This window comes from Colletotrichum gloeosporioides, assembly GCF_011800055.1.
Source record: "Colletotrichum gloeosporioides strain Lc1 chromosome Unknown consensus_15, whole genome shotgun sequence".
NCBI lineage: Eukaryota > Fungi > Ascomycota > Sordariomycetes > Glomerellales > Glomerellaceae > Colletotrichum > Colletotrichum gloeosporioides.
This window is the reverse complement of record NW_025544660.1, coordinates 304,011-372,420: the sequence shown is the minus strand read 5'-3', so window position 1 is coordinate 372,420 and position 68,410 is coordinate 304,011. Positions and strand designations below refer to the sequence as shown.

At 46.5% G+C, this 68,410-nt stretch overlaps 18 protein-coding genes across 18 annotated transcripts in view; 11 read left to right on the top strand and 7 right to left on the bottom strand.

Annotated features, from left to right (window-relative positions):
- GCG54_00005340 (Dehydrogenase patE) overlaps positions 1-640 on the bottom strand; it is a gene marked incomplete at both ends in the record, with an annotated part of 1,929 nt that extends 1,289 nt beyond the window's left edge. Inside the window, 2 exons of the mRNA XM_045405365.1 lie at positions 1-167; positions 222-640. The exon at positions 1-167 is cut by the window's left edge and continues 1,289 nt beyond it. Of these exons, the coding sequence (XP_045268956.1) occupies positions 1-167; positions 222-640 (586 nt within the window). The remainder of the gene's footprint in view (positions 168-221) is intronic.
- A 2,589-nt stretch (positions 641-3,229) lies between these two features.
- On the top strand, positions 3,230-5,586 carry GCG54_00005339 (Xyloglucanase; the record flags this gene model as incomplete). The annotated part of the gene is made up of 2 exons (XM_045405364.1): positions 3,230-3,549; positions 3,600-5,586. The coding sequence occupies 2 exons, from the start codon at positions 3,230-3,232 to the stop codon at positions 5,584-5,586; spliced, it is 2,307 nt and encodes a 768-aa protein (XP_045268955.1).
- A 673-nt stretch (positions 5,587-6,259) lies between these two features.
- On the top strand, positions 6,260-6,595 carry GCG54_00005338 (uncharacterized protein; the record flags this gene model as incomplete). The annotated part of the gene is made up of 1 exon (XM_045405363.1): positions 6,260-6,595. One exon carries the CDS (start codon positions 6,260-6,262, stop codon positions 6,593-6,595), a length of 336 nt encoding a protein of 111 aa, XP_045268954.1.
- Positions 6,596-7,065: 470 nt separating this feature from the next.
- Positions 7,066-8,424, top strand: GCG54_00005337 (uncharacterized protein; the record flags this gene model as incomplete). The annotated part of the gene is made up of 1 exon (XM_045405362.1): positions 7,066-8,424. The coding sequence occupies one exon, from the start codon at positions 7,066-7,068 to the stop codon at positions 8,422-8,424; it is 1,359 nt and encodes a 452-aa protein (XP_045268953.1).
- Positions 8,425-9,218: 794 nt separating this feature from the next.
- GCG54_00005336 (uncharacterized protein) lies at positions 9,219-11,621 on the bottom strand (the record flags this gene model as incomplete). Its single annotated transcript, XM_045405361.1, has 1 exon — positions 9,219-11,621. One exon carries the CDS (start codon positions 11,619-11,621, stop codon positions 9,219-9,221), a length of 2,403 nt encoding a protein of 800 aa, XP_045268952.1.
- A 16,397-nt stretch (positions 11,622-28,018) lies between these two features.
- On the bottom strand, positions 28,019-28,414 carry GCG54_00005335 (Vegetative incompatibility protein HET-E-1; the record flags this gene model as incomplete). Its single annotated transcript, XM_045405360.1, has 2 exons — positions 28,019-28,214; positions 28,278-28,414. 2 exons carry the CDS (start codon positions 28,412-28,414, stop codon positions 28,019-28,021), a joined length of 333 nt encoding a protein of 110 aa, XP_045268951.1.
- Positions 28,415-30,439: 2,025 nt separating this feature from the next.
- Positions 30,440-31,012, top strand: GCG54_00005334 (uncharacterized protein; the record flags this gene model as incomplete). The annotated part of the gene is made up of 2 exons (XM_045405359.1): positions 30,440-30,786; positions 30,850-31,012. 2 exons carry the CDS (start codon positions 30,440-30,442, stop codon positions 31,010-31,012), a joined length of 510 nt encoding a protein of 169 aa, XP_045268950.1.
- A 942-nt stretch (positions 31,013-31,954) lies between these two features.
- On the top strand, positions 31,955-32,789 carry GCG54_00005333 (putative endo-1 4-beta-xylanase A; the record flags this gene model as incomplete). Its single annotated transcript, XM_045405358.1, has 2 exons — positions 31,955-32,322; positions 32,390-32,789. The coding sequence occupies 2 exons, from the start codon at positions 31,955-31,957 to the stop codon at positions 32,787-32,789; spliced, it is 768 nt and encodes a 255-aa protein (XP_045268949.1).
- A 2,504-nt stretch (positions 32,790-35,293) lies between these two features.
- On the top strand, positions 35,294-37,182 carry GCG54_00005332 (Cytochrome P450 monooygenase 1; the record flags this gene model as incomplete). Its single annotated transcript, XM_045405357.1, has 6 exons — positions 35,294-35,689; positions 35,710-35,860; positions 35,912-35,980; positions 36,038-36,640; positions 36,693-36,931; positions 36,985-37,182. The coding sequence occupies 6 exons, from the start codon at positions 35,294-35,296 to the stop codon at positions 37,180-37,182; spliced, it is 1,656 nt and encodes a 551-aa protein (XP_045268948.1).
- Positions 37,183-38,311: 1,129 nt separating this feature from the next.
- On the top strand, positions 38,312-39,439 carry GCG54_00005331 (Quinone oxidoreductase-like protein 2-like; the record flags this gene model as incomplete). Its single annotated transcript, XM_045405356.1, has 2 exons — positions 38,312-38,912; positions 38,967-39,439. 2 exons carry the CDS (start codon positions 38,312-38,314, stop codon positions 39,437-39,439), a joined length of 1,074 nt encoding a protein of 357 aa, XP_045268947.1.
- Positions 39,440-40,361: 922 nt separating this feature from the next.
- On the top strand, positions 40,362-42,287 carry GCG54_00005330 (KsdD-like steroid dehydrogenase; the record flags this gene model as incomplete). Its single annotated transcript, XM_045405355.1, has 1 exon — positions 40,362-42,287. One exon carries the CDS (start codon positions 40,362-40,364, stop codon positions 42,285-42,287), a length of 1,926 nt encoding a protein of 641 aa, XP_045268946.1.
- Positions 42,288-42,454: 167 nt separating this feature from the next.
- Positions 42,455-43,847, bottom strand: GCG54_00005329 (uncharacterized protein; the record flags this gene model as incomplete). The annotated part of the gene is made up of 4 exons (XM_045405354.1): positions 42,455-42,888; positions 42,945-43,012; positions 43,061-43,523; positions 43,601-43,847. The coding sequence occupies 4 exons, from the start codon at positions 43,845-43,847 to the stop codon at positions 42,455-42,457; spliced, it is 1,212 nt and encodes a 403-aa protein (XP_045268945.1).
- A 2,310-nt stretch (positions 43,848-46,157) lies between these two features.
- Positions 46,158-46,652, bottom strand: GCG54_00005328 (uncharacterized protein; the record flags this gene model as incomplete). The annotated part of the gene is made up of 2 exons (XM_045405353.1): positions 46,158-46,493; positions 46,617-46,652. 2 exons carry the CDS (start codon positions 46,650-46,652, stop codon positions 46,158-46,160), a joined length of 372 nt encoding a protein of 123 aa, XP_045268944.1.
- Positions 46,653-47,315: 663 nt separating this feature from the next.
- Positions 47,316-49,427, top strand: GCG54_00005327 (putative transcriptional regulatory protein; the record flags this gene model as incomplete). Its single annotated transcript, XM_045405352.1, has 3 exons — positions 47,316-48,034; positions 48,090-48,527; positions 48,578-49,427. 3 exons carry the CDS (start codon positions 47,316-47,318, stop codon positions 49,425-49,427), a joined length of 2,007 nt encoding a protein of 668 aa, XP_045268943.1.
- Positions 49,428-50,872: 1,445 nt separating this feature from the next.
- On the bottom strand, positions 50,873-51,297 carry GCG54_00005326 (uncharacterized protein; the record flags this gene model as incomplete). The annotated part of the gene is made up of 2 exons (XM_045405351.1): positions 50,873-51,232; positions 51,292-51,297. 2 exons carry the CDS (start codon positions 51,295-51,297, stop codon positions 50,873-50,875), a joined length of 366 nt encoding a protein of 121 aa, XP_045268942.1.
- A 3,012-nt stretch (positions 51,298-54,309) lies between these two features.
- GCG54_00005325 (putative glucan endo-1 3-beta-glucosidase eglC) lies at positions 54,310-55,560 on the top strand (the record flags this gene model as incomplete). The annotated part of the gene is made up of 1 exon (XM_045405350.1): positions 54,310-55,560. The coding sequence occupies one exon, from the start codon at positions 54,310-54,312 to the stop codon at positions 55,558-55,560; it is 1,251 nt and encodes a 416-aa protein (XP_045268941.1).
- Positions 55,561-55,781: 221 nt separating this feature from the next.
- GCG54_00005324 (uncharacterized protein) lies at positions 55,782-57,086 on the bottom strand (the record flags this gene model as incomplete). The annotated part of the gene is made up of 4 exons (XM_045405349.1): positions 55,782-55,838; positions 55,949-56,140; positions 56,339-56,747; positions 56,773-57,086. 4 exons carry the CDS (start codon positions 57,084-57,086, stop codon positions 55,782-55,784), a joined length of 972 nt encoding a protein of 323 aa, XP_045268940.1.
- A 1,519-nt stretch (positions 57,087-58,605) lies between these two features.
- GCG54_00005323 (uncharacterized protein) lies at positions 58,606-59,934 on the top strand (the record flags this gene model as incomplete). The annotated part of the gene is made up of 1 exon (XM_045405348.1): positions 58,606-59,934. The coding sequence occupies one exon, from the start codon at positions 58,606-58,608 to the stop codon at positions 59,932-59,934; it is 1,329 nt and encodes a 442-aa protein (XP_045268939.1).
- Between the last annotated feature and the right edge of the window lie 8,476 nt (positions 59,935-68,410).

The window sequence follows — 68,410 nt, the reverse complement described above, 5'->3', positions numbered from 1 at the left end:
CGCTGGCGTTGGCAGCACGGGAAGAACCGGGTGGGGTGAACTTGACGCTCTTCTGGAAGTAAGGGAAGAGGGAATCCCACGTATAGCTGTCATCGCCAACAGCGTCCGCCCATTTCTGGTAGGATTGCTTTGTACCACGCTGGTAGATCATGAAGTTGCGTGCCGAGCTAAGTTGCATTAGTTCTATCCCATTATCATCTTGTTTCCACATTATTACTCACCTTCCACCGAGACACTTTCCACGAGCATAGTGGATGCGTCTGTTGTTGGCACCAGCCTGAGGCTGAGTGATGAAGTTCCAGTCAACGAGAGGGTTGGTGTCGAGAGGGCTGGCGCCCGCGAAGAGGGTATCACCAGCAGGCGTGTTGCCAATGATGGGGTTTGTAATCTGGTAGAATGTGCCGGCCTCGATCACAGCAACTGAGATGCTGGGGTTGGCACTCAGTCTGTTGGCCATCACAAGGCCGGCGGTACCACCGCCGACAATAACGTAATCAAAAGTCGCGTCCTTGGCGTCTCCTGCGTTGCCGCCGAGTTGGCGCTTGAATTCCGCGTGCTGACGCGCCTCATCGTCGGCTGGGGCGGCCTTGGTCACGCTAATGATGGCGACAAACGTCGCGATGGCTTGAGAAACGCGCATCTTGTTGAGTCTGAATGGAAGGAAAGAATGAATGAATGAGAGTGAACTGTCAAGTCTGGGGATGAGAAGAACATGTTTCGAAGGATCGTCAAGAGATTATATGATGTCTCAGGTCTCAAGGAACGTTGCGGGACTGGCCGAGAATAGATCATCATGATCCTTTACGAGAAGTCTAATTGATGGTTAGGTCAGGTCGTCGACGGGTGGAAGGAAGATCTTGAGAATCAAGCCTCATTGAGAATACTAAAGCTTGTCTAACTCGCTTGTGGTCAAGCGTGCCGAGATTTAGCGTAAGAACAGACATTTGAGATGTGAAATCATCCATGTTCACCGCCCACCACCGCTCTTAGGGCGCGCTCTGGTCCTGTGGTGGTCAGTGGCTTGGACCCTTTGGAGAACGTGAAAAAGTGATCACTGATCACCATCATGATTGTCAGGCACAGAAACGTGGCGGACATGGGTTGCGGGGGGCGCGACCCGGGGCTAAATGCAGAATTGAGTTTAGCCCGCCAATTCAGGGGAGAGTTGCGATGCTGAGAGAAAGAGAGCAGGATTTGTGTCCGGCTGAACCTTCAACTTCTAGACGCAGTCGGGACGGTGACAGACTTCAGGGCCTCCCGATCAGATTACCAAATCCGGGAACGCGCCAACATGTGGCGTTGCGACTCGGCTAGAAATGCTGGGATAAAGAGGTCGATGATGTCTTCCATCCAGTGACAGTTTAGCCCGTCCCAACCAAGAGAACCTCTTTGTCCTGACTTGGCATAGAGAACAAAGTCGCTTGTTTCAGGACGTGACGGAACAATTGACTTCGATCTGTCAGCCTGTAGGTCAGACGAACATCTCAAATATTAACAAAACTGTCGTTCTTCCGGCGGATATGATTCTTGGTAGCCGTTGCAACCAATACCGCGAGCGATTGAGCGAGTCTAACCCTCAATCAGTTCAAGCTTGCGAGCGACTCCGACTAATTAACCCCGGATTATTCGGCCGGCTTGGGAGGTGACCGTGAAACGGTCATATCGGCCGAATGGGGACTTAGGTGCGCTGCAGAGCAACCACATTTTGATGCATTCCACTGTCGTAACTGCGGAATTCATCTCGCCCTGAGTATCTATTTTTCGGAAGATACACTGTCGAGGTATTCACGCCGCCATGTGCTAGATAGCGGTATCACGTCCGTCTGGGCTGAAAGAGTCGACATCATTCCCGGGAAGCATCTCGAGGAACCTCATTCTCCGCTGACAGAGGATATACTCTCATCCATGGTAGTAAAGACTCTCAATGAACAACGGCAAAGAGAGAACAAGACTTTTGAAATGCATTGGGCCGATGGGGTAGACAGGCTTTGGCGGTGCGCTGAAACACGTTGTTACCAATTACCTTAACTCATGCATCGGCCTGAAGTGGAGGAATCAAGGAAATAGCAAAGATCGGCGCGACTACCTTCATGAGCAAAGCAATATGCCGAGGAGATCAAGATTGAGAAAGAAAAAGATGTCTGGTCGCTGTCGACGAACAGCTAACGGCCACTCAGCAATGACAGGCCTGAACAGGCGTTGGAAAGGTTGCGAAGAGCCCTCAGTGCCCAAGACTTGAGTTGAAGGGACTGAAAGCACGTGGCCTTGAGAGAGTTGGTCGTTGAATCTCTCGGTCTCGTTTTTGATTCGGTCTTGACCCATAGGATACACGTATATGAGCCTCAGCGCCTGTCTGGAAACTCTTTCATATTAAATCACCGTCTGTAAAGACCTGGGGCTCAAATAGGTAACTACTCTTTCTAGCCGCCAAGCGCAAATGACTCTGTTTTGTGCTCGAAAGGCACCTGTTCCGCTTAGTCACAGCCGCTCCGCCCCCAAGGATGCAGGGATTCGCGGTCGCTAACTCTGTTCAGTCCGGAGCGCTGGGTTCGTCCAATTGCCCCTTAATCAAAGTTTCCAGGGGCTTGATGTTTATTTGACACAATAGTCAACACAAACAGATGAGCAATTGGCTAACGTTTTCACTCTCCTCGCTTCTCCGAGTTGGCATGACTTCATTCTACATAGGCTAATTGCCGGATCACCTCTCTTTCTGGCCAAGTTCTCCTCGTACTGGTGGACTTTTCAGGGCTGATGGAGCTCGAACACCCTGTCTGCGCCTCGTCTGATTGATGGGTTGCAGCGGGCGGCCCGCGAGCATCCCACCTCGGCTGTCGGAATGCTTCTGAGAAGGTTCTTTCGCGATATTAAGGTTTTCTGGGGAGCTTTTCAATCTATTCGAGATGTCTTCTTCCCCTGAAGGCGCAATTGACGTCCAAATGTCCCCTGCCACTCTATCGGAGAGATCACTAACCAAGAGAAGAATACTGCCCGAAAGCGAGGGTGAGAAAAGTATGGACATGTAAATAGTAGACAGCCCCCCCAATTGAAGTTGTTTGCTCTTCCATCACCTGTTCAAACCAGTCCTTTCTTTTTTTCACTGACATTCGCTTTCATCGACACTCTTTTCGATCGACGACATTCGCTTCACCCTGGCTGGCCCATTCAAGATTTCACGCATTCTTTAGAGACTCGAGTGACCAGACCAACCAACAAAACTCCCCCGAAAATGAGAGGCGCCGGACTCATTCTGGCGGCGGCGGCATCCGCCCGCGCCGCCTGCGACTGGAAGAACGTCCACACCGGAGGCGGCGGTGGCTTCGTCCCATCCATCCAATTCCACCCGACCGAGAAGGGCGTCGCTTTCGCCCGCACCGACATCGGTGGCCTCTACCGCCTCAACGACGACGATTCTTGGACTCCCGTCACCGACGCGAACGGCTTTGCGCACGACGGCAACTGGAACAGATGGGGCATCGACGCGCTGGCCCTGGATCCTGCCGATGCGAACAAGGTGTACATCGCGACGGGCATGTACACCAACGACTGGTACTTTTCGCGATGCACTTCGTGTAAAGACACCTGGCTGACTATCTCAGGGACCCGAACAATGGAACGATCGCCCGCAGCTCCGACAAGGGCGAGACATGGGAGGTCACCACGCTCCCCTTCAAGGTCGGCGGCAACATGCCTGGACGCGGCATGGGCGAGCGTCTCGCTGTCGACCCTAAGAACTCTCAGATCCTCTACTTCGGTGCCCGCAGCGGCAAGGGCTTGTGGAAGTCTACGGACGGCGGTGCGACTTTCGAAAAGGTCTCTTCTTTCGAGGCCGTTGGTACTTTCCGCCCCGGTGCCGAGACCGATGCCTACAACGGCGACCTTCAGGGTCTGACCTTTGTCACCTTCGATGAGACCTCCGAGGCTGTCAATGGTGCCACCTCCCGCATCTTCGTCGGTACCGCCGACAACACCACTGCTTCCGTCTACGTTAGCACCGACGCCGGTGCTACCTGGGGCCCTGTTGCCGACCAGCCTGCCAAGTTCTTCCCTCACAAGGCTAGACTCTCTGTCGCTGAGAAGGTCATCTACTTCACCTACTCTGATGGCTCTGGCCCGTACGACGGTACTCAGGGTGCCGTCTACAGATACGACCTCACCTCCGGCAAGTGGACTGACATTACTCCTACCTCCGGCAGCGATCTCTTCTACGGCTTCGGCGGTATTGCCGTCGACGCGCAGAAGCCTGGCACCATCGTCGTTGCTACCCTCAACAGCTGGTACCCTGATGCTCAGCTCTTCCGCTCCACCGATTCCGGTGCGACCTGGAAGAAGATCTGGAACTGGGGAGCTGACGGCAAGGTTGCGCCTCAGTACACCATCGGCGCCAAGAACGCCCCCTGGATCGAGACCAACTTCCTCGACATCGACACCAAGAAGCTTGGCTGGATGATTGAGTCCCTCGAGATCGACCCCCACGACAGCGACAGATGGTTCTACGGCACCGGCCTCACCATCTACGGCGGCCACGACTTGACCAACTGGGACAAGAACCAGACTATCACCATTGAGAGTCTCGCTTCTGGTATCGAGGAGATGGCTATCTCTTCCCTGGCCTCTGCCCCTGGCGGTTCCGAGTTGCTCATGGCCACTCTCGACAACAACGGCTTCACCTACGACTCCGTCGCTGACCTCAGCAAGGCTCCTCAGACTGCCTGGACTAACCCTTGGTGGGCTAGCAGTGTCTCCGTCGACTTCGCCGGCAACGATGTGACCAAGGTTGCTCGCATCGGTAAGGTCACTGGCACTCCCCAGCTGGCTCTCAGCAGCGATGGTGGTGCTACCTGGACTGTTGTTAACGCTACTGGCACCACTGCTGCTGATGGCACCGTTGCTTACTCTGCCGATGGCGATGTCGTCCTTTGGTCTACCCTCAACGAGGGCGTCCTTGCCTCTCGCAACCAGGGCAAGCTTGAGAACGTCACCCTGCCCGCTAGTAGCGTTATCGCTAGTGACAAGAAGGCCGCCGGCGTCTTCTATGCCGGCTCCAAGTCCACCTTCTACGTCTCCACCGACGGTGCCGCCACTTTCACCGAGGCTCCGCTCGGCAACGTCACCGAGATCCGCCACATTGCTGCCCACCCCACCCAGGCCGGCGAGATCTGGGTTTCGACTGATGCTGGTATCTTCCACAGCACCGACTCCGGAAAGACCTTCTCCCCCCTGTCTTCCAGCCCCTCCAACGCCCATGCTGTTTCCGTCGGCAAGGGTGACGGCATCGCCTGGAACCTTTACGTCTTTGGCAACGGTTCCGAGGGCAAGAAGCTGTACGGCAGCGCTGATGGCGGTGCTACCTGGGTCGATATTCAGGGTTCCTACAGCTTTGGTGCTATTGACGGCGCTGCTCTCGTTGGTTCCGCCAACGAGGCCAACGTTGTCTATGTTGGTACCAATGGCCGAGGTGTCATGCATAGCTCGTGCCCGATCTCCAACTCTACTGTGGCGCCTGCTGCTTCCCCTACCAGGAGACAGCTTCGCAGCCGTCCTATGAGATTCGGTAGGGCCATCCATAACAAGCACATGCACTAGGCGGGAAATATGTAGAACAAAACGAAACACTTCACTTCTGATGTAGCCATATTCTGGTCGAAACCCTTACATAGACTATTCTCGAATTCTCAATACGTTTACTTCTGTTCAAAATTCACGTGTCAAACCTTCCTCGGCCGTCTCTATCGGCAAAGACTCTTTATACTTGTGTCTCTCAGACAGACTCTCGATAGCCATGAGCTTTTGACTATTTTCCGTCCGTGTATGTTCTTGTCTTATTCGACCGTTTAGCGAGATGGTATTTTTAAACGCGCTCACCGAGTCGATCCTTAGTTGAGTGGGTGTGCTGCCGTGTGGCCCAGTGGCGATTCTAAGACCAATGAGCCGTCCCAGATATGAGTCTGCCTTACCGATGCAAAATCTTGGCTGCATGTGTCGTATCCGCGTCATAAAACGCCGCTAATGGCTGCCTTCTGGTTCGCATACGCAGGTTTACTCGCGAGCGGCACAGCTGAGCCACGCACTTATTTTGGAAGCGACCTTTCTGCTTCATTCTGATTTATTTCTTTCCTCATTCACGTCTCTCATGCATTCTTTCGAGATGGATGAACATCCCAATCAGACAACCGCTATGGGGAGACCCGATCGATCCCCATCTCCGGTCTCAACCCGTGGTGCTTCAACAGCGTCGGTTTCGCACGAGTCTATCAATATGCAAGCATTGCAAATCGCTTCACAGAGTACTGAAGCCCTTGCGGATGACCGAAGAGGCTCTCAAGAGTTGCACATCGCGTCATCAAACGAATGCAATGATGGCTATGGGGAATACAAGCCGGTCGCGGCAGACGATGGGCTCACATCTCCAGCACAGTATCCAAAGCGAAAGGTTGAACTCGCCACAATACTCGCCGACTGCATTGCAATACTACTACCCCTCGGCCTGGTCGTTTTTGTGATCTTGATCTGGTCTTTGAAAAGCTCTCGGGTCATTGCTGACTCTCATGCTTCTTGGCAGAATGCGATCACGGTTGTGAGTTACTTTTCATAGGTAGTAGTGCTGGCTTTAATAATTTGTTCTAGATGGCGACAGTGCTACCAATCGTATTTGCTTCTGTCGTAGGCCGCCTCATGTCCGAAGGGGCTCGTTGGAGACTTGAGCGCGGTGCCTCCGTGGGTTCATTAGAGCAACTAATGGGTAGCAGAACTGTCGGGGGAGCCATCGTTACATTGTTTCAATTTCATTCTTGGTACCTACTAACATTGGCACTTCTGCTATTGTGGGCCCTCTCTCCACTGGGAACTCAATCACTGTTGCGGATGTCAAAACTACATCATAATCTTGACCTCGGAACCACTCGCACCACATACTTTGACAGCAGCGCTCGAAGTCAACTAGTTGATTGGGCTAGCTTGGGGGCTGGCGGTCCTTCAAGTTCTATTTTGAAGGCGAGGCTTCGTGCTATTGCGGGATTATACTCAACACTTGTCTCAACGCCCGAAAGTATCAAACTTGATACCATGGACCCGTGGGGAAACGTCAAGATCCCATATCTGCGCCCGGAATCTAGTGGTGACTGGAGAGACATACGGCAAGATCTGACCACAGACGATTATTCCTCCTTGGCTGGTGTGCCTCTCAGCGACCTCAACTATGACGGTAAAACAACATTTTCGCTTGAGTCAAGCTACATCCAACTACAATGCAGCAACATCACCACCAGTCCACTCTCAGAGCCAGATGGGTCTTATCGTGACATGATGAGAGTCGACTTACTTCAGTCTGCTTTTTCCGATTTCATTAGCATGTCGGGAGCGCGACACATTTATGAACTTCCAAATGGCACGTGGCATGGCGTTTCGTCGAGCAGAAATATCAGCTCGAGTGACACAACCTGGAGTCTGGGGTTTGATCGTTTCATCGATCCGCTTTGGTTCGGGGGTAACAATACCAATTTCACCGAATTTCGCAAAGGCGCCAAGGGTTCGCGAGCCCAAGACCTTCACAGACTCATTCTATTCCAAGATCAAAAAGGAATCGAAGCTGGTCCTACAAGGCTGCTGTTCCAAGCCAAGTGCAAGGACAGTTTTCACGCACCACAACTTTACTTTACTGGATACTGTGATGTGACTCAAACATATGTTGAGTCTCGCGTCACATGCGATCGATCCACGACTACACGACAGAACTGCTCCGGCGTTGCCCAACGTCCTTCCCAGCAAATGCATGCCCCGGAAAGCATAACGCCGTTATCATTTCCAGTCATTTTCCACGACATATCCCAGGAGCTGCCTCTTGCGGTGGGCGGGGATGTGTCATTTCAAACAGAAACATCCCTCTATTACATCAAAGATCCTAGTCTCCGGAGCATCAACGGAGAGGAACGGGCGTTCCTCGAAAACGTCACTGCCAGGGATTTGGGAGTTCGCTTAGGCCAACTACTCAACTCCTATTACCAATTGACGCAGTTGTCTCTCAATATCACCGAGGGATCCAGTGGGGTTTCTATATTCGAGCCGAACATCTCAGTATCAGGAACAACTAGTAGGGATGTGGTTGTTTTCGGCGTGTCGGATGGCTGGGCTACTCTCTGTATGGCCTCTTGCGCTGCATTACTCGCGGCAGGTATTCTCAGCGTTGTACTTGCTCATTGGGCCCAGACTCCAGAGATCCTGGGTTATGTTTCGACTGTGTTTAGAGACTCAAGGCACATCGAGCTGGAGGCTGAATCGGATCGACTCACCGGAGTTGAACTATCGAAAACAATGATGAAGGAGAGGATTAGATATGGCCTCGTCAGCGAGAAGGGTGGCGAGAAGTTGCGGATGGGTGTTGGGCGTCAGGAAGAAATAAAAGGGTGTAGCGGCAATCTTCAATGAGTGTGACATGTCGGCGCGAATTTTGATCCCAAGAAGCTTGCGGAAATATAAAAACTTTGAGATGCATTGAATTCGAATCTCGGAAATTCGCGTTATTCATGGATCCAAACTGATAGCAGCTAGCCCCTCTACCATTTTCTCCAGGGAAAAATGGGCCTAACGAGGCTCGAGGCTCTCGCCTCTGGACAAAAGTTCTGATTGATGATATTCTCGGGCTTCGCAAAAAGGCCTATACAATAAAGTGTGATAAATAGGAAAGCCGCGTGACTCTTCTTCTTTTCCCACAAGGTGAGCGTGATGTGATTGAGATTATTAAGATGGGCTAGAGTGAACGGAGATACTGCTGCTGTTCCCCGAAGTTATGGGGTCGCTTGCGATCTGAAAACAACGTCAAATTAAGTACCCCCGAGTACCCACTTCTTTTCAAAAATGGACAACCCAACCCCCACCCTGAAGAAGGTCGACATGATGAGACACAGCATCACGGGATCTAGCTTCGAAGATTGGAAGCTTCGCTGTGATTGTGCAACACATATTATTAATATATGCAATATCACGTACACCTTGCGAGTCTTGATCCCTTCTTGAGATGGATTTAAAGCATCACGATATCGACTATCAGACAAATCAACGCGCACATCGAGTGAGAGCATTTTGAAAGATGTTGCAAGGTATATGTTCCAGATCCAAAAGAAGTTCGAGATATCCTATAGTACATAAACATTACCGTGTGCTGTCAGTCATGGACCCCGAGCACAAATCTGGATTTGGGTAAAGATAACCAGTCGAAGTAACTATGCCGGCAATTCGGCACGCACTATATGGTTTTCCTCCCGCCTCCGATGGGGCACAGAACCCTTTGCAGGATTGCTCTTCCAATGTGCTAGCCTTTGGGCTACAAGTGAATGATTTCTCAAGAACGCCATGCCTATTGGTGTCATAGGAGAATCCAACTCGGTCCATTCCATATCATCCACGTTCCCTTCCTCCCACCACTCCTTGTGAGTCTTAAAAACGGCATACGCCAGAGAATGTTGATTCGCTCCGGACCTACTAAGAACTTCAACGCACTCAAGCTGCCCGCGGAGAGCCGCGAGATGGAGTGGTCGAAGTCCATGAAGGTGGATTGCCGGAGTATCCAAGTCTACACCATGATATGCCATCTTCTGAAGGCATGCAGCATGGCCGAAAAAGGCCGCGAAGTGAGCAGGCGTTAGTCCCAACGTCGCTTTTCCGTTCGCCTTTGCGCCAAGAGAAAGAAGCATCTCCACCACCCTCTCGTGGCCTTGTCTACAAGCAATGTGCATTGGAGAGACTCCCATGTCGTCTGGACGATCCAGATAGTCCCGTATGATGTACAATTCGTGATACATCAAAAGTATACCCTCAGCAAATCCTGATGCAGCTGCGTGCCAGACCACTGACCTCTGGCAATGATCAAAAAATCCCCAGTTCGCCATGAACACATTGGCAGTGAACATGTTCAAATTAATGTCCACGTTGCACTGCTTGAGCAAGGATTGCAAGGCTCGGCTGTTGCGCGTCGCTACGGCCCTGTGCATTGGACGCTCTCCCAGCATGTTAGCGTCGTTACCATAGTAGGTTAAGGATGTTCTTCTAGCGGTGAATGCTCGCAGCAGACCTTCCGAGAACCTGTCTGACATAACCACTAAGTGTGACAAGAAATCAAGGCACGGTGAAGTTGTTGTCTCCAGCCATTTGGGATCCATATCCACGTATTTCTGTAAAGTGCCCAAAAACTCGTCTTGTCCGAGTATAGCGACCAGGTGAATAGGTGCTAGAGCCGTGTTGGCAGATTTGAACTCCGAGCCAGGCATCATGGAAGCGCCCTGCTCCAGTAGATACTCGGCGAGTTTGACGTAGCCCCCGAAAACAGCCCAATGAAGCGGCGTGAACCCAAAAAAGTTAATGGTTTTGACTTCTAGAAGGGTTTTGACAGAGCCCATTTGTTTGACCATGTCGAGCTCCCCATCGCGACAGAATCCCAGCAATTTCTTGGCCTTTTGCTGGTCCTCTAGATCAAACATATCTTCCTTCATATCGGTTTCAATCTGATCAGGAACCCTTTGGAGAAGATCGTCCGTGTAGCTCAGCAACTGCTCCGCCGGCCGGACCCTTACGATGCGTTTGCCAACGAAGGATCCCTCAAAAAGGCTTGAAGCCCCAAAGTCCTCGACTGTAGAAGGCTGAAGGACTCTTGCAAGCTTTCGGGCACAGTCCACAGGTCCAGCGACCTCTCGCGCAGGTGCAAAGTTAAGAGCAGGATCGTGTTGAAAATGATAGTAGCCAAGCTCTGGAACGTCCTCGACTGTGAGCGAAACGTAGCTACGCCCATGTCTGACAATCTCGGAAACTTGTGCCACGCATACGTTCTCTGGGGAGCCAAACGTATTTGGAAAAAGCCTTCCGTTTCGCGCCGATTCATCGGCCATCTCGAAGAGAAAATTCATGGAGAATCCTCCTTGCCGTTTTACAGGCATACACCACGGTTTATAATGCGCTCCACTCGACGCCTCAATCCCCACAAAGACGGTGATCGTACTAGAATTCCTTTCGGAACGAAGATCCTCGAGCTCGATGATTCCCATGACACCTCCGACTTGACCATACGTCGATTTCAATATCCAGGCAGATGAATCCCATCGATTCCGGGGATATGCGGCTTTTACACGGCGGGGCCCAAGAGAATCCGGATTGACATTGAAGTCCGGTACTAAGTGTACAGGGTTCTGGCGGACGTTGACGGTCTTATAACCTTCCTCGGCCAATGGTACCTCAAGGCCGGGAGGCTTGAGGAGTTCAATGGATTCAGGCAGTATACGTGCGTACTGATTTCCCCAAAGGCGCTTGAGGTAGATGGCGGGAGAGCTCTCGACACCTTGTATTGTTCTGCTGCAGTCCAGAATGGCATGAAACCTGTCTGATGATTGTGTGCCACCCTCCCCATTAATCGGCCGAAGATATAGCTTGAGATTGAGGCCTTGGTTGGAGATCGTTGTTGGCATCGTCTCCCCAGAAAGCAATGGTGGCAGCGGTCTGATTCCCGTGCTCTTCAGAAAGTGCATCGGAGAGTCTGCTAAAAGGCCCGACAGATAATCCTCCGTAGTTGTGCTTTTCAAAGTCAGCAAATCAGTCTTTGTCCATGCAAAGATTGACTGATCGTCTGTTTCTCTCATGATAGCTTCTTGTAATCGAACAAAAGCGCGTGACCCTTCTCCGTAAAGAAGGGGCATGTTCACCGAGAATACTCCCAGCAGGCAATATGCCAAATCCTCTACCCTGGTCGTTTGTCGGAGAGCAGCCCAGCTCATTCTCGTGGCAACACTCAAATCTTAGGGTCCCAAGCTGCCGTCGAGCACTCGTTCATCTATCCCAGTAATCTCTCCAAGGATGTGAGGCCCGATCAGGTTGTTAGATGAGGTATCAAGTTGAGATCCAACTTTGCTCCCGAGAAAATCCCACTCAGCTGAGAAAAATTGCATGTTCCTTGGCGCAATGAGTTCCTGCAGTGTCCATCCCCTCGTAAACCAACGAGAACTTCTGATCGTGGCCTCTTGCCATGCTCTTCCGTTGTTGCGCGTAGAGACGTCAGATAAGAAGGCATAGCAGATGCCAGCGCCCTAGTACCATTAGTATATAGTGAAATAGTCGTAGGCCTAGCAGCTGAGAGCTGTGCGACGTAGCAGCATATACGCGCCTGAAGGTGCATAGAGCTACTATAGCTACATAATTTACTAATCTAAAACAAAAAGAATAAGATTAAAAGCTTAAAAATCTACTAAAAAATAAGTAAATTCTACTTCTAATCTATAAGGATTAATAATAATATCTAAGCTAACTTCTTACTTCTTAAAGGGGGCTAGTAATCTAACCTCTAAATACTGAAAATACTGAAAAATTTAATAGGTCTACTAAACTTTATTCTAATTATCTTTAATTATCTTCCCTCTAGCCTTTTAGGCTAGAAGATAATTTCCTATATACTTATATATATATAAAAGTACTATATTTACTAATAGAACTTATAGTAAGTATTCCTATAATTCTAAGCTTCTTCTATTTCTCTTATATAGGTAGTATCCTATTTAAACCTTAGTTTATAATATATTTATCCTTATTATTCTCTTAGCTTTAAAAATCTATAGGTATAGGTCTTAAGTAGTATATAAGCTTCTATTTAAGCTTAAAGGTTAATATATTAGTTAATATATATTACTTAATTAATTACTACTAACTTTAGAATAAGCTACTTAAGAGGGTAAGTAGGATAGTTACTTATAGTTATAAAGTTTTAAGTAAGAACTAAAGATTTATATAATAATAGGATAGAACTTTTATAGCTAGGAGTTATAAATATAGGCTTATTATAATTACTATACCCCTCTAAGATTAGAGAGCTAAAAACTAAGCTTTCTAATAGGGATAAAATAGTAACTAGAGGCTAAACTAATATTATAAGCTTTTAAAGTAAGTTTATTAGTAGGGGTAAATTAAGAGGTTACTCTAGAGATAGCTATATAGTTCCTTTTTTAGTTATCTTACTTAAGTAAACTACTACTATCTATATTATAAGATAGAGTAGGGGGGTTCTTATAAATTAAATTATATTTATAAAACTTAGTAGTAATCTATAATTTATACCTACTAACTAGAGGTAAAAAGCTTTAGTAATAGAAGCTTTTATTAGTAGTAGTATTATTACTAAAGTAGGTATTAAGGAGTCTTTTTATAATAAAGTAGTAAACTTAATTAATATAGTAAACTCTATAGTTATAACTATTAAGCTATTATACTAAATTAACTACTTAAGTATATTATAATAGGATAGTAATAAGGTCTTTAGGCGTTTTAAGTAGCTTATACTAAGTAATAAGAGCTTTAATAATATTAATAAACTCTTAGTTACTCTATTAGTTAAAGCTTAAGTTTATAAAATAGCTCTTCTTATTAGTTTAGTTTACTACTAAATAGATAAAGTAGCTTTACTTAATTTATAAAAAATATATAACTATATTAGAATTCTATAAGTTATTTTTATATTTATTTATAAAGAGGTCTATATTAATAGCCCCCTCTTCTTCTTAGTTAGTATTTTATAATATAATATTTAGTAGGTAAATCTAAACTTTATAATAAGTATCTCTTATAATAAAATATACTAATATAGTGAGATATTTAATTTAGAGGAAGTTTTTTATATAGAGGATACTTTAGGTATTATATAGATTAATTAGTATTTTAAGCGATATAATAAGGTTTTAGTTAGCCTATCTTCTAAAATTATTAAAACTAATAGTAAATTAGGTTTATAAAGAACTTTTTAAGCTAGGATTTAAGTTACTATAGTACTTTATAGCTTAATAAAATCTAACTTCCTTAAACTATAAAGCTTTAATAAGGCTATAAGGGTATATAAGCCTACTTTAGGTAGTTCTAAAAATAAATTAGGTTTATAAAGGGGTACTTTTAGTAAAGTAGAGCAATTAGTATACTATCCTTATTCTTTTAAATTATTATAAAAGGTATCTTATATAGGAGATAGCTATATCCTATCCTTTTATTATTCTAAGCTTAGTAATAACTACTTCTCTTATATCTTAGACCTAAATAGTATAGCTATTTCTAAGAGGTCTATTTACTAATATAAACCTACTATTTAGTACTAATAGAGTTAGCTATTCCTTACTTAGTAGGTTTAAAAGTTTCTCTTTATTATTATACTTTAAGTACTTATTATATAGTCTTTTATACTTTATAATAACTTCTAAGGTAGGTAAACTAATTAGTTTTTATAATAGCTTTAGCTTATTTATAAGCTATTAAAGTTTAAATCTCTAGTACTTAAAACTCTATAGAACTTTATTAAATTTAGCTATAATATATTAGACTTAGTCTATTAATATATCTTAGACTACTCTATTTAGACTACTAAAATTACTAAAATTATTAAAGTACTTAAAGTAGTTAAGTATAATTACTTTAGAGTATTATATAAAGCTAACTTATAAAATATCTAAAATAATAAGCTATTAGAATAAAGCTTATTAAAAGTATAGTAAAAAGCTAGTAAAGAAGTACTTAATATTTTTAGAGATTATAATAAGTTTATTCTCAGCTTCTCTATTTTCTTAGTAGTTATTATATATAAATATTTATCCTATTAAAATATCTAGTAATATTCTAGCTTATATTTAATCTATTTTACTAAATAGTATTATAAAGTATTTAGTAAAGAGGATAAAGTAGTACTATTATATATTTTTAATTATAAAGTAGTCTACTAGTAAGAAGCCTCTAGGTAATCTTAAAGTTAACCTAACTCTCTAACTAATATAATATATAGCTATAGTAAAGCCTCTTATAATATTATTACTACTTAGTATAGTAGTAGTGAGGATAATACTTTAGAGGTTATAAGCGCTTATAATACTTTTAAGTATTTTTAAATCTAATTATAAGTATCTTAGGTAGATTATTACTAATCCCTATCTATTAAGGAGGTACTATTATAATTTAATATCTCTTAGTTATAGCTATATAGGTATTAGAACTAATTCTTTATTAAAGGGGGAGAAAGTATTATTAAAGTATATAGGCTTTAGCTAAGTAGTAGTTCTATTAATATATTTAAGTAACTTATCTCTCTTATAATTAACTTAGAAATATAACTAAATTAGAGTTTTAGAGGTCTTTTTAGACTAAATAAGTTACTTAACTATATAAACCTTAATAAGACCTTTAATAAAAGCTCCTTCTTAGATAGATATTATATTAACTAAGTTAAGTAGTAATAAAGATATAGTAGTTCTTAAGAAAAGTATAATATATACTTTATAGATATAATTAGTTATAGCATAATATATAGGTAGTGAAATAAGAAAAAAGAAGGAGAGAAAGTAATATTAGCGTAGTATATAGAAAGTATATTAAAAAATAGAGAAAGTAGAGGTAATTAGTATAATAGTTACTTAGTAATAGTTTATAAATATAAATAGTAGTTATATAGTTATTTACTTAAAGTTTATAAGTAAAAGTTATAAGTGAAATAGTAATAATTTATAGATATAAGTAGGTAGCTATAATTACTTATTTTATTAAAGATAAAATAAAAAAACAGCTACTAAAGTGAATTAAAGTTTAAAATAAGAAAGTAGGTATAATTACTATTAAATTAGTAGCTTTAATTACCCTACTTATTTATCTATTTATATCTCCTCTATAAGCTATTAAGGTAGTATTTCCTTCTTTTATTAATAACCTATCTATATTATCCCTTAAGTAAATAATTATTATATTTTAGGTCTATAAAGCTTATATCCTCACTAACTAATAAGTTTTTTATACTTTTCTTTATTATAGTTAAAAATACTAACTAGCCTTAAGAGTAGTACCTTCTAGCTTATTATAAGTTCTAGCTACTAACTAACTCTAAGAAGTAACTAATTAATATAAAGTCTAACTCTCCTCTTTATATTATATTAAATAACTTAAGTTTAATTATAAGTTCTTACTATATATCCTTATTATCTCTTACTATTTAGCTAATAGGTTTTTTTATAGTTACTTATAAGCTTTATTTAGTATAAATTTAAACTTCTATAGCTTTATAATATATACTATAAAGTAGACTTTAGCTTATTTATACCCTCTATATCTATAAAGTAGGTTATAAAATAATTTTAGTAAAACTTAATAAGTATAAAGTACTTATTATATATAATTAGCTACCTAGGTGTCTCTCTTAACCTCCTCTATAAATAAGTATTTATTATAAGTAGCTTTATAACTTCTTATAGGCTTTAAGTAACTAAGGTCCTTAATCTTAATTATCTAGTAATATTTTATAGCTTCTTTATTTAAGCTTTTAGAGGTTATAATACTATTCCTTATAACTACTATAAGGCTTATACTTACTCCTTTAAGGATAATTTAACTAATACTTAGGTTTATAAACTATATTTTAAATATATTTTAATACTTAGTAAACTTTATATAAACTATATTTACTATAAGGATATTTTAAAGGAGTGTTTATATACTAATAAAAAGGTCTATAAGGAGTTTAGCTATAAGATAAGAAAAGAGAAGAAGTATTAAAAGAGTAGTAAGTATATTAGTATTAGGATTACTAAGTTAAAGATTAATTAATAAACTATAAAGTAAAGTTATATATAAATGCTAGACTTTATAGAGGATATTATAAATATAGTAGATAGGTAGATCTATAAGTATAAAGCTACCTCTAAGTTATTTATATTTATAAACTACTTATTTATAGTAAAGCTTCCTCTTAATCTTAATTATAATAAGATAGAGGAACTTCCTTCTTATATTTATAGTAAAGCTTCCTAAAGGGCTCTATTACTAAGGGGTAGAATAAAAGAGGGGGGGGGGTATATAAGGTAACTAGAGGGTTTATAGTTATATAACTAAATTAATTTTATTATCCTACTTTATTATTTTAGTCTATAAAGTAACTATCTTATATTATAGTATAGGAGAGTAAGTTATTCTAGCCTAGCTATTTTATTAGATAGTCCCCTATTTACTATTTTATACTATTATTTTATAGGTATTTTTATAAGTATTTAGCTAGAGATATACTTTTATATTTTTACTTATAGTACTAAAAGTAACTTATAGTTTTAGGGTTTCTATTTAATTTATAGCCTTAGATACTTATAACTTAAGTAGAAGAAGGATTATAAGAGACTATTAGCTTAAAGAGAATAAATAATTAGTTATAATAATAAGCTCTTTTATACTTAATTAGATTTACCTTATTCTTATTTATATTTAGATACTAAGTTTATACTTAGTTTAAATATATCTAAATAAAAGGTATAAAAGTAAAGAAATAAGGGTAAATCTAAATATAAACTAAACTAAATAATTTAAATAGAGGTAAACTTAGTTAAACTAAGGAAAAGAATACTACTATTTCTACTAAAGTATTAAAAGTATAAGGGGTTATTTTCCTATAGTTTTTATCTATAAGTAGCTAATCTATATAAATAATAAGGGTAGAATAAGTAGTAAGTAGTATAAGATAGTATTAAAATAGTTATTATATTCTATTCTAATCTATAAAGTAATAACTTTACTCTATAATATAAAGCTTTAGGGGTAAGTATAAAATAAAGAGGGGTATATTAATAGAGCTTTAACTAAGTAGGGAAGAATAATAAACTAATAAGATAGTCTTTTAGCTTATTAAGAGGATCTATTAAGGGATATATTAGGCTACTTTAGTCTCCTTTTATAGGTTTTCTATCCTTAAGATCTTTATAGAGTAAATAAATAGAATAAATCCTATTAGGATAATATAAGATAAAGTATTTAACTTTTTAGAGGAAGGAAGGTTCTATTTTACTATTCTTAGTTTTAAGTAGTTTTATCTAGTTAAAGCTCTAATTATCTATTACGTTATAAATTAGAGGAATAATAATAGATTACTAGTATTAGCCTAAAGAATAGTTTTATAGTTATTAAGGTATACTTTTTATAGAAGCTTTCTATAAGGCTAGCTCTTTTCTATCCTTATTTACTTTAGCTATATAACTTATTTTATAATAAAAATAAATATTTAAGGAGGTAGATATAAAAAGGATAGATATAATATAAAGTAGCAATTTATTAAGCTAACTTAAGTTACTAAAAGTAATAGAAGTAAATAAAGAAGGAAGATTACTAGAGTAGATAAGGTATATAAAAGAAAATAGCTTCTTAAGATAATAAGGTTAAAATAGTTAGCTAGTAAGCGTTTTTTATAAATATAATATTAGCTACTTAAATTAATTAATATAAATAATATATTATAATAAGTAGTAAATAATACTAAAAAGTAGTAAAGTGAAAATAGTATAGCTTTTAATATATAAAGTTCTAATTAAGCTTAAGAAGCTTATTAAGATTAGTAGGGAAAAGAAAACTTATAAAAGTAATAAGGTAATATAAGCTAAGAATAGAAAGGTAGGTAGAAATAAAGCTAATTATAAGATATAAGCTTTTTAGCTTTAAAGAGAAAGAAACTACTAAGGTTAGTAAAACTACTAAGTTAGTTAGAAAATATACTTTATAAACCTAACTTATTATAAATAGCTATAAGGAGTAAATATACCTATAAAATTAATAACTAATAATATAGAAATATAGTAAAATAAGTTACTTAATAATAGGTTATAAATAAAAGATAAATAAAACCTTATAAGTAATATAAGTACCTATATATAGTTTAGATCTATAAAGCTCCTTATAAAGGAAAGTATATAAAAAGTAAATATAATAGAAGTAGACTAAATAAAGGTAAGTATAATAATCTTCTAAAGCTTTATCTTAAGTATAAAAGAGAAAGAAAGAGGAAAAGTAAAGTAGTAATATACTAACTAATAGAGGTACTTATACTAATTCCTTTTAAGCTAAATATTATAATAGAATAATAAGGTAAAAATAATAGAATATAAAGAAGAGTATAAGTGAAATACTATAGCTTAAGTAAGCAAAATATAGATATTTTACTATAAGGGAAGTAAATCTTATTACTTTTATTTAATCTATAAAATATTCTCTTAAAATAGGTATAAAATAGTAATATAGGTAATTAAAATAAGGAGGAATAGTAATAAATAGCTTATACTTATTATATAATAAGTGCTTTCTATATAAATAAGATAAGAAGATACTTATATAAAGTAAATAGGGTAGGTAGTATTATAAATAAAAATATCTTTATAAATCCTAAATAATATAAATAATATAATAAAATAAAAGTATAGAAGTAATAAGATATAATAAAAATAAAATAAAATAGTATAAACTAAGATAATATTAGTATAATTTAGGTCTATAAAGTATTATCTAATAGTATTAATTAGGCTATAAAGCTATAGTTATAGTATATTTTTTAGATATCTTCTTAATAAATAGCTATCTTTAAGTAATAATATAATTAAAAGAGAGTAAAATAGTTATTAGTTATTAGTATAGGGTTATATTATTTAGGCTATACCTTACTATATAAGTAGTTATTTTAAATCTCTATCTTTAGAATTATTATCTATTATCTCTATATCTAGTTACCCTAAAAGTAGGAATATATACTTAATATAGTCTATAAAGTTATCTTAGAGGATAATAAGGTTATTAAGTTTCTAAAAACCCTTAGGGGATTAAATAAACTTCTTTAGGTAGTTTCTTATATATATTAAACTTTATAAAGGTTCTTTAGTAAGCGTAATAAGCTAGTATAAAGAGTTCTCTAAAGTATAAGAGTAGATTTAAAAGGGACCTTTCTATCTATAATCTAACTTAATATCTAATAACTTATTAATAGATTTTATAATATTAAAAAATAATATTAAGTTACTAATATTTAAATAGCTTAGTTAGAGTGTATAAGTATACTACCTATTAAACTATATAGTAATATATTTATACTACTTTATAATTATTTTCTAAATCTCCTCTCTATCTTTATCTAATTAACTAAAAGCTTATATTTATATAGTAAGTTTTTATTCTAGTATAAAGATATTAGCTTAGTTAAGAACTCTTTATATAAGCGTGAAGGTCTTAATTAGTATAACTAAGTTATACTTATAAAGAAGGTAGAAAGAGGAGTAGCTAGTTAATACCTAAATAATTATTTAGTCTATAAAGAGCGTAATATAAAGGTAGGGTTAAAAGTTATAGCTAGTATCCTTAAACTAGGTTAATAAGGTATAAGTAATAGGCTAGTAACCTTTTTTAATAGTTCTATTAACGTGAGGATTATAAGCTACTATAACTTACTAGTAAAAGGTGTATTTCTTATTAAAAGTAATAATATAACTTTTATTCTCTAGTTTTCTATTTATAATTAGCGTTCTATATAATTTATAGTAATAGATAATATCTTCTTAGATAAATTTAGTAATAAGTTTTAAATTAGCTTATAGTATTTATCTCACCTTAACTTATTCTATTAGGAGGTCTTTAGCTTTAATTATATTATACCTATTTATTTTCTAAATATCTAAAGCTACCCTTATAAATAGGAGTTTAATAAGCATTATAAAGGAGTATATATTATTAATCTAATATACCTTATATAGTTAATAATTTAGGTATATTAAGATTATATCTATAATAGACTTATAGAGGCCTAGCTAGAAGTAGTTATTAGTAAGCTTTTTAAATATAATATTATATCTCTTATAGCTACTCTTAATATAAGCGTATATAATAAGATAGTTTCTCTTAGTAATACTATTAATAATATATTATAGTATTAGCTTATAAATACTTAAGTATATAAATAAGAACTTATTATAAAGAGTATAGCTAATAGCTTTTATTTACTATTATTTATATTAGTTTATAGGAATACCTAATAAGTAGTAGAGAGTATTAAGGAAGTATATAATCTATTAAGACTCTATTAATTAGGTCTATAAATCACTTAATACTAATAGTAATATTATAAGGAGGGTGTTCTATTTATTATTATTATTACTAGTAGTTATAGCTATAATATTTATAGTAGCTTAAGTATCTCTATAGTCTTAAGCCTTATTAAAGAAGGAATATGTTTATATATCTATAAAGAAGATCTATTAGTTAATTTAGTTATTAATTTCTCTTTCTACTTCTTTATCTTATTTATTTAAAAGCCTATTAGGTTTCCTAGAGAGGTTATTAGTAATAGTGTTTTATATACTTAATATATATTAGATTTTAAAGTTAAATATATAGATCTATATAATCTATTAAATAATAAGAGCGCTAAGGAGATTAAAAGCTATGCTATTAATCTAAGCTATAAGTGTCTTTATATCTATCTTAATAATAAAATAATAGCTAAAGAGATAGTTATATATTTATTTTAATATTTTTAGAAAGTCCTAAAGTTTTTTCTTTCCTATATTATAGTTAAGCTCTATCCCTATTTATAAGCTACTTTTATATTATAAAATATATCTCTTCTTATTAATAAATTAATTAAGTATAACTCTTTATTTTATACTACTAATATTAACTACTAGATAGATAATACCTCTATTAGGCCTATAGTTAAGTTTAATAAGAATTAGAGATAATATAAGCTTATATTTTAGCTTATCTATAGCCTTTTATTAGTTAGAACCTTATATAAACTTAATATCCTTCCTTAAAAGCTTTATAAGGAGTTTAATAATAGTTAAAAAGTAAACTACTTATATTTAGTAGAATAAAGTAATTCTAAAGAAGGTATATAGTTTTATAAGTCCTTTATAAGCCTCTTATTTAGTTATTTTAATAATTTTTAACTATTCTAAGTATTAACTATTAATACTATATATATATCTAATAATAGCTATAGTAGTTTAAGCTTACTAAGATTTATCTACTAAGACTAAGTATTCTACTAACTTAAAGTTAAGTAGTACTTTATTAATATTCTAGATATACTTAAGGATAAATTTCTATATTCCTAGGTAATTAAGTACTTCTTTATTATTATACTATATTATAGGGCCTTTAATAGTAATATTATTAAGGAAGGCTTTATAATAGTAAGAGATTAAGTTATATAAGATCTTTATTATTACCCTTATAAACTAAGTAATAAAGTTAATAGCGCTTTATAGTAAAGTATATATATATAGTAATCTAATTAATATAATAAATATTATAAGGTTTTAGCTCTTTATATCTAATAGGATTTAGTTATACCTTAAGAAGAAATTAAATAGAGAGAGAAGCTAGTATATAGTAAAGTCTTCTAAAAACTTATCTCTTACTAGAGGTAAGGCTATATCTTAAAGTATAACTCTATTAATCTAAGTAGCTAAATTAATTAAATATATTTTCCTATCTTTCTTTCTTATAAAGAAGAAGGGGTTCTAATATAATATATAACTTTCCTCTAGAATACCTTTCTATAAGTAGTCTTTAAATATCTAAATAACTTTAACTTTAAGTACTTTTAGGATTAGTATACTTTAAGCTTACTATACTTTATATAGAATAGTTTAAATAGATTATAGTAAAGCTACTAATAGGTAGATAGATCTATAATAAGGGAATTCTTATACTATAGCTATCTCTTTATTCTTTTAGACTTATATAAATAAAGCTTTCTCTTAGTTAGTTAAGTGTAGTATAATATTAAGTAACTTATCTAGTTATTCTTAAGTAAGGCGCTCTCCTATTAGAATATTAGAGAACTTAGATATAATTAAGTCTATAAAGAGGTTTTTAGTATATATTTTAAGTTTTTCTTAAACTTTAGTTTATATTTTAAGTTTTTATTTAGGGTTTCCTTTTAGGATAGTGCTATTTAATAATATATTATTAATAAGGTAGATCTTCCTATCTTTAGTCTTATATATAGTATTAACTTTAACTATATTAAGAGGGTTCTAACTTCTATCTAAAGTTTTATAGAGGAGTATTATTTTTACCTTTATAATAGCTTTATTTAAAAGGTTTTTACTCTATTAAGAGTAATAGAAAACTTAAGCTTTCTCTTAAGTGAGTCTAATACCTTATTTATTATTAGATTTAGAAATAGTTACTAATTTATAAACCTTAATTAGTAAGAGCTATTCTAAAAGCTTAAAATTAGACTTAAACTTAGTAAGAGCTACTTTATATAGAACCTTTTCTTAATATTTATCCTATTTAGATCTATTTATAGAACTAAAATAGTAAGTAGTATATTAAGCTTTTTAAACTATTTAAGAAGTTTTAATAATATTTATTATAGTGAAGTTTTTATATAAAAAAACTTTATAGTAAAGTATAGTATATTCTATAGTTTTAAACTATATAGTGATATTATTTTAAGGAAATAAAATATTTACTAAGTTATTACCCTATTAACTTAAAAGCTATTTATAAGACTTCTCTAGTCTATTAAAGAATATAGTATTATTTAGCGCCCTTACTATATTTAGGATCTCTTTAGTTATAGCTAGTATATTAAGGCTAGCTTTATATACCTCCTCTACTTATAATAAGGCTTTTTTCCTTTTTAGACTTACTTTAGATCTATAATAATCTACTAGTATCCTCTAGTTCNTTTTCCTTTTTAGACTTACTTTAGATCTATAATAATCTACTAGTATCCTCTAGTTCTTATAAATATAGTTTAAGCTATAGTTCTTAAATTTAGTAAGTTTAGTAGTTATAGAAGTAATCTTAGGGGTAATAGCTTATTAGATTAATATTTTAAGAATTTACTAGAAGAGCTTACTTTTATAGTTAAAAGTGCTCTTAATCTTATCTCTATTTTTAAGTTTAGCTTATACTACTATATCTAAAGATAATTACTTAATATTAAGTATCTAAATATCTTTCTAGCTATTAGTTTTATAATCCTCCTCTATAGTAAGATTTAAAGCTCTATTTATTTCTAATTCTAATAAACTAGCTACTATACTAGGTATAGTAGTAGTAGCCTCTAGTTTCCCTCCTTTTTAGGAATATAGTAGGAGCTCTAAATCTTATTAAATATATCTAAGTTAGGGATAATATAGAGAAGGAGGGCTATAGACTAGTTAGTAAAGAAACTAAGGGTATACTTTAATAGGTACTAAATAGTATAGTAGTGAAAATTGCTATTAATCTATCTATTTATATAGCTAAGCTCTATTTTAGTATAATAGATAAAAAGGCTACTAAGGATTAAGCTTTTTAAAGTCTTACTAAATAAGCTAATAAAGAAACTTATATTAAGTATATAGTAGCTACTAATATATATATCCTCTATAATAATACTTATAAACTATAGTTCTAATATAATATCTATAAAGCCTCTAATTATAATTAAAGTTAGTATAATTCTATTTTAAAGTCTATTAAGGTTAATATAGTCTTTAAATATAATATTTACTATAAAGCTAGTATTAATAATTTCTAACTATTCTTTAGCTAGATAGTACCTAATTTAAATAGCTACTTAGAAGTAAGGTATAATAAAGTTATATATAGTGATTATATACCCTCTATTAGAGTAAGGTATAACTTTAAGTTAGAGTTACTAAGAGTCTTCTATAGCTAAAACCTTAATATTAATTAGTCTAAAGCTTTATAGTGTTAATATATCTACTATATTTATATTAATATAATAGCTTCCTCTAATAAGTTATAGCTTTTCTATTAGTATATTAATACTATTCTTTATAGATCTAAGATTACTATTCTTAAGTTACTATAGGTTAGCTCTATATTCTTTATTTTATTTCTTTATAAGTTCTCTAATACTTACTTCTTAGCCTTTAACTTATATATAAATATTAGCTAAAGCTAAGTTAATAGTAACTACGTTATTACTATATACTTAGTCTTAGTATTACTCTATATATACTATTATATATTAGAACTTAAGCTATTTATATTTTAGCTAGTTATCTAAGAGAAACTATTCTAATAAAATAATATTACCTATTTGCTTTTTACTATAAAGGGCTATAGTTTAAGAGTAGGTTTCTTCTAAGTTTAAGAAGAGGGTTATTTAGTATAGCTCCTTAGTCTCTTTATAGTAAGTAGGTCCTTATAGCTAAGGTTATAAAAAGACCTATATAATTATTTTATCTTTAACTACTTCCTTAACTTAAGTACCTCTTATAGGTATAATACCTTATTAAGTTAAGATTTAGTCTATAAAGTAAACTTTCCTTATTAAGGAGTTATTATATAAGGTATATTAGAAGTTATTATTCTTTATTCTAATAATAGTATTAACCTCTACTAGCTCCTTATCTCTTATATAGTTAATATTAACTATATAGCTATATATATACTTAATATTAATATAATTAATAGTAGTTATTAATATTTATTATCTAGCCTCCTCCTATTCTCTCTAAGCTTTATCTATTATAACTATAGCCTCTTAATAATAGATAGATAATTTTAGGCTAAATACTTACTCTAAGTAGTATTTATTATAGAATTACTTTACTACTACCTCTAGCTAGAGGTATACTTTATTTTAGAGGATATAGGCCTAAATAGTTACTAGGTTAGGTATTAAGTTCTTTTATCTTTTATTAATAATACTATCCTAAATAATATTATAATTAGTATAAGAGCTAATATACTATCCCCTTAAGTAATATACTACTTTAGCGTTCCTTAACTTATCTATAATATTATATTTAGCTATATAGTATCTATTTATTCTATAGGAGTAGTAACCTTTAATCTTAAATATATTATACTATATTTAGTTTATAGTAGTTAAACTTATAAATTAGTTAGCCTCTCTTTATTATTTATAACTCTTTTATGCTATAAATATTTAGTTTATATCTATAATATAACTATTTTATACTAGTTTAAGCTATTAACTAATATTTATACTTAGTTTTTAAACGTTAGCTATAAGTGCCTTTATCTATTCTTTAGTGTTTTTACTATTAAGAGATATTTAGTATATCTACTCTTAAAAAGTAGTAACTTTATTAGAGTTTACTACTTTTAAGTTATTATATTACTACTAAATATAAGTAACTTATATAAGCTAGTTAATAGGTTTAATAAGACTAGTAATTAAAAGAGGAGTAGTTACTTTTATAGCCTTCTTTCTACTAATATATATATAAGAGGTCTTTCTAGCTACCTATTTAATAATTATACGCTTAATACTTAGCTAAAACTTCTAGAATAAGTCTATAATATTATAAGAGAGAGCTTTTATAGTAGCTTTAATAGCTCTTTTTAGTAAATACCTATAAATAAAGTAAATAAGATCTTAATCTTAATACCTTAGGAGTTCCCTTATAGTAACTTTATAGTATAAGTTTTTAATATAATTAAAGAGAGCTATAATACTAATAATATCTATCTTAGAGAGGGGGGGCTTATCCTTAATCGCTTAAAGCTTTTTATTAAGGTCCTAATAAAAGCTTTCGTCTATAATACTATACTAGTTAATAAGGGTAGCTTTAGTAGCTTCCTAATTATTAAGGTCCTTAATTAGTAATTTAATACCTTACTTTAAGTCCTTAAGATTATAGAGGTAGATTTTTATTAGCTTATCCTTATTAATCTAATAGGCTTTATAGGATTAAGAATTATAAGTTTTAATAAAATCTATAATATTATTACCTATAAATATAGAAGTGTTCTTATTTAGGAAGGGATTTATTATAATTAGTATAAAATATTAAAGGTATAACTTTATTAGTTATTTAATAATTCTTATTAGCTAGTCTATAAAAATAAGATAAGTGTTACTAATAAGAACTATAAGTTACTATTAAACTCTATAGGTATTATTACTTAAAGTATAGTAGGGATTAATACTAAAGGCTTATTCTTTACCTTTATTAGCTCTAATATAGAAGTAAGTACTATTAGTAGTATAGTTAACTTTAGTGAGGTTAATATTAGTAACTTAAACTTATAAACTAGAGGAGCTATTAAGTAAGCTATCTTTAGAAGCTAAAGTTACTTTAGCTTAATTTTAGATATTCCTAAATACTTTAGTTTAGATATTAAATATATTAATAGACTTACCTCTAATAGTGAAGTTATAAGGAGTTAAGATATCTTTATATAATATTTCCCTAGTTATTTTAAGCTATATCTTAGTTATAGTAGTTATTAATAATTAAGATAGTAAATATATAAGTTATTATTTTTAAGTAGTTAAAAGTATTAATCTTTCTAATCTTAAGTATTATTATTACTTTTTTTAAAAATATAATAAAGGAAAAGGAGATAAGAGAAAAGAGTATAACTAAGTAAGTAAGTATTATACTTCTACCCCTATTAGTTTTAAGCTTAATTAACTATACTATTTTAGGTCTCTATAGTTAACTTTATATTCCTTCTTCTAAACTTCTACTAGTTAATCTATTAGGAGTTATATAAACTACTAATAGCTTTATAGTAGATTTATTCTATTCTTCTATAGTAAACTTATTAATTCTTAGAAGCTATTTTATCTAAATATCATAAGGCTTTATATTCTTATTAGTTTAAAAGGTCTATTAAGTAGATTTAGTTTAGCTTTAATAGCTTATAATATTAAAAAGTAATAAGAGTAAAAATAAATAAAAATCTAATATTCTCTACTATATAAGCTATAATACTTTTAGGATCTTTTTTAAAATCTTTTTATATCCCTATATTCCTATTAGTAGAGTTATACTTAGCTATTATACTTCTCTACTTATTATAAATTAGGTCTATAAATAACTACTTAACTCCTATTAATATATTATATTTCTTAGTATTATATAGCTAGTAATAATAGTTATAGTTGATATATATTATATTAATCTATTTACTTAATATAAGAGTAGGCTCTTCTCTAATACCTCCTATAGGTGTCTAAAAGAAGAAAGAATCTACTTCTAAGTACTATTAAAATAGTTATAAGCCTAATAGCTAAAAGCTATATAATATAGTAGTATATATATACCTAAAGGCGTATAAAACTACTATAGCTATATAATTTACTAATCTAAAACAAAAAGAATAAGATTAAAAGCTTAAAAATCTACTGAAAAATAAGTAAATTCTACCTCTAATCTATAAGGATTAATAATAATATCTGAGTTAACTTCTCGCCTCTTAAAGGAGGCTAGTAATCTAACCTCTAAACGCTAAAAACGCTGAAAAATCCAGTAGGCCCACTAAACCCCATTCCAATAGAATTGATGGCTTTGGAGAGTTCGGCAGATGAGGACTTATCGATGCAGCAGGTATCAATCCAGATGTAATCGTATCTATCAGAAAGCGCTCGTTTGGCTGCTTGTTCAACCTTTAGAAACCCCCTCTTTGTCTTCACCTGGCTGGAAAATTGGTATCCGTTCTTTGCCTTGAGAAAATTCCCCATTGCCTTGATTTGACTGTAGATCTGGTCCAATTGAGGATTGAGATCTTGGTAGGTGATCTCTTCCTCTCCCCAAGTATGTGACAATATGGCGTAAGGCGGTATGGCGTCGTTGTTGAACTCAAGAACCCGAAGGGTTCTCGCATCAAGCAAGCGCATCCTATGATATTGCTGATGAGAGCAGCCTGAGCGTCAAACACACGTTTCCAGTAGGTCGGGCTAGTATATTCCTCGAACGCTGCTCAACGCCACTGGAAGTGAATTGAAAGACGTTGATAGGTAGTCTCTGCAAAGGAGAAACAAGAGGGTCAATGTGCTTGCGGGCGGTGTCGATGGTTGTAGCACTATCCACACATGTGGTTGCAGATGGTGACAGTTTGACATGCTCTTGCGAAGCGGAAGCATGAGCTACTCGTCGTGTTCTGCGAAACCAAAACCCCGCTACCGCGTCGCTTAAATGCAGGCAAGTCACTCGTCATCCTGCAAATTGCAGATAGCGCTTCTGGCAGCTAGCGTGGTCAGCCTGCAAGCCCGTCAGCACTCGATACGTGCGATTGGCTCTTGCAATCTGCATGCTAAGATTATCGTTGCGTAGCAAATCAAGATCGAGCATTATCTGTTGCCTGATCTTACCCACTTTCATCTCGGCCTGCTTGCTTTTTCTGGTCCTGGTTTGGGTCGCACCTTTCATCGTTAACTTTAGTACTTGAGGATAGATCTTCAAAATTCAATCTCCGGCGTGAGTCGTGAGCTGCAAGCGCAGCAACTTGGGTACAATCTCCCGAATATGTCAGGAGATTCTAATTAGCCGTATTTCGAACAGGCACATCAAAAGATAGCCTCGTTTCAAGCCCAGTGCCGAATCGGCCCACGTCGGAAAGCTCATGTTTAGCATTAGTCCAAATGAGCCGAATAGACTTTGAAACTAGCATTCAGGACTCACCTTGTCCCCTTTCTGGGTGTACGCAACACGCAAATGGACTGAAGTTTGGGCCAATACCATCGGATAGTTTCGGTTTGCCCTATTAAGGTGAGGAACCGCAATGAAGAGGGCCCCAACGCCTTGGAACATCGCAAAGCACCAGTCCGTATCGAATCTAACAACAGTCAGAGAGTGTTAGTAATGAGAACGGGCTCTGTAATAAAATGCACTGAACCAATTCGCATTTCAATAGGACCTGGAATTGGAAAAGGGGCCCTGTTCCCAGTTTCTTCGTTGCGGGTAAGGATGCGAGCGTCATGATGTGAGGCACTAAGTGGCCAAGGTGGAGGAAACCATACACCTGCAAAACCTTACGCATATCACACCATCGCTCGCCTTGACCATTATGATTGCGTGATTCAATAATCAGTCATACTAATAACTTCATGTCCAAGCAGTCTTTGCAAAGCCCTGTCACCGACCAAAGGTTTCACAGTGAAACATACTGTCGCTGATACTGACTTGAGACCTGGTGCGTCACCGCTTTTGGAAAGTACTTGTACATCTTGGTTGGATTTTTCGTATGATCTCCACGTTGTGTTCTCATTCTAAGACAAGGCTTTTCATCAACCTGAGTGATGTGGTATGTGTGCTATTCCACGAAGCCGTAAGCCTTCTCTTACGTCTGCACACTAGCCGTGCATGAATATTTCCCAGCATAAGTGAAAGACCTATATGCCTATAATCCTCTCCTTTCAGACATCGAGTGGTCGACCACGGTCAATTTCATGGAAGAAGGGGGAGATAATCAAGATGTTCGTAGAAGCTACTTGGTTTACATGTGTATTAGTCCAATGAGTGTGCCTCCCGGGGTATACGCTCCATCCGACGGCTGTAAGCGACAATAACTCTCAGTGCAACGAGTTCACCATCGTCGTAATGTTGGACAAGGGGCAATTTGGGACTTAAGAAGTAGGCTGTAAACTGCGTTTTGGACTTGCATGTGTTACTTGGGATGGACCTTAGCAACCCCAATGGTAAGCGAGCTCAAACAACAAGAACCAAGTATTCAAATATAAATAGACCAATAAAAACTGCCTCAAATACCCCTCTTTTACAGGTGTTCATCTTCATTCAACATAAGACTGAAGACACTGCAACCTTTGATTCTCCCCTGAAACCTATTGATCAACAGAGGGATGCACCGGCGTAAAATAATACACACACACACACACACCTATTGATCAACTCTCCACCTCAACATGCACACCACGTTCTTTCTGCTGCCAGGAGCCACTGTTGCTCTCGTAATGGGAGCCTCGATCACGATGCCCCGTAACGACGGTTACAAGATTGATGACTTGGGCAACGGCATTTTCACTGCATTTTTCAGTGAGGGCGGTCTCGTTAATGTCACTCGAATTGACGACATTAAACCTCCTGTCGCCACCGAAATCTTGCCTCGAATTGGGCCAACCCGCCGAGACATTCCAATCACCAGGTTCGGTTGCTACCGTGAATCCGTAAACCACGGCGACTGGGAGAATGTCAGAGCCAACTTCAAGAACTTTTGCGACGGCGGAGCTGTCATTCCTGGCGGCGGTCTTCGGTATGCCGTAAGTGGCAAGCAAGTCGCGTTTGCATGCTCCTGGGGAGGGAACAACCCATGTAGTGGGGGCGAGTTCGACGAATTCCTTGATTACATCAATAAACATTGCGGGGGCTGGTATGGAGGCTGGGTGGACATGGACAGTTGGGCGAAGCAATATGGTATGCAGCAGAAGGGCGAGGCGATTTGCGGCAAGGCTGATCGCGTTCAATGGCGAAAGCTGTAAGCACTCATGTTTGGTGTAGCCTTCCAATGTGGGAAGGCAGACTTCTGACGGTATGTCTCATTTCGTAAATTCACTTTAAGCTATGGGCCTCCAGGTGTGTGCATTCAACATCAATTCCACCCGGCGACGTTCCACAACCAATGTCAGCATTTGTGTCACCGAGGTTATCACGTCACTGATTCCGCGGAGAAGTCTGTAAAGTCCGGCTGCCACACGTGATCAATCGTCCTGTGAAAAGATTGCTCTACTCAAGACTGCCGCCGAGCATCGCGAGCTCCTCGCATCCCTTGTGGCCACATGCCATCTCCACAAACGATCCCCGTTAATCTCTAAGAAACTAAAGAGGATACCAGTTGTCGGCTTTCTTGTGTGCAATGAGGAGAAAATAGCATTGGAAGGAGCCGTGTTAGGTTTCGTCGTGCTGTAGATTAACCAGCTAGGCAAACAAGAGTTTGGAGCTAGAAGCTTTCGCGAGGTTCACATTAGCCAGGACATTGTCAATTATCCGACTCTCTTCTTTTGGCTCAGATGTCCCTAGTGAGCGGTCACATATAGGATTGGAATTGGGGATGAAAAGAACCGCAAGCCCGAAGCGAAAGCTTGATTTGATAACAAGCGCCACACCACGATCAAACAGAACAGGGGTATCGGAACTTTTCCGGTATTTGCATAGTCCATGGGCCCAACGGTCCGGATTACTGATTTGGCCATCATTCGTCTAATTGGCACATTGCAACGTGCGATGGCGCAAAGTACCCTGTCACGGCGGTTGAAGCTTTAGCTCCGTTGTCGTGTCAGTTGGAGTCACGGAATCCGAGGTACGAACAGACTGCATGATCTATATAAGAACCCTTTTGCATACTGTTGACCCGATGTTGACAGCACACTCAGCAATCACTTTCCCATTCACTCTCTTCTTCACACACTCGTTTGTTCGCCGTCATGAAGCTCTTCAACCTCGCCTTCTTGACTCTCGCCGCCGGCGGCGCCTTGGCCGCCCCTGCCGCGTCGGCAGAGCAGGTCGCCCCCGTGGGCGTACGCGCCCGTTCCCCCGAGTTCTTCCAGGCTATCCACGACATGATCAACTCGACCGCTGAGGAGAATGGATTCAGCATCGAGAAGCGTGGCACTACGATTCTTACCTCAAGCAAGGACGGCGTCAACGCCGGAGGCTTCTACTACTCGGTCTACAGCCCCAACGGCGCCACTGTCAAGTACACCAGCGACGATAACAGCGGCGCGTGGGGACTGGACTGGACTTGCAAGGCCGAGTTCTTGGCCGGAAAGGGTTACAGGTCTACCACCCCTCGGTAAGTGCTTGGAAACTGGAATGTTCGCCGGTACTTTCTTCAAATGGCTGATCATGATGTCCCACAGTTCTCTCATGTACTCCGGTTCCTTCAAGGCCAGCGGCGACTGGACCTTGGCAGCATACGGCTGGACAACCAACCCCGTGACCGAGTGGTACGTCGTCGACGCCCACGGCTCCGGCACCCCTGGCAACGGCAAGCCGGTTGGCACGGTCACCAGCGACAGCGGCACATACGATGTTTACGACTTGTACTACTCCAACGTCCCTGAGATCTACGGCGCCACCTCGTTCCATCAGTACTGGTCTGTCCGCCGTGCTCAGCGCACCACCGGTGGTACGATCAATGTCGCGAAGCACTTCAGTGGCTGGAAGTCTCTAGGCCTTAAGCCTGGAGCTCCTGTGTTCCAGATGCTCACCCTTGAGGGCTTTTCTGGAAGTGGCTCTCTGTCTTTCAAGACTAGTTAAAGAGCTTGATCATTAAAGCTCTTGCTGAGCGAATGCTGTTCACGAGTCTGAAGTCTCCTTGATGAGCACTGCGTGTCACTGAGAGGCGTGTTCGTGTTCACGTGACATAACCACATTTACTTCCTTTCACTTCGCACCGTGTTTATCGCGGGTATTTATTCAAGAAATCCGTACATAAATCAATCAGACGTTTTTCCCTTTGGATTTTCTATCGCGCATACTATCTGTTGGACGCGCTGTTGACTCTGTTGAGGCTAGGCCCGGTATCAGCTGAATTCGAACGATTTGTTTCTTTCTCATTAGTTGTCACTCAATACCATCCCCGGCGCTAATCAGATGTTAGAAGGCGAGTTCCAGAGTTTCTTCCAACAGGGCAGTGATTTCTCATACGCCATGTTCTGTTCGTCAAAGCGATTGCCTGCCAAGGGCTACAACTTTGGAGCAGCAAACCTTACTTCTGTGTCGTTCCATTTTCCTCCTATCCACTCTATAGCAATATGTACGCGTACATAGAGTGTACTGCATAGTACATACACCTACCTTGGGAAACTTCTGGCAATTCTCCAAAAAGAGCCTCGAAGCATCACATCATTGGCCGAAGCTGTATCGGCCCTGACCAGGCACGGGACACCACCACCTTTGTCGCATTCGGTATGGAGGGCAGAACATCCTCGGTCGATTAGGTCATTGCTGGGGGTCCCGGACTGTCTTTCGCCCAGTGAGCTATGAATATCCCATCAACGGCGATAACCCCCCAAACTCAGCTGAAGTCGTCTCGGGAAGCATATCTAAACTCTTAGCAAAGCCGTTGCACCTAACCCACGTGCGAGCAGAAACGCTACCGACCGGCAGCCGGAGGATACGTATCTCCTCGCACTGTGAGCGTGTTCATATGTCGAGATCAGCCTCGCAAACTCAAACCAACGTCCCGTCCCGTCTGGCTTGGTCTCACTCTATTGGAAAAGGCCTCTCCATTCCAGGTCTGAAGATGGACCGACTGGAGAGGGAAAACATTTCCTGTTTTTCATCTTACCTCTCGCTAATTGGTGCAGAAGGTCATGCATGTTTCAGCCACCGACCGTTTCTTTCTGTGTTCCGCCAATGAAACAGGACGAACAAATCATGTTTCACATAGACGTTGGAACGGTTGTTCGATGCCGAAAAGAAGGAAAAGACGAAAGAGATGTTTACCTGAGGGCTTCTGATACAGAGATCATCAGCATCATTCCAGACAACGTCGTTCCTTGTCATTTGTGTGCACCCTCCAAGCTGCCTTGCCATGACTCGGCCGTTTGCTCCTCCGTTACTCAGCCCCCCGACAACGTGCCACGCCACTTTTACATCCTCCAGCTGAGCGAGGAAAACGAACGGTGTTAGTGCAGGTCGCGGAAGCGCAATGTCGAGGTGTGTTACGGGTCTGGTCTCTCCCCGTGACTGTGGAAAAGAACAGTCGATAGTTTGAATGAAATCTCAGGTTGTTCTCGTGCCCTGCTGGAAATTCCGCAAAGTTATATCTTGGCACCTAAAATGGACTTCAGTCAATCATCGGCGGCGGACGCCCGGCCGTGTGGGTTCTCCGCACGTCTCCGGAAGTGACTCCGGACTCCTCCCAACACATCTCCGTGACGTCCGTGGCGCGACCCAAATCCTGCAGCCGCTCGACCCCCCACGAAGGTTTTCCCCTTACAGCACAATCATTCTCGCTGCTGCGGCGAAGCACTGCTGCACTGGGGGAGGGGATCAGTCTGTTTTCCTTCCGAAGGGCCTCGAATAAGCAACCCGTTCCTCCTTCTGGGCGCCTCTGTCAGGTCGCGCCCCCCGTGCCCTGCGCACCATCATCCACTCGCCCACCCACACACCCATCCCTGCAACGGCTCTTCCCAACTTTCCGTCGTGCATCTCTCTCGCATTCACTCACACAGTTGCTGCTGCTGCTGCTGCTGCCTTTCCTCTCACGATCGGCGCTGAGATCGTCCGAGGATGCGGTCCATGCGCCGAGACAGCACAAACGACAGGACCTTGGCGGACTGTGCGGCTGCGTCTTCCTTGAAACCAAACACCGTCCATCCAGCTGTCAACGCCCAGCAGGCCGCACGCCGGTCCCAGTAGCAGAGAGTGACAGAGTGACGGACACAGAGAGAGACTGCGGAAAGGGCTCTGTCTGTCTGTCTGTCTGTCTGCTAGCCCCCAAGAAGCTCTCGAGCTCATTTTTGCGTCGATTGGTGTTTCGCCGACATTGCCAAGATGCGTCCGTCCAGGTCTGCCCGTTCCGACGCGCTGTCCACCTCGGGCTTCCCTTTTCTTCGAGCTTCCCCATCGTTTGTTTTCTCTTGACCGTTGGCGTCTTTTTGTTTCCAACTTCTGTTCTAGACCAAAATAGTCGTGCCTCTATTTTTCTTTCCTTTGAGTGTGTTTGTACCTTTTCTCTTCCTTACTCTCCCTTGCAGAGGGAAGCTCATCCACACCACCAAGATTCGACAGGCGAGACCATCCTGATCGGAATCATGGCTACCGCCAACGAATCTCTCTACTCCCAGTCATGGGGTCCCCTCGACACCCTCCAGGCCATCCCGGGCCCGCTAGAGAAGCCGGTGCCGTACTTCATCACAGCATTCCTGCTCTTCATCTTCTACTTCTCCGTCCAGCAGGAGAAGCCGTCGATCGCGTCAAATGCGCCGATGCTGGCACCGAAGCCCAGGTGGGATTTCACAGGGTTGAAGGTCAAATATGATTTCGCCGTCTTCGGCCGCGCCGTCATGATTTGGAGGGCGAGGCAGAAGCCCGACGAGCCGTACCAGGTCAACACCGAGACTGGCGAGCTGACGATCCTGCCGCCGATTCCGTACGCCAACGAGATTCGCAACCACGACGACCTCAGCTTCGACCGTGTGCTTGACAAGGTAGGTTCTCTTTGGGCCAGAAGTGGGGAAGTCTGGGGGAAAATGGGAATGCTCACATGTTGGTGCAGAACTTCCACGCTTACCTCCCCGGTTTCGAGCCGTTGAGGGAGAAGAACCCGTACAAGCCGGCGCTGAAGCACGTCATCCGAACAAGACTCACCCAGTTTCTCGGTAAGACAGACATCTCACGTCCGCAAAGAACGACGCTAACTTTGAGACCAGCCAAGTTGACGGTCCCGATGACTGATGAGACAACAAAGGCCCTCAACGACATCGTCGGCGATGACCAAGGTACGTCGTAACACGTTTTGAGGCACGAGGTTCACACAGTCCTGACTCCAAAAACAGAATGGAAGCCCCTCGTGGTCAAGCAGAACATGGTCAAGATCGTCGCCCGCGTCTCGACCCGCATCTTCGGCGGCGAGGAGCTCGCCCGCAACGACAAGTGGCTCAAGATCACCTCCGAGTACGCGCGCACCGCCTTCTTCGCCTCCGAACTGCTGCGCATCTTCCCCAAGTCCATCCGCTTTGTCGTTCACCAGCTCAACCCCTTCAGCTGGAAGCTGCAGGGTCAGATGAACGACGCGCGCCGCATCATCAACCCCATCGTGGCGAAGCGCCGCCAGGCGAAGAAGGCCGCCGAGGACGCTGGCGAGGACGAGCCCGAGTACAACGACTGCCTCGAGTGGTGCGAGGAGGCGTCCGAGGAGCCCATTGCCGACCCTGCCGTCCCGATGCTTGGGCTGTCGTTTGCTGCTATTCACACCACCGCCGATGTCGTTACGCAGTCCATGATTGACCTTGCCCGTAACCCCGAGTACTTTGACGTTCTCCGCAAGGAGATCGGCGATGTGATCCGCACCGATGGATGGAATAAGATGGGCTTGTACAAGATGAAGGTTCTTGATTCGTTCCTCAAGGAGGTCCAGCGCATCAACCCCATCAGCATGGGTTAGTTCATCCCCGTCTCTTTGCCATAGTTCTCACGCTAACGTCCGCTCAGCCGCCATGCATCGCGAAGCCACCAAGCCCGTCACCCTCTCCAACGGCCTCGAGCTCCCCGTCGGCGCGCGCATCACCGTCAGCTGCCAGCAAATGTGGAGTTCGCAAGTCTACCCGGACCCCCAGCGCTTCGACGCCTACCGCTACCTCCGCCTGCGCGAGAGGCTCGGAGCCGGCAACGACGGCGCCGCCCACTTCGTGTCCACGTCGCCCGAGCATCTCGGCTTCGGTCACGGCCAGGTAAGCCGCTTCTCCAGTTACTCCTCTCGTATCACATGGCTAACATACATCAGCACGCTTGCCCCGGCCGCTTTTTCGCCGCGAACGAGATCAAGATCATCCTCTGCCACCTCATCATGAAGTACGACTGGCGCCTGACAGGCGGCGACTACAAGCCGAAAACGACCACCTTTGGCCTGACCAACGAGACCGACGCCAAGGCGACGGTCGAGATCCGGCGGAGGGAGATTGACGTGAGCCCCAAGGCGTAAACGGAAACGCTGTGAAAACGGGCAGCGAGTGAGAGTGGCTCTGTGCGCGGCGGCGGTAAGATGACTGATGCAAACACTCGGACATATGGCATTTTTTGTGAGAAATTGTTTGCAGCATCGGGGGAGGGGGTTGGGAGATGCATGTTCATGTTGTTTCTGGCGGGAAGGGGGCGATGTGTAATCTGGAAAGGTCGGACGATGGTCATAGCAATGAGCCACTCAGATTGGAGCTCGTCGGCGTTCAATAGATTCATTATTATTTTTTGTTTGCAGACACAACTTGGCCATATTCGATCTGAAATGAGCTTAGAACACGGCTGCGTTTCGAGACGAGTCTTTTTGAAATCCAGCCTTCCACTTGCGACAAAAAAGGTCTCCATCATGTTGCGATATGATGCGTCAGACATGTGCTTGATCAAGCTTTGTTAAGGGCACATGCTTCGTCTGATCCACGGGCCGCGATTACTAGACACCACGTTGCGTCGCAGGTCACGTACTGGCCCTGCTTCACCGGCGGTTGTGGTCAATCCCGCGCACGGGAAATATCTTCAAGGAGCTCTGACAGATGAAGAAGCGTTGCGGCCTTCTGTGCAGAGAAGCATGCTCGGGTGGCGATGATGTAGAGCGTTGGCTGGCTTTGGCCCGTTGGCCCGTTTTCGCTCATCCAACGACGACGTTATTTGTAATGAACAGGAAACGATGGTCCAATAGTTGATCGGACACAAACGTCTTGGTCTGGGCTCTCTGCCAGCAAATCGGAGGACATCAATTGCGTGTTTCTGATGAGACTTGGCGCATGGTAATGAACGCTCGTCAACGTAGCTGGTCGGCGTGAGGAAACAGGTACCGTAAACATCACATCATGTTTCGGTGAATAAACCCGGAACGCCGAAGATGCCCGGCGCAATTGACTCGGTGCCGCCCCCGGCTTCAAGAAACACATCGAACATCGCCGGGGTCCCCGCCCGGTCCACACCGCAGTCCACCAGCCAGCGGAGACAAGCCGGATCTGATTTCTAATACGTGCGTCATAAATCCAGACCGGCGACAACGATTTCTCACGAAGACTGTTCATCACAAGCGTACATTTCACGACACTCACACACGTCTCACATCACCAGCAAACAAGATGGCTCCTACCGAAGTCCAGCGCTGGCAAACCCGCCAAGATGGCCTCGCCAACCTCTTCCGCGCAACAGCCCCCATCCCCTCCCCGGGGCCCAATGAGGTGCTCGTGAAGATCAACGCCGTCTCCTTCAACTACCGCGACACCGAGGTCGCCATGGGCCTCTACAGCCACCACAAGACAATCAACCCCGAAGCCACGGAGCCCCTCGTGCCGGCGTCCGACATGTGCGGCTCCATCGCCGCCGTGGGCCCGGACGTGAGCGCCTGGGCCGTCGGCGACCGCGTCGTGTCCATCTTCAACCAGACGCACCTCAAGGGCCAGATCAAGGCCGCGGACATGAAGTCCGGGCTGGGGTTCCCGCTCGAGGGCGTGCTGCAGACGTACCGCGTGTTCCCCGCGACGGGGCTGGTGCGCGCGCCGAAGCACTTGAGCGACGAGGAGGCGGCCTGTCTGCCGATTGCGGCGGTGACGGCGTGGATGGCTATTAACCAGTTCCGACCGCTGGGGCAGCCGGGAGGTGAGGGGGAGGTTGTGGTGTGTCAGGGAACCGGGGGCGTTGCTATCTCCGGGCTGCAGATTGCCAAGGCGGCCGGGGCGAAAGGTATGTTTGGAATGTCATGAGATGGTGAGAAGAGACTGATTTTGATGATTCAAGTCCTCATCACGTCCTCCTCGGACGCGAAGCTCGAAAAGGCCAAGGCCCTCGGCGCGGACTACACGGTCAACTACCGCACGCAGCCCAACTGGGACGAGACAGTCAACTCCGTCACCAACGGCGAGGGCGCGGACATCATCCTCGAGACGGGCGGGGCCAAGACGCTGCGGCGGTCGTTCGAGGCGATCGGGTTCGGCGGAACGATTGCGTGCATCGGGTACCTCTCGGGCAAGGTGGACGAGGAGGAGGACCGGACCAACGTCAACCTGCTGGCGCTGCGCAAGACGGTGACGCTCAAGGGCCTGATCAACGGCCCGCGCGAGCGGTTCGAGGAGATGGTGACGTTCTACGAGGACAAGGGCATCAAGCCGGTTGTCGACCGCGTGTTTGCGTTTGGGGAGGCGGACGAGGCGTTGCGGTATCTGTACAGCGGCGGCCACTTTGGCAAGGTCGTGGTCAAGGTGCAGGAGTAGGCCTGACTGTATGTCGCGTTAATGAATCAGAACCGTGGTTGATGAGGTTGATTAGTCGATGTGAAATATGATTACAGATTGTGAAGATGGCGAGACTGTCATGCCACTGGGACCAAGCCGAGGCATGTCCGGGGTCCTCGGACGATGAAAGGTTCCCCGCACAATGAAGAAACGCCAAAAGACATGGGGAAATTTGGGGGAGAACAGGGACCCTGAGCTGACTCGATGCAGCAAGGAAGAACACCTTTGCCCCCTGCAGCTCGCCGTTTTTAGCTGCGTTTTGCCAGATTCCGGATGCCAGAGCTTCTTCTTTTTGTTCGGCCGACCGAGAGCTGCCATCAAGAGCTTCTTCTTCGTCGTCCTCATCATCCACCATCTTCCCACCATCTTCACAAGCACATCACCCGTCAGATGCAACAACAGGGAACCACCCCTCGTTCTTCTCGTGTTGATAAACGCCATCTCTCCACGTCGTAGATAACAGCAAGAGAGGAATAAACTCCCCGAGCTCCCCACGCGACGGAACTTACGGCGTCGCAGATCGGCCTTCCGCGGACCTCCCTCCCCCTGCGCCTCGTACCTCATCTCACCTTTCTCACCTTTCTCGCCTCTCCTCGCCGCCCGCGACGCCAAGCGCCCGGATCCTGCAAAAGCAGCCAGACGCCAGTCTCGCTCTCTGCACTTCCTTTCTGGTCAATTCGTCTCCTCTTCCCCGCACTCTCTCCAACACATCATCCATCCCACCACAACCTCCACCAAAAAGCACCATCGCGGCACAGCGTCATTCGGTGCTGACAGCTCAATCCAGCTCGACGGCCGAAGAGAGCCAAGACCCGTCAGACGGATAATTAGACCACGGGTCAGCAGCAGCAGCAATAAGACAGACGCAACACCCACCGCCACCTGTCCATAACCAGCCGCAATGGCTCCCGTCATGTCCCTCCTGTCCTCCTCCCTCCCGCAAACACCGTCCCAAACTCTCGCAGCCCTCGCCGGCCTGGGCGCCTCCGCCTGGCTCCTCAAGCTCATCGTCCGCCACATCCTCCTCCGCTCCCCGGCGCGGCCCTCCTCCAAGTCCCCGTCCTCCGCCGGCCCCCACTTCGCCGCCATGTCCCCCGACACCCAGCGCGCCCTCCAGGACCGCCCCGTCCTCATCGTCGGCGGCGGCCTCGCCGGCCTCGTCGCCGCCTTCGAGCTCTCCGAGCGCGGCGTCCCCACCATCATCCTCGACCAGGAGAACGACGCCAACCTCGGCGGCCAGGCCTTCTGGTCCCTCGGCGGCATCTTCTGCGTCGACTCCACCGAGCAGCGCCGCATGGGCATCAAGGACTCCCGCGAGCTCGCCATGCGCGACTGGTTCGGCTCCGCCCAGTTCGACCGCGAGACCGAGGACACCTGGCCGCGCCGCTGGGCCGAGGCCTTTGTCAACTTCGCCACCGACGAGATGGAGGCCTACGTCAAGGCCCGCGGCATGGGCTTCCTCTTCAACGTCGGCTGGGCCGAGCGCGGCTGCGGCCAGGCCGAGGGCCACGGCAACTCCGTCCCGCGCTTCCACGTCACATGGGGCACCGGCCCGGAGGTCGTCCGCGTCTTCGCCGAGCCCGTGAAGCGCGCCGCGAAAGACGGCGTCGTGCAGTTCCGCTTCCGCCACCGCGTCGACGAGATCATCACCGACGAGGCCACCGGCCGCGCCATCGGCGTGCGCGGCAAGGTCCTCGCGCCCGACAACTCCGCCCGCGGCGTCAAGTCCTCGCGCGAGGTCGTCGGCGACTTTGAGATGTTTGGGTCCGCGGTCGCCGTCACGTCAGGCGGGATTGGGGGCAACGTCGACGCCGTGAAAGCCGCGTGGCCCGTCGACCGGCTCGGGCCCAAGGTCCCCGAGACCTTCGTCGTGGGCGTGCCGGCGCACGTTGACGGGCGGATGATCGGCATTGCGGAGCAGGTCGGCGCGAACGTGATCAACCGCGACCGCATGTGGCACTACACGGAGGGCCTGCAGAATTGGGACCCGATCTGGCCGTCCCACGGGATCCGCGTGCTGCCGGCGCCGAGCTCGCTGTGGCTCGACGCGACAGGCAAGCGGCTGCCACCTTTCCTGTTCCCGGGCACCGACACGCTCGCGACGCTGAAGCACATCTGCGCGACGGGGTACGACTACAGCTGGTTCATCCTGGACCAGAGCATCATCGCGCGCGAGTTCGCGCTGTCGGGCTCGGAGCAGAACCCGGACGTGACGGGCAAGAGCGTGTGGAAGCTGCTGACGCGGGTGTTTGGCAAGAAGGGCACGGTGCCGGTGCAGAACTTCCAGAAGCACGGCAAGGACTTTGTGGTGCGGGATAACCTGCCGGAGCTGGTGCAGGGCATGAACGAGCTGCAGCGCGAGCGCGGCGGGCCGGTGCTGGACCTCGACGACATCCGCGAGACGATCGAGCTGCGCGACGGGCAGTTTGACAACGCGTACTCGAAAGACGCGCAGGCGATGCTGATCAACAATGGGAGGACGTACTGGGCGGACAAGCGGAGTCGCATCGCGGTGCCGCACAAGCTGCTCGACAAGGCCCACGGCCCGTTGATCGCGGTGCGGATGAACCTGCTCACGCGCAAGACGCTGGGCGGCATCGAGACGAACCTGGAGAGCAACGTCATGAAGGCCAATGGGGAGAAGTTCCCTGGCTTGTACGCGGCGGGTGAAGCTGCTGGATTTGGCGGTGGTGGTGTGCATGGATACAACAGCTTGGAGGGAACCTTCTTGGGCGGCTGCATCTTCTCGGGGAGGGCGGCTGGACGAGGGATCGCGGATGAGCTTCTTGGGCCTGCAGAGGCTAAAGGCGCACGGTCAAAGATGTAGACTTTTTCGATAATCAAGATAAAGACTGCGAGGCGGTTGGGATAGGCCCTGTATTTGAATAGCGACACAATGGTTTCTGCCTTGGCAGCAAGATTTCCACAATGCCGTGAAGCTGTATGTCTTTTGACTGATTCTCATTACTATCAACACTAAATCATCACAGGTCATTACTCTTTCAAGAAAGCCGACGTCCGTACGCGTTCGAGCTTCACTTCTGTCGTCACGCGGATCTGCCCTTGCCGCGCCCAGTCGCCACTGACCATCTCGTCCGACTTGCGCACCTCGACCGTCGTGCCGGAGGGGGACTGCATGCCCGCGTACCCGCGCTCTTCGTCTCCGGTCACGCTCTCCGCGTCGGCGGCCTGCTTTCGCGACCGCGCCGTGAGTTCTACTTCGTCGTCGCCGCGGCGGGGGTGGGAGTGCTTCGAGGCCGTGACTTTGGACATGGAGTTGCTGGCCTGCGAGAGCGTCTTGCGCACCATGGACTTGAGCCACGGCGGCGTGTAGTGCGAGATCATGGGCCGGAGGTGCGGTAGGCAGGCGGCGATGATGTAGGTTCCTGTTTCGATAATGCTCCAGCCGACGAGTGCGACGGATGCCCCTGGTCATGGTCAGCGTTTTGCCTGCGGGGTCTATTGAGTGAGAGGGCGAACGTACATGTACGGTCTGTGAAGGCGGCGGTGCCAAAGAAGGTGACTGCTCGAATAATTGACGCGACAACACCGCTGCGTCTATGTCAGTCAAAGTTCATCCCAGGGTCCAGGGCGACTCACAAACTGCCAACCATGAAGATTCCGACCAACGCTATCCTCTTGTGCGTGGGGAGTTTCAAACTCCAGATAGTCTTCATGGGAAGTGCCATGATAAAGAAGTCCAACACGAAGCCCGGGATACTCTGCGCGTGGAAGAATGCCTGCACGTCGATGCACTTCCCGCCGGGGATGGTCCGATCCCACCAGAACGGCAGCGGCGTGCACTGGAAACACGCCGTGAGGATGAAGGACAAGCTGGTCGCCGCGAGCGTCGCCAAGAGGATGTACGCAGTCGTCCGCATTCCGCCCTTCCAGTTGAACACGCGCAGATACAGGCACACGATTCCCATCTTCGGCAGCGCCACGGACGCGAAGTAGACAATCTCGAAGGCCAGAATGCACTTGGCCCAGCCGACCAGGAGTGCCGGGTGAAACTCTTCGACAAATTCAACATGTCGTCCAACACCGCCCACCCGAACCATAACTGAAAAAGCCCACGAGTTAGTCCAAGCGATACTTTCCCCATCGCCCCATCACACGACGGTCCCCGGAAAACTTTACCTATGCCCACTGCACACATGCCCAGGTCGACGATGTACGCCGCCACGAGAAAATAGTCGTCCACGCCATACCCGCCCGCCGTGAACCGTTTCGCGAACAGTCGCAGACCGAGGAACAGCGTCGTGAGGATGGCGAAGGCGATGGAGATACCGATAAGCGTGTCGCCCGAGTCTTCGGCGAGGTATGCCGCCGTGACGTTGTGTGTTGCGCCCTCGCCCTCGGCGGCTAAGACGAGGCCAGCGTCCATGGTCGTGAGGTTGGTTGCTGTGCTGGTAGGCAAGCTAAGCCGGTCCACGGCCAAGACACGAGCTGGGCATCAATACCAAAACCTTTTTCTGTTTTCTTTTCCGTCTGGGCAGGAAACAAAGGCCCAGGAGGAAACAGGATATTAATATCGCGAGCCGCGGCGGCAGCCCTATCTTGGCGCGGGCCCCCTCTTTCTTTTTAACGTCCCGACTTGGCACACGTCCTGGGGGAGGAAAGGCTCCATTCGTGATGACAGGGGCGAACAGTGAGACTTCGCAAGTTATTGTCCGGGGGGCTGAACATTAAGATCTCCTTCTGCATGATCGGACCATGGCCAAGAATGCCATGGACCAACAGCGCAAGCCTATAACTGCCCTGTTTTTACAACCCCTTTTTTCTCCCTCCTCGAGGCGCTGGCGTTGTGTAATGGGTTCCACCACCGCGACATCCCCGTCGGCGGAGCAGAACTCCTCGGCGACTGAATTTGCCGTGCGCTCCTTTGTCAGGCGCTAGGTTGGTTAGCCACCATCGGTTGAACCAGTGAGACAACGTGATGGGCAGTACCATGGTTGAGTGAGTGATGAGGGGGCGGGGGGCCTTTTTGGTCCAGCTCGCATGAAACGTCGCGTTCTAGAATGATCGTGGAAGGAGAGTTTGAGATGCGCATGGGTTTGCCCTGTCGTCATGCCATGGAGCCAAAGATCGGACGCCGGGCTTGATTTCCTATTCGCTGGGGCCGAGACTGACTCGCGACTGTCGCAATAAGTAGACTACCCACATCCCTTCTTCTGCATCCCACCATCCAGGAATTAAGCCGCAACTCTAGGCAGATATTCCTGGGGCCCTTTGGCTGCTCTGCCGAAAACGAAGGATGCGTTTCTGAATCGTGGCGATGAGACACTGGGAATGAGGAGGCGATATGCGGTCATGACATGCTGGGCACAAGCTTCAGGCCCTGCACTGCTGCTGAGTCGGTCTCGACCGACGGGATAACAGCCACCATCTGATGGCCTTGCGTTGAATAAACACTTCAAAGTTCTTGGACGTTTCCCTCCGTCATGTATGGACCCTGTCGGCAGCAAACACCTTGGCTAGATCTCATCTCCCCAGGGAATCCTCAACCGTGAATGGCAACCAGTGGCGGCGTGGCACCTACGATGACTCGTCCTGTAAGCTTCCGTCAGTCATGAGACTCTGCGAACAACTGTCCCATGCGCCTCCCTGCCTTCTGGCAGCGGAGACGAACGCAGCCGTGAGGAGGGAAAAGGCAGGAATCATGCTCCAACAAAAGTGATGTTGATGTTGGCATGGTCTGCGGGAAAAAAGAAAGGTATGCTCCAGTGCTCCACGGCGATCCGTCGGCTTCTGGGTACTCCTGCGAGGGGCAGTGGGTCACGGGCGATCCCCGATCTCGGTCATATTTCCCTGTTGTGCCGGATGCTACGCTGCTGAAGATGCAATCGTTATGCTTCCGACGCGTCAACCTCCTTGAAGAATTTCAAATGGCCCCTGGTTGGGCGGCATTGAGTTGAAGGATTCTGTGCTATTCGTTGGCATATTTTCGTCTGCTAAATCATGTTCGTCTCTAGTGCAGAGGCTGTGTTCCCAGGGTGCTGGCGAATGTCTGTTCGAGAGTACCCCTGCACATGATTAGGCCGTTCCACAACAATCGTGATCGACCCTGCGATCTTGCCCCTAAGGCTGGAATAATTGCTGAGATTGGCTCGACCCCCGGCTTCACGCGCCGTGTTGCCCATTGCCTGAGGTTTACTCGTTGGGGCTTTTGCAGTTGTCGTTGGCAACGGGCCATGAAGCCTCGGCTGTAAATATCGCCAGTACAACTATGCCTCTCCTGGAGTCGTTTCAGAGCGTCATGGAAATGGCCTACTCCGCCGAATGGCCGACCAGGTCATCCCGCACCACGATCTCAAAGACCCTGGCGCTCACTGCAGCCGGTAAATGGCTCTGGACATGGGTGCTAGATGTTCAAAAGTTCCTTTCGTTGTGACCTCTCAATCTCGTCGCCTTCGACGGCAGTGACTGGGGATGGCGCTCACATTCCGCCCTGTACACGATGGGCATGATGACCACGTCGTCGTTTTTTATGTTCGCGAGTTCGCCGCATCTTGTGATACCGTCTTGTGCTTCATCCAAGGTCAGGAGCATCCCTCTGCGTTCGCAACGCCTTTTCAATGCCTTGACGAGCCCGTCGGGAGGACGTGCGTTCCGGCCGAGGATTGGATGCACTCGACGACACAAGTCGCCGGGAGGCCGCAGGACGGCAACTCAATTGTCTCCCGCCAACATTGACCTATCCCGGCTGCCTAGTCATAGGTTCGATCGGGACTGCGGGAGACGGAGCACCAGGTGTTCGCAGCTCCCAGCATGCGCATGCGTGGCATCGTCGGCCCCTGGTCTTTGCGACCGTTGTGAGACCGGACACCCAACTGAACGGTAACGCCGTCCCGTGGCCAGCAATGCTAAGCTTGCTCGTGAAGATATTCGGAATCCCAGATTCGAGCTCGTGGCTTTCATCGACAGTGATGTGATTTGAGGACTGGCCCAGACCGAGCGGCAAAAAGGGACTGATACGCTCGCCAACGGAAATAACAGGAGGGCAGACCATGCAACAGAGCATGCAGTCCAGCTTAAGTTGTTGGTGTGGTCATGGGTAACCTTGGTAGCGACTCTTATCCTGATTCCTGACCGAAGGTTGACTGGCTTCGTGTTAGCAAGGCCATCAGCTTCGGCAGGTAGAGGGATAACTTACACCAACAATCTTCCGGTCGCACTCGAGAAGATGCATCACTTTTGGCCTTTCTCTCTACACTACCTGGCTTTGTGTTTTCTTGGTTGGATGCGACAACAACGAAGACGGCATACTCTGAGACGGTGTGCATGTTCGTTCTGCTCATCGCCATCTTTCCCGTCAATTCCTACCGATGATGCATCTGTTCATAGTATCAGTCGATATCAGAGACCAGAAGGTGCGTCTTTGAGCGAGCGTGTATGTGGGAGCTCCCGAGTGTCGATGGGAGGCATGGCTGCGACGGGATTTCAGCTGCCTGAGAAAAGCCGAAACGGGTGCAGTTGCGGGACTGAAAAGTCCCTCATAATTGAGAGATTGCAGTCGAAAGAATCAAGACGTCCTTGTTTGGGATTCGAGACTCTGCCGTTGAAAATAATGCAAGGGTGTTGTTGGTCGAGACTCGAGAGGGAGGAAATCGCAAGACGGTACCTGTCATCGGGCTTACCCTTATCGCCGATGGCAATCAGATAAGCATCGTGCACGAGCCATGCCACCATCTTCCCCTCGGGAAACCTTGCAGCTTCACCTCGGGAAACTCACCTCCGCCATCAGCGATGCTCCAGATAAGGCAACATGTTGACCAAGTCCACGGCCAACCCGTTTACTTTGGCCATAATGCCCAGTTCCATCATCCTTCACGCCAGTTCAAAAGCCTGAATCATGTCGAACGAGGCTGGCGAAGATCCCTTTCCCTCGGAGCGCCCCTACCGTTCCCACCTCCGGCCGGCATGTTTGGCCTGTCGGAAGCGCAAGTCCCGGTGTAACGTGGATCGCACCGGGTCGAGTTGTCTTACATGTCGTGCCCACGGCACATCCTGCGAGTTCCCTCCAGCTCCAGCCACCGGGACCTCGCCGCGGCCGAAGAGCGCATGGAGGACCGCTCAAGCCCGCAAGTCGAGCGACCTGGGCCACCGCGCCTTGTCTCCTCCGCCACAGACAACGTTTTCCTCGGAGACCACTCTCGTCTCTCAGCTCAGCACACTGCCGTTATCGACTGTACCTCCTCCGGCTCAGGGTGTGTCACGGTCGCCGGACGGTGCTTTGGCTCCGAGCTCCCCGCGTGATCGACATTACGTGGAACCCATCGCCGGAGGCGGCGAGGATGAGGCGCACATTGTTGGACCGGCGGATATCGAGGACACTCAGATCCTGTCAACGTACCTTTCCAATGATTCATCTGTACTCAATCGAGGTATTCGAACGAGGATATCCGGCACGAGCCCACGTCAAGACCATGGCGGCAGCGGTCGCAAACCTGTCGTCTTCACCACTGTGCGAAAGCAACCTCTTGGCGTACCAAATGACCGAACGCCCGCTTTCTTGAAATGTCAGGTCATTGAAAAGCTTTTAGAGCCCCTGCTGCCAGACGTGATTGAGCTGTAAGTAACCACCAGCAATCAAAACACAGGACTCTGCCCTGACCAGTTGTTGCAGATTCTTTGAGAAGCCTAACAGGTGCTTCCCCTTGCTGGACAGACGATCATTCGAGAAACGCTTCGCCGAAGACAGAAATCACATCGCTCCGGCTCTGCTATCGTGTCTGTATGCCCATACAATGACATACTGGGCTCAGTCTCCGACTCTCATCGAACACCACCGCCCCGACACCAGGTTCATCTGGAATCAAGCCAACGACGCCCTGTACTCCGAGATCCATCTGTCACCCGGTATCTCAACGCTTCTTAGCATTCTTCTCAATATCTCTGGGAGACCTTTGACCTCAATCATAGGCAATGGCCTACAATTGGGATCAGCCATTTCCCTGGCCCACTCACTCGGCTTAAACCGAGACCCGTCCGACTGGGACATTCCTGAATCAGAGAAGCTGTTAAGGACAAAGATTTGGTGGGCCATCTTTGTGTACGACAAGTGGTGAGTCGTTTTGATCCGAGGCGATGTCCTTTTTCCCTGACAATACGCAGGTCGAGTCTTGCCTACGGTACACCCCCACAGCTACGAAGTGGTCAACATGATGTGTCTCTCCCGACGGTGGACCAGCTCTGCGGGCCAGCTGCCAGCACCCTCGATCTCAACGCCGCGTCTGTTTACCTCGCCTTCGTTTCGCTAGCACAGTTCCTCGACAAATACCTAGAACGCATATACGACCTTGAAAAAACCTTCACCAGCGGCCCATGGGATCTCGAGGTCCTGTTGACAAAGTGGGAAGACTCGCTCGACAACCCTCTGCGGAGACGAATCATCCGCGGCGGCGACAGCCTCGACATGCCTGGGTCAGCCAACCTCCGACTCGCATACCTCTACATCAAGCTTCTCCTCCGCAAATGGGAGCTCGACGCGGAGAAAGCCGCCAGCGCCGACCATACCTCCTCAATCCCGATGCGCTGCTACCTCGAAGTTCGCCGCGCGGCCGAAGAGATTGTTCTACTGGTGCAGGAACTGAAAGAGCCACAGTTGGGAGACTACTGGCTCCCGCTGATGACGTTCGCATTCACGTCGACGACAAAGTTCCTGCTTCGCTGCGCGCTCGAAACGGAGAACACCGTCAGCGGTCTGGCCCAGAGCATGTCCTTGAAGCTGGCCCGCGACCTCATGTTCGCGCTGCAGACGCACCGGCAAAGGGCCTGGGATCTCGGCGATCTCTGCATCGCGCAGTACTCCGAGGTCATCGAGAAGCTTGCTTCGTCGACCGCGACCGCTAGCATTGCGGAGCAGCCAGTCGACATGCCCGAGCTCCAGGAGTTCGTGTCCACGAGTGTTCCGGATATAGACGAATTGTTTCCGAGCTTATGGGATATGTTCAGCACTGCTTGAGATCGGAATTGGGCACTACATCATGCGAAGGGTCTTCGAGCCCGTCCCTCGACGATTCGCCAGGCAGAGCCCAACACCCACGTGGTTGGAGGCGTGCCGCGGTTTAATACATGGCAGAGCTGTTGTCACCGAACCATGAGCTCATCCGTCAGTGAGAACGAGGTAAGCATGCGCATCGCATCTGTCATTCAGTACCGCTCGCACACGCAATACAAGTCAGCTAACATGTCGCAGGCACCAAGATTGCATCCTTCGCGCACTACAACAGTCGACAACTACCCTCATGTGAAGCCCGTCATAGGGCCTGCTCGACAACGTAGAAGACGCGTCTTCCGCTAATGAAGCGAAGCAAAGTTCAGCTCGGGAGCCAACACGATCGACTACGTCTCCCGCTCTTCAGCCGTCGAATACCATCAAGCGCATCTTCAGGTTGTGGCGCCAGCCGTGCCCTCCTCGCCGGGGATTTACCGCGATAAGCATGTGCCATTCGCGGGAGAGCAAAGCCACAGACCGTTGCGTACTACTGAATGACGTCCTCCGGAACCATCTCGTTGAGTGCGTCGCAGACCTCATTCACAGCGGTGGCAGCTACGGTGTCAAAGTCTACGACAACATCGTCGACCGGTACTTCCGCATCTAATCGCTTCCGGAAGGCTTCACCTATCACCATTCACGAGGATAAACTGTTCTAGAGAATGGCGACCGTCGTGTTGATGCCATTGAGTCCAGGAAACAGTCTCGCCGCGCCTACTCGTCACCAGACGATGCGAGGACGGTGGCTTGCTCTCTACAAATGTGTATCAGATAGCACAAATGCCACGAATTTTATGAGAAGGATCCGGTTCGCTAGATAGTGATGATATACAGAAAGCATCAGTAAACTTCACAGTATGAGGTGAAGAATCTGCGGGTGGCTGATAAGGCTGTAGCAGCAAGCAGCGTAGACCTACGAAAATAAAATTCATCACAACTTCCCGATCGCGACTTCCTCCCAGAACATGGCATCAAAGGGCAACCAAGCGGCGAGACAAGAAGGCAGCAAAACAAACACATTCACAGCATCACGAACAGAAAGCATCCTCAAAATCACACAGCATCACAAAAGTGGTCAAGAAGTGTGTGTCAGAGTGATCGATCTCATTGTGTCTTTGCAACCTCAGCTGCAGAATCTCATATGCCTAATCCCAAAGCCAAACCCATGCTGCATGTCCAGCCCTTCCAAGAGGGTGCCAAGTGTTTCCCATCCCCAAGAAGAAAGAAGAAAAGCGAAAGAAAGAAAGACCAAAGCCCATGTGTTCCAGCCCTCCGCGCAACGCCAAAAGCCAAATCCGGGGTATTGTTACCAAATCCTTGCGTTTCCCAATGTTCCTTGCCCTGTCCTTGAAAACACCTGCCAAATTGAGAAAGTTCCCAAATCTCAGACCATGCTTGTGTGAGAAAGAAGCTTAGACGCCAGTGGTGACGGGGACTTCGACGACCTGGGTGACGGTGACGTACTCAATCTCGACGTCAACGTCAGCGGTGGAGGTGGTCTGGGGAAGCTTCTTGCGGGTGTGGAGGACGGTGCTGTACGACTGCACCTGAGTGGGGGTGATGGTGGGCTCCTCGGGGCGGATGGTAGTCAGGATGGGGACAGGGAGACCAGAGGGCCAGCCAAAGGTCCAGCGATCAGTGGCGGTAGTGACAGTGGGGGTAGAGGTAGTAGTGAGCTTGCGGCGGGTGCCGTTGGCCTCGATGGCGGGAGCGCCAGCGACGAGGTTGGCCATGGTGCCGGTGAAGGCGAGGATGGCGGTGGCAGTGAAACCCTGGAGAGATTGTAAGATTGTGTGAAGAGGTGAGAATGGGGAGTGGGATCAAAACTTACGTTCATCTTGACTGGTTGTGAAGGGGGTTTGGTTTGGTTGAAGGGTGAAGTTGTGAAAGGTTGAAGTGGTGATGGTTGTTCTTTGTGGTAGTGATTGAAGGAAGTGGTTGTTGTGGTGTGTGAAAGAGAAAGCTTGGAAAGGTTTGTGTGTGGGGGAGAAGGAAGAAGAGAAAGGTCAGAGGACGCGTCGTCTGAGATAGAGGGTATAGGTCGAAGAGAGGCAGGGCGGTCGGTCGAAGGCGTATAGGGCTGGGCAGGATTTCGTCTCGCTTGTCTTCGGTTCGCTTCTCTTTTTGTTTTGATTTGAATCTTTTTGTGCGCGGACTAGCGTGGTTCGATCAAGAAAGCGAAGGAAGGAGGTAGGTTAGGTGAGCTCTTGCTAGACCCAGAGAGTTGATGGGTGGTAGTGGTTCAGGTAGCAAAGGGCGGGTGGGTGAAAGGCAGCAAGGCTGAGCTGCTGCTGAACGACATCACTACGGTTACACTGACGTCATATCTCTCGCTCAATAATGGCTCCTGCCCCATAATCTTATTCAGTGAGTGGTGGGGAAAGTCCTTCCTAGGAGAGGAACTCAGTACATTCCATGGCAGTAAGCCTTCAGATCTCCATGGCGATAAACTTTGCCTTGACTAGTTCTTATTCTTCAAGTTTGTCCTTCACTGCGAGGCTCCATCAGGTTGCGGTAGTTCATATCACAGGATACACATCAAGTCGGCAATGTCCTGTTTTCCTTTTTTCGCACAGAAAGTTCCTCCTCCACTCCTTCTTTTCACACTTGCGTTCTGCGTTGCCATCATGAAAGTGGTTACGGGTTGACAGATCAAAGTATTAGGTACGTAGCTCAACTCGAATCGGCAACCCTAGGCTCCAATGGTGGGTCGGACACCTTTGGGAGACCTTACCACAGGACTTTTCTTGTACGTCCGCAGCACAACTACGAAATCACTGGTGTCCTTGGACAGGCCGTTGCGAGTTGAATCCCGGTGCTGTTCAAAACCACCATCAAGGAAGCAACTCCTTTCTTGGTGAATTGAAGCGAAACAGCCAAAGAAGCTACTAATACCAAAACAGAGGAACCCGTTGGTCAAGAGATCATACTGAGCCTCGGGCTGTTCGCAGCCCCATCAACCAACCAGATTGGGACGATGTCTTGAATATAGACCGATTCGCCACCCGTATACCAATTGGCTCGCAAAGCATCTTTGGAAGGATTCCTCGGCAGTTCGTTGGCAAAAGTGGATCTGGGACAGCGAGCACCTCTTATTCCTTGACACTGTCCATCCCGAAACCGCCCGCAGAGTCGAAACCATCAGCGCAACGGACATCCGCGGCAAGTCCTGGCCAAAAGAAGAGCTGGTACATTTTGACGTTGACGTGGAGAATGGGGAGGTGGTGACTGAGATTGGAGTGTCGGATGCTGGGGGTCTGCCCGCATCATACGTGCTTCCGTTCCCCATTACCCCGAATCTTCGCGTGGATGGTGATTACTCAAGGTGACTAGGTACGAACGCGTTCGAGTCGGCAAGTCCTATTCGCGGCTGGACGTGACGTATCAAAGAAATGGAACAAAATCAGCAATATTAGATGACGCAAAAGTATCATAGGCATCGCGATGGCTTTCGGACAGCCAAGTGGATGGTCCATTCCTCCTGAGCATATAAGCGACGAGTCCCCCACTATGAAGTTTCGCGCTGTATGTCAACTGCCTTGGGCGTTTGAATATTCCAGGATGCAACGGATTCTCTTTGAATGTCTGCTAATCTTCTCAATCTTGCTTCAGTCGTTCGCAAGTATGACATACGTTGCAACCGTATCTGGCGCACGCAGACACAGTCACGGGGCGTGGCCGCAGGAAAAGATATTCTCGGTGGCAAATACTTTGCTAATAAAAGTTCTTCTCGCCTTCAGGTAGAACTATATGATAGGACCAAACACCTGTAGTGGATTATTCTAATTTTGCTTCATCCCGTAGTTTCTCATGTGCTTGGTATCTGAGTGAAATACCAAGATAATGGCCCTCAACAACTTTCCCTGTCGAAACTCTCTTCATCGATCTAATCTCATTCCTCCACTCCAGCTGGCAACCACTTGCTATCATCCAAAGGACATGACCGCAACAGCAGCTAAGTTACAAGGACAGAGCATCGGAGGGACCCAACAAGCAAAAGTAGACTCGGCAGGGCGAGAACGACATTCCAGTCTAAAGTTTCCGAGCCGGGGCAACAATTACCCCGACCAGGCACTTCGATGTAGCTGACTCGCTCTTTGGGCAGCCCAGAAGTCCACACTTGCGAGTTGAATGCATCAGTTGAATAGGCAGATTCCACGATCAATAAGACACACTCTTTGAGTCCTATTATCTCTGGCTGCGGGCGACAGAAACATTCTTTCCGCCCAGTCTTCAAAACTCCGCGTGACTTGGAGGAGATTGATTAACAATGTGTCAATGAGAGTCGTCCTGGAAGGTAGACATCATCTAAGCCCGCGTCTTCGGTTCGTCCAAGAATCCAGGAGAATGGTCGGCATCAAGCCGGTCGCAACGTCAAAAGCAAGTGTTGGTTTTCTTTATAGGGTGCCCTGGCGAATCGATAGAACGACAAGGGTATGGGGCTCAAGACGCCAACGGAAAGGGACAATAGACGCTCACTTTCCAAAAGTATAATATAGCATTCATCTTATGGAGTTGCCTATTCCATCTCAGATTGGAAATACTGGACGTTGATGGCAACGAATAGCAATCTCCAAGACAACATGCCGTCAAACGGAAATGAGCAGCCTCTATGAAGATTGCTTATGCAAACTTCTTCATTTACTCTATATAATTCAGTAGGCTTTCTCATGTTCAAATATTCGGGTTTCCTCACCTGACACCTACAACATTCGGTCCCCCAGCGGTACTCTGACCCGACCATTTCAGAGCGTCACTCGTTTCGCGCGTCGCGCATTCCTTCTCAATTCCTAATAATAATCCCACCAGAGTCCATCATTCTCCAAATAATAATAAACCTTTCACCAATATGCGTCTCTCTCAAACCCTCACGGCCCTTGTCCTCGCCGTCTCCCTTGCCAACGCCGCCCGCGGCTTCAACTACGGCGCCACCTTCTCCGATGGCCGCGCAAAGACTCTCAACGACTACGAAGCCGAGTTCCGCACAGCGGCCAGCCTCGCAGGCACCGACGGCGCCTTCACCTCGGCGCGCCTCTACACCATGATCCAAAGCGGCACCACCAACGACCCGATCTCCGCGATCCAGGCCGCAATCGCCACCAAAACATCCCTCCTCCTCGGTCTCTGGGCCTCTGCCGGCGACGCCCAGTTCGCGCACGAGATTGAGGCTCTGAAGAAGACTATCGCTCAGTACGGCGACCAACTTCACGGCCTCATTGACGGAATCTCCGTCGGTAGTGAGGATTTGTATAGGTTGTCGCCGATGGGCGTAGCCGCGGGCTCGAACCCTGGAGCCCAGCCTGGTTCCATCGTCGATTACATCGCCCAGGTCCGCGCCGCTATCGCGGGATCGCCCCTGGAAGGCGCGCCTATAGGTCACGTCGATACATGGACCGCGTGGGGTAATTCGAGCAACAAAGCCGTTGTCGACGCGTGCGACTGGGTCGGCATGGACGCGTACCCCTTCTTCGACGACTTCGCGCCCAACTCCATCGACGACAGCCAGGACCGCTTCGTGGACGGCCTGGGGAAAACGCTGGGGGGTGCTGGAGGTAAGCCGATCTGGATCACCGAGACCGGGTGGCCTGTCAGCGGTAAGACGGTTGGTAAAGCTGTGGCGTCGCCTGAGAACGCGAAGAAGTACTATGACACCATCGGCTGCCCCATGTTTGCCAATGGCACGAATGTGTGGTGGTACACCTTCCAGGACTCTTCGCCTATCACTCCCGATCCCAGCTTCGGCGTCGTCGGCTCTGTTCTAAGCAATACTCCCATCTTTGATCTTTCCTGCCCTGGCAAAGCAAGCGCAAGCTCATCGTATTCAGCGCCTGTGGTCACAAGCACTGTTGCTGCTGAAGGCGTTCACGCGTCGACAGGGAATTCGGCGTCGCCCATCGTGACGCCCGGCGCCGGTTCCGTGGCCAACGCGACTTACAGCCGCACCACCTTCGCCGCCCAGACCACTGGCGCCAACGCGGGGACTATTCATAACTCGAGTACTACTGCGACGCCGACCTCTGTAGTCATCCCCGCAAGCGGTAACAAGGTGCCTATCAGCTTGGGTATCTTGGTCGGCCTGGTGGCAACTGCCATGCTCTGAGGAAAATTACCAAGACACATAGAAATCACTGTCAATTTGTATGGACCTTAGAAACTGCAAATACTAGTACCCAATAGTTCATACTCATGATGAATGCCGAGACTACAATAACCAACTGTCATCCGCAGCAAGACACATGCAGACCGTTAAGATAACACCGAAGCCATGTTGAGACAATGTTGAATGCTCGAATGAAGTTACCCTTTTTTCATAGTACAAAATTACATCCCGTTGGCCTTCTCCTCGAGAACGGAGATGACGCTGGGGATGTCGTTCTCCTTGGAGGCAACCGCGGGATTCACGAGAGAGCTAGTCGGCCTGCTCGCCACATATTATGAGTTCCGTTAGTGACATTCCTCGCTCTGCCGTTCATGTGGCAGGCACTTACATTGCTGGCCGCGCTGAGGAAAGCAATCAGGAAGCTATGTACCATATCCTCGTGGATTCCAACACCCCAGACGGCCTGCTTGCTACCGGCAAGCTTGCACTCGATGTACGAGGCCGCCTTCACGCCGCGTCCTTCGCCAATGACGTGCTCCTTGTAGTCGTTGAGGTCAAAGTCGATATTAATAGCTTCCGTCTAGAAGGAGGGAGAAGAACTTTGCGGGCATGCTAGCAGGGAGCAGCGCTATAGCTTCTACAATCCAAGACGCTACATTGCCTGTGATCCGATCCGAGTTGAGAAAGGCTGGAGCAGATCAATCTTTGAGCACATATCGCCTTTCTGTATCAAGATAGTTGAAGTCTTCTTGGAAGATGTTCTCCCACAGCGAAACACGTCGTTCGATTCGGAGAAGAGGGTATTCCTGACAAACAGTATGAGGCCTCGGGTATAGCACTCCGAGTTCGAAACAGCTTCATCCTTTTCGTCAAGGATGATTCTCCGGAGGTGGGTGCGGTTCTCGTGGGGGATGGATTCCAAAAAGTAGATGGCAGCCGCAGCAGCCGACAAGCGGTGGATTGAGCGATCGGCTGTCAAACCAGCGCGATGACTCTGGTACACAGGTAGTTCTGACTCCAGCCTGCGCATCTGCGTATGGGATGGGACCGTCCAGGGCTCGATGGTGCTGTATACAATGGAGAAAGGATTCCATGCGCGTCGATCCGGCGTCGTTTCGACAACCTCGGGCCAGTAATTCCGCACGGCGTCGCACGGCGTCTTGGAATTCGCTATCGCAGGTTGATGACTTCTGGAGGACGTCCTTGACGAACTCGCGGTAGACCGAAGGAGCTTCGCCATAGGGTCCGCGGCGTTCCATGGCCAAGAGCGTGGCCTCAAGTGGCGACCGACGCCCCTCTCGCTTCAGGCGGTCCAGCAAGGGTAGAAGTCGCGGGTATGCCGTTGCCATCTCAGAGTAAACGGCGTCCGGGATGCAGTACCCCACGGTTTGAAGCATTGCCAACCTCGTCCGATCAAGGGCGTCCTTCTTTCTCTGGAAGCTGCCAGCAAGCCAGCCGAGTGACTCCTCGGAGATGGGCGAGAAAGTGGTGGTATTCAGGCGCAAGGCAAGACCGCCGCGGTCCATCTCTTCCGCGACGCGCGTGCAGGTGTAGACGAGGGACAGGTGGATGCGGTCTCATTTCGCTCCTTTCAGCTTTCCTCGGATGAAGCTGTCAGTGTCGCAAAGACATCGATGCTAACATAGAATCCATAGATGATGTCACGCAGCTCGTGAGGAAGCACAAACAGACTGACGGGTCGCATCGTTGTGGTGGGTTGATGAGGTGATGTGGAGCGAAAGGAACCGATTCCTGGGCAGAGACACACTTGGGACGGGCGGAGACTTTGTATGAGCCAGATACACAGTCAGCCAGCCAGCCACAACCACATCGATGACTTTCTTTGAGTTTTATCAGGCCAACCCAAGGTTTTTGGGGTGGCTCCGTCAGCTTGATTGCACCAGGAGTGACTTCATGGAAATGAGGCCCCTCATCTGGGTGCTTTGGGGCCAAACCTAAAGATAATGCCTGAGCCACGTTCCCCACAGCCACACTTTCAGCCGCCTTAGCGCCAAACTGTGGCACCCGGGGGAATTTGTGGCTGACGGACTTTGGGGTTCCGGCACGGAACTGTGTGGAACGTTGAGAGGGGTCTTATGAAATCGCGACAGTCCTTTGCTCATCATTCTCATTTTGCTGAACCTTATGCAACGGGGAATTACTAGTGCAAGCTTCTCAAATAACCCAGGCTTGCTTCTTTGGATACAGTCACATAGATATCTTGAAGAAAGACTTGTCAATGGGTTGCTCGATTTCATGGTCACAACGACGCGATGTAGCATATCATCCGGTCTGGTTAGCTGCCATCCCCTCAACCCAACGGTTTAAACACGCTCAAATGACTTGAGATGAACAAAGAAACCACAGCGAAGACACACTTATGCTTAGTTGCCATGCACCAGTGCCGAGCAAGAGGGGCATTCCAAGCAGCTTGCTTGTCAAGTCGTCTGGTTGTGGGGTTAGAGTTGCATCATCTCCGCACTTTGCCCAAGATCTGCCCCCCTGTTCATGAGCAGCAAAATCTCCGCCTCCACATTCCTTGTCCGACTTTCCTGTCTTGCCCTTCTCCAACATCGTGCAGCTCGCACTGACTCAGATGGAGGGAGAGCGCGTGTAACTGCCGGACAGCGGGCTCAAGGGGGTCCAAGATATGAAGAGGGAACAGAAAACGTCCGCTCATTGTCCGCACCTCCAAATGCAATGGCACCGTGGAGCCCCACCTGCTCCGAAGCCGGACTTCTCTCCGCGATGGGTGTCGAGTGCCGGACAAGGGTCTTGGCTCCGATTGTGGGGAGAAAGAGAGGCAGAGAAACATTCTCTGCGGGGTAACATGGCCAAGACACAAACAAGATATTGGCTTGTTGCTGCTGTCTCCGATCCCCTACAAAGCTAGCCCGGCCCTTGACTCCGCGCGTGCGCCCATCACCATCTTACCGGCCGCCGCTAACAAGAGCCACCAACGGCCTGACGTCCCATTCAAACGTCATTGCGTTTCCACAGACGGAGACTGCCTGCAGGGTTTTGGGCAGGGTGCTTCTCACCCGGATGGATACGGAGCAGTTGAACGTGGCCGGTGACCGGGAGCATAAAGAGGAAGCTTCCCATCCCGCGTCCTCTGCCGCCGCCACGGCCGACACCACTGCTGCTGCTGCTGCTTCTTCCTCCGCCGCCGAGGGTTCCCGGTACGGCTTCTCCCAGTTCTTCGAAGGTATCGGCCTCTCCAGCAGCAACATCCCCTCCCTCCAGCAGATCGCCCTCTGGTTCCAGGCCGCCACAATGTCCCTCGTCAACGTGGACCTCAACGCCCTCGCCGTCGGCGGCGCGGGCTACCTCGCCTCCATCAACGCCGCCAACCTCTCCACCCCGACCATCTCGCTGCTCGCCTACGAGCCGGCCTTCGCGGACGTCGTCGGTGCCAACGCCACCGCCCGCAAGATCGCCGACCTGCCCTGGCAGGCCTTCCACGAGGGCGGCATCTACAACAAGAAGGACAACTCGCTCTACATCTCCTCAAACTACCAGTCCCTCGCCGACAACATCAACATCACCGTCCTCTCCCTCGACGACCTCACCGTCACCAGCACCCAACTCACCAACCTCGCCGAGGCCAACGGCGGCACCTCCTACTACCCGCCCGGCGCCGACACCTCCGCCACGCCGCCTATGCAGGTGTGGTGCGACGAGGGCGACTTCGCATCCTACTCGCAGCTGCTCGCCGTCGACGTCAACACGAACAAGTCGCAGCCGCTGCTCGTCGGCTTCAACGGCCGTAACTTCTCCTCCGTCAACGACGTGCGCCAGCACCCCGGCACGGGCGACCTGTGGTTCACCGACGCCGAGTACGGCCTCTTCCAGCACTTCCGCCCGGCCTCGCAGCTGCCGACGCAGGTGTACCGCTTCTCGCCCGCGACGGGCGCCGTGCAGGTCGTCGCGGACGGCTTCCGGCAGCCCAACGGGCTCGAGTTCTCGCCCGACTACAAGACGCTGTACGTCTCCGACACGGGCGCGCAGGAGTACACGGCGAACCTGACGGGCCCGGCGACCATCTACGCGTTCGACATTGTCGACGGCAAGCGGCTGGCCAACAAGCGCATGTTCGCGTATGCGGACTCTGGGTTCCCGGATGGCGTGCACACCGACACGGACGGCAATGTGTGGGCTGGCTGCGGCGACGGCGTGCACGTGTGGAACCCCGAGGGCGTCCTGCTGGGCAAGATTCACATTGGCGAGGTGTCGAACAACTTTGCGTTCGCGCCTGGCAAGGTGTTTGTGTTTTCGAACTACCGTTTGTGGGTTGTCGAGGGGATCAAGGCTCTCGGCCGGGAGGTCTGCAAGGATTTCGGCAAGGATGCTGATTCGAGGTGTAGTCAGTAGGAGAAGCTTGAGGTGGGGACGGAGGTTTTCGTATTGGGGGGTGGTCTAGAAAAATGTTCCGACTAAGGTTATCTTAGACAGAACTTTAGAGTTTAATCTGACGACTGAAACGATGGGATGTTTCGTGCCAAGGCCGTCTCTTGTATGTATGAGCTGCTCGCCATGCGTGACTGTTGTCTTCGAGTCCAGAAGTTTTCGCCGAGATGATGAGACTGTCTTGCGGATGCATAGCGAACCTGGTGATGGTTCTTCTCGAAGCTCAACGTTGTCAGGGAAGCGCACCTCTTGGCAAAAGCAAAGAAATTGCACTGGGGAAGTCGACTTCCGCACTTCGGAAGCCCTATGGGCGGTTGCCGTCCTCTCGCTAGAACCACTGCGAACGACTTATCGGAAACCGGACATCGCTCGAGTTGCCAAGGCTGCCTCATGACTCCATGCAAGGTACCGGCGTGAACGTAACATCGCGGTAGCTTGGCATCTGCCAGCCAAGGAAATACACGTGGGATATTGGAGAAGCTCAAAGCCAGGATCGGCTTGAGTGACTTCTTCAGTCAGTACACTTTGTCCCTGCGATGGTCATAGAGTCTCGGGCACTTGCCTCGGCAGGAGTTCTAGAATGAGTAAATGCCAACGATCGGCGTACTTTAGCAAGCAAGTGATTCACGATCTGACCCTCTGCCAGGTGTGCATGGTACTGGACACAGTTGCTTTCAGGGTTTCGATTCGTTTGTCGATTGGTCAAGCAGACCAGGTAATCCATCGTACACGACCCGTCCATGTCAACTAGGTAGGTATGAGTTCCTTGAATAATCGACATCCGTCATCAACCAATCCAACGAAATCTTCGACCTTTTGAGATTGACCCTTCCCAAGTGCCTCTGTGCGCATTCTCAAGTACCCGTACTCGTATCGCGTGATACGGATTTCGATACATAAACTGTCCTCGACCATCGCGACGGTGGAGTTCGAATCTGGAATAACTGCCAACCTCGTTCTTCAGAGCTGTCTCGCGGCCAACAACATCGTACAGGCCGTCATAACGAATGCCGACGCTGCTCTCCATTGAACAAAGAGCACACACACTACAAAGACAAGTTAGCAGTGGCTCCGCATAGATGATGGAAGCTGTGTCCTGGGTCAGGGAGAAGGAAAAGGGAAGAACTTGCCACCAATGTCTTGGACAGCGGACATTCTGTTTGCATGTTTGTGCTCTTTCACATGAGATGTTTCGGGGACTCGGAGCACGACAACCCTGAAGAGAACGATAAGGTAAGCTTTGAAGACGAGGACAGAGAGCAGCGGAGTCAACTTACCAACATCGTGGAGCCAGCAGCGCTTCTCATGATGCATCCCATCATGTCGCCGAGACATGTTCTGAGTTTGAATCTCCTCGGGCGACCAACCCACGACCATGGGCCCGATTAGATCAGAAGAAGGGACCGTTGATGTCCCATGCGAACGCATCGACCGCTCCAGGCCAAAGACGAACCGTTGCGGTCGCGGCGAGGCGCGACGCCGACAAGAGGCGGGCTTCCAACGGGGAAGCCCGCCTCGAAGGAGATTCGTCGGCGAATCGACTCTCCGATGTCTGCATGTTGACGTGGCCCGTAGGCCTTATCAATGGGCTTTATGATCTCTCCAGTGATCGCGAGGTCACGGTAGCGAACGCCCTTTAACCATGTTGAGAGGAATCCTGATCTCTCCAGTGACCGCGGAGACACACAGAGACAATGGCGCGAAGGGTGAGCTCTCCTCCCCCATGGCGTGAAGGGTGAGCTGCCCACCTCGGCACTGAGAGGAGGCCCACCCCCAATTGACCAAAACACAGAAAGTATGGCGGCCCGGAAAAGGACGAGCCCGGAAAAAGACGAGAACAATGTTGCTGAAATCGGCCCATTACCCCATGGGGTGCAAGCCCAGAGGCAACGGGCCCTTGACGCGGGGGCTGCTGCCGGGGCAGCCCCCGCAGGGATTGTTTGGTGTTCTGATGTTTCCTGAATCTTTTCGGTTTTTGATTTTCAAGTTTTTTGGTACCTTTTTGTTGGAACCAATTTGAAGGCGGGATTTCCTTCATCGCAACAGCAGTACGTTGAATTTCAGATGCAATCTGGTATTTGATCTCCGTAATGAGAATTGATCTCAGTGCACCGTTACCGATGGCCCTGCACACCAAACGGCAACGGGCCCATGACGCGAGAACTGCTATGCCAAAAAATTGGCGAAAGGGAGTTCGTCGAAATGAATCCGCAGGTTGCATTCGTCACCACAGTTCCGAAATATCGCGAATTCGGCTGATGAATACCAAGCCACCTCCTCTGTCGTTGTCCCTCGAGAGGCCCAAGTCGGTCCCCGAAAGGAGTAACTTTCTTCAAACATTTCGAATTCTGGTGATTCTCGTGGTTAGCTGATGATGCCAGAAGAGGAGGAGGAGGGTGTCACAAACGCATATTGCTTCATCACAGGCCATGGACGTTCCTGGTGTAGAATCATCCAGCATGTATGTGTTTGGGCGGAAGTGAAGATGAGAAATGTATCCGAAAGGTGGTACTCAGTAGTGCTGTTATTGTTGTTGGCTGATTGTTCCAACCTTTGTTTGATCTCAACACTACATTGTACAACTTGCCTTTGAGTGCAGCCCGTCTCATCATTGAGAACTTTGAAAAGATCTTGATGCGTGAATGCCGAGAGTTCGATACGTCCGTGCAGCTTGATCCCTTGGTATAAGTCGTTGATGAGAGCGTCTGCGAACTTTGCAAAGTCAGCTATGCATTGCCTGGCCGAAGCAACGCCGTCGACAAATGAGGAGACAGATGACGGAGGCATGGAGAACGTACCAAAATAGTTTGAATAGTCTTGAGGCATTACCGAAGGCTGTGAAATGCTACGAAGGGCCGTAAGAAGAATCCTCGAATGAGGCGCAAGCGCTGCAGGTGATCGATCACCTCGCCTGCTGCCCATAGACGCAAGTATTCCGCTAGTTCTTGTGGAAATTGTGTAAATCATTTTTTTCGCGAAGACCAGACGCTCCGGATTCGAGCTGGCAACGCACCACCATTGAATCTCCTTGATGCGTTGCGTTTTGTCGAGAACCTGACGTTGCAGGGTGTGTAAAGTGCTGGCTTGGGCATACGCGAGAGGGTCCGTAGGCGTCGTGAAGGTGCTCAAGTTGTTTGCTAGCGTCAATCATAGCGTCTGATGAGACGGAGCTGAGCCAGAAGCAATGGACGAGCTGGCTTCATCAAGAGCCCTGACGCTCTGCTGAGACCCATCCAACTTCTTCTTGTACTCTTCAAGGTGTCTCTCCTCGACAATTCCAGCCTCTCACATTCTGTAATTTGATGACATGAAGGCGTCCGTTCGCTCATCTGTATTCAAGGGCCCGCGGTATCCATAGATGCTAAAGCATGGGTGACAAGATCTCAGTCCTCAAGAGGTTAATTGAAGGCTTACTTGGAGTCCGAGAAGATAGTGAGAGCCCAACGCCTAGCCTTGATTGGAGACCTCCTTCTGAAGTCAGGCTACCTCCGCATGGAGCTCTGCATTTTTCTCACCGACTTCAACAGTCGCAGTGTAGAAAGGGCTTTCGCCCTTCCTAAATGGATAGGAGGGCCCGAGAAAATGACATGGCGGTGCCGATTTTGCCATGAGGTCTGTCTGCAGGGACTTTGAGGCAAATCCGTGCTCTGAGAGCAGAATGAGAGGCGAATGTGTTGCCCACCCAATCCAGATGCCCCGGTGGGAACGGGGTCTTGAGGGCTTTCACCCAGACCAAAGGCAATTGTTGGACCCGGACCATCCAGGTTCCCTAGATGGCCGGGTGAAGAGGACTTGCGCTCATGGCGAAGACAAAAAAGGTTTCATATCCAAGATGATGTCGTGATGTCTTTTGCCACGCATGAACCGTAGACAGGTTTCGTCCTTGACGAAGACAGGAAGTATCCACGAGGCTCCCAACAGCCTCAGCCGTCTGGCTCAAGACCGACAGTCTCCCCAAATCTGGATCATCAATCTGTAGTTCTTGGCAAATAGGTGTCTGCAGTATTCTCGACAAGTTCCTTGCACGCACTCTCGGAGGTTTCGACTAGGGGTTGTCGCTGCAGAGGTCTCGGAGGCAGGGTGAAAGGGGAGCTTGCACTCTAAGCGGCATCGTGAAATGTTGAAATACCGTTGCTTTCCACGTGGCGCGTTGTTTCTCGTGACCCCCAGTCTGGTCTAAGATTTCGAGGTCGAGTGTGCTTGATCATGCTTGATCATGCTGGCTCTGGGGTGCGTCTGGGTGACTTGGTCAGCTGGGCGTTACGTGAAAACCTTTCGGTCTCTCGGAAATCGAGGCTGCCTTACCAAAAAATGGTCGTAAGGAGATGTCGTTGTTGAAGTTTGCAAGACCGGACGAACCAATGCAACCGCATGTTGCCCATCCAGAAGGCAGTGTTGGCGACGCCCACATTCGAGGTGTGTTCTTTCATCTCTTGTCGCAGGTTTCGAGGAAGGACCGGACGGACAACCTGCAGCTGCATGTTGCCCGCCAGAGAGTGTCTGCGCCAAGTCAGTAATAATGATGAAGTCAGTGGTGAGCAAGCATACCTTGCAATAATAATATGTCATGAGAGCTTATCGGAAGAGCTGAGTTTGCTGCTGTAAATTCCTTGTCCGATATCATTTGTCCACCACGCCTATGCTCGGGGTTCCTTCGTCGTCCTGATTTGGCGCTGGCACTGAAGAAGTCTCTCGGTCATCTGGTCCACTGACAAGAGGGCTCAGGAAGACTCGCACCAGCTCGGATAGCAGGCCAAGACGGAGACAGGACCCAAAATGAATAACCTCTTGGCAACGTCCACATTCAGTCCAAGTCCTCGACCAATGCCACCGCTGAAGGACTGGTTCATGCGGACGGACGCGTAATCAGAGTATGCCGCACACGGATGCTGGCCTGGCCTTTCCTAGCTTGAAATGCCTTCAACCGCCATCGAATGACATGACCGTCTGCGACCAACACCCAAACAGCAAATGGACTCACGAGCTTTTGAACAGTACTTGGATAGTCGCCAGGATGCCGAATCCAGGCAGGCTCTCCGGAGAACACTGACCGATTCTGTTCAAGTCGCTCTTCCCGTCCGACAAAGCCCACGCACATTTGAGCACGTCCCATGATCGCGTTCACGGTAGCTCCCTCTCCGCCGCCAAAGAAATAGAATCAGTACCGCGGATCATCGCGGAACACTCAGAAGGGTTCGATGTCGTTGCGTTGTCTGAAAATTCGAGGCAGTCAGAAGACAAAAGACATGCTGTCATCATCATCATCATCATCATGCCATCTCATATGGGAGGCAGCGGACACGACATGCAGTTCTGGTGTTGCGGGCTGGCTCATTGAGCGGAAGCAATATGCCGCAGGCGGAGTCATCAGCATTGGCCACTGAAGCAACGGGAGCAGGGGAGTGGGCGTGATGCAAGGGGCGACTGGAGCTGATGTTTTGAAGAGACCCTCCCCATGGTTAATGATTGAGAGTTTGAAAGAGTGAGCTTCGTGGGTTTGATCCTCGGAGATTGAATTGAATTGCAGCAAGATGGGTCGCTGAGGTGCCTCGGGATGGGAGACTGATTGCAGGCTGGGCGGATGAAGTGGCTAGGAGACGCAATTCTTGCTCATGTCGGCAGGAATATGCGATTGGGCCCGAGTTGAAAGAGTTGAGATCGAAGTTTGCAATTGTTGGCTGAGTCGTTCGGTATGAAGCAGGACGACGTTGCTGTTTGATGCTCCCACAGCGGAGGGGAGCCCTTGGATGAGGTTGGCACGTCGAAAGATCTGAGTTGAGTCGACAAAGACCAAGCTGCTTGAGTTTCCATGACCTCGTGCCGAAGCATCCGAATCTTCCAAAGAGCACATGAACCTGGTTGCCACGTTGCTTTCTTTGGCTGATGCAATGTCGGCTTGTCCTATCATACAGGAACAGCTCGGTAAGCGTTGGATTGTTCAGCCACTCCCAGGCGATAGAGACTTCCTGCAATGAAGAGTTAGTGAGAGATAGACGTATGCAGATTCCATCGAGCCCGAGAATATTGGTTGATTGCCCCTTGAGCTTGTCTTGCAGTCTGTTGTGAGCCTCAAGGAAGGATCGAGACGCGCATCAAATTCGACCTGGATTGCAAATCGGGTGGACACTCATCAGGCATGTAGTGCTGGTTGGAGGTCATGGCGAGGAAGCATGGCGATGAAGCAGTACTTTGGAAGGCATGGAGGTTAAGGTCGGTTCCGATGTGCTGAAGGCATACGACCATACCCATTGGAAAGCTCGGGATCCCGTCCGCTGTACGGTAGATGTAGCAGGAGCGAGGGCGACACGTGAGCCTGTGTCACAAGTTAGTCAATTGCATTATCTCACGATGTTTGTCACTTGATGCCATGGTGTTGAGAGCCCTCGTCGCTGACTTTGTTCGGTTTCTGGCAAAACAGCGAAACACACCTGTCTTAGGGCCCGCGGGGAAGGCACATCCATCTTAGGGAAGCGGGAGAAGGCCCGGTCTCTGAGACGAGCGCTCGCTCAATCAGGGGAAATGGAGCTGGCATCGGACGAAGTCGGGACAGATCGATCAAACGCTCAATCAGCGGGCCAAAAGCGAGTCACTGGCGTGGTCTTGAACGATCAGCGGGGAGGCTCATTCGTCACAAAGGCTGGAGATCTGGTTGAGGCTGACGGTGTGATTTCTTTTGTGCTCGCTTGAGCCACGGGCGCACTCACACGCACAAAAAAGGAAATCAAATCTGAAAGTGCGAAATTTGCCGTCGAAGGGGGAACGGAGGAAGCTCAAACAAGGTGTTCAACTGTGAACTGGAACAGACAGGCCTGCAAACCCTGAGATGCCCAGCACCCGCCAAACTGCCACCATAAAAGCGGCACTTCCAAGATGTCCATCATCGCAATAGGCAAGAAAAGTAGAAAAAGAGAAGATGCGATACTTACTTGGTGTTGTCCCTGGTCTGTGGTGGTTGATGGTGGTGATCTGTGAAGACGGGAGAATTGGTGGCTTGGTTGGTGGAGTGTGAGAGATTGAATACGGGGAAGAGACGAGGACGGGAAGACGCGTTTTGTGGCCCTCCTTTGGACAGAATAAGGTGAATCTTGCTGAGTCACGTGCACGCTCAGTCTGGGTGGGCAAGCGGTCTCCTGAACGGCAGGCACGATGGATACTGGGTGAAAGAGGGTGGTGCAGCGCGTTTGACACGAGAGAAGAGGTCAAGAGCAACGGAGTTATGGGCCCGGCCCTCTTGTGATCTGCCTCAAAACAGATCAAAAGAATTACTTCGAGTCATATGGTGGGCTGGTCAGGGGGAGCAGGTCGTTTCCTGGACGGCAGGCACGACCGAAGCTGGGTCAAAGAGAAGAAAACCCAGCCATTGTACAGTACATCGTCATTTCAGAGACCAAGTCATAGTTCATATAATTCTATTGTCATCTTGGTCTGGACACTCCGTAAGTAGATTCCTTGGGTAGGCCAAACCCCAGAAGACGGGCTGTGTAGAGAGATGTATGGACGGAACTGCTTGCCTACTCAACGCACGAATGGCACTTCATCACCACCAAGATCTCAAAAACTGAAAAAACACTGTTATTCTGTCTCCTGAGGCGTGCCATCAAAACCAACTAAGAAAAAGCCACGATCTGGAAAGCTCTTCCCGAGCTCGCCGTGTGACACTCAAGCGGCATTGAACGCACGGCAGGAACGCAACAATCAATAAAAGAACGGACAGATTATTTGCATTCTCCCCATGAGAAATCTGCCCAGTCCCACAGACGTTGCCGTCGCTCCCTCGTCAAACCTCCAATCCTCACCGCTGAGAAACACATGTACGCGAGGTAGAATATCGTCACATCATGAGCCTCCACGTTTCACGTACTCGTTTCAATCGCTCATTTTGCCTGGGGCCTTCTCCAGTAGAAGCGTTGCTTTCAGGCAAACAGACCGAAACGACGGCAGCTGGCGACCTACGGCCGTCACTAGGGGGAAGCCCGGCATCTGCTTTGGCTGGCCTTGTCCCATCAGACCGCACTTGATGAAGATCACGGAATGTACGCATGAAGAGGGAGAGGATTTCTTTCTGCGCGTCAAGTGAACCCGGGTCTACTTTTGTGATCCGGTCAATAGTGTCTCTCCTTTCATATTTGTTGACGTTTAATAAGGTCTTTTCAGAGTCCGCCGACGGCTTAACACGCCGGCATCGACCCAGATGAGATCTTCCCGATCTGAGCCACAAGCCCATCATCTATGACCTGACGTCTGACTGGGACTTTTGCGGCGTGCCTCGCGATCTCGGAAACGCGCAGCTTCGCATCAACTCCAGCAACGACCGGGATATTAGGATGAGGCCGTGGCGGTCGTGGTGACTCCAACAAGAAGCTCGAGCGGTCTTCTGTGGACGTCGGCTACAGTCACGAGCGTTGGCAGGAGCCGAAGTATTGGGATAATGCAAAATATG